General features: G+C 35.3%; 5 protein-coding genes across 5 annotated transcripts in view; 1 reads left to right on the top strand and 4 right to left on the bottom strand.

The window, feature by feature from the left end:
- LOC140165586 (thymidine phosphorylase-like) overlaps positions 1–3,368 on the bottom strand; it is an 11,624-nt gene extending 8,256 nt beyond the window's left edge. The window contains exons 1-4 of the mRNA XM_072188870.1: positions 3,238–3,368; positions 2,300–2,502; positions 890–1,118; positions 132–250 (exon numbers count right to left, since the gene is read on the bottom strand). Of these exons, the coding sequence (XP_072044971.1) occupies positions 132–250; positions 890–1,118; positions 2,300–2,502; positions 3,238–3,334 (648 nt within the window). The 5' untranslated portion in view covers positions 3,335–3,368. The remainder of the gene's footprint in view (positions 1–131; positions 251–889; positions 1,119–2,299; positions 2,503–3,237) is intronic.
- Positions 3,369–8,031: 4,663 nt separating this feature from the next.
- On the bottom strand, positions 8,032–25,742 carry LOC140165714 (thymidine phosphorylase-like). The gene is made up of 8 exons (XM_072189024.1): positions 24,740–25,742; positions 23,687–23,889; positions 21,630–21,858; positions 19,893–20,011; positions 13,664–13,826; positions 13,141–13,377; positions 12,418–12,558; positions 8,032–11,287 (listed from the first exon to the last, which is right to left on the bottom strand). Exons 1-8 carry the CDS (start codon positions 24,876–24,878, stop codon positions 11,139–11,141), a joined length of 1,380 nt encoding a protein of 459 aa, XP_072045125.1. The 5' UTR covers positions 24,879–25,742; the 3' UTR covers positions 8,032–11,138.
- Positions 25,743–31,821: 6,079 nt separating this feature from the next.
- Positions 31,822–46,183, bottom strand: LOC140165715 (thymidine phosphorylase-like). Its single transcript, XM_072189025.1, has 8 exons — positions 45,479–46,183; positions 42,955–43,157; positions 38,838–39,066; positions 37,962–38,080; positions 35,716–35,878; positions 34,642–34,881; positions 33,577–33,717; positions 31,822–32,419 (listed from the first exon to the last, which is right to left on the bottom strand). The coding sequence occupies exons 1-8, from the start codon at positions 45,639–45,641 to the stop codon at positions 32,271–32,273; spliced, it is 1,407 nt and encodes a 468-aa protein (XP_072045126.1). The 5' UTR covers positions 45,642–46,183; the 3' UTR covers positions 31,822–32,270.
- A 1,200-nt stretch (positions 46,184–47,383) lies between these two features.
- On the top strand, positions 47,384–54,117 carry LOC140165713 (ufm1-specific protease 1-like). The gene is made up of 6 exons (XM_072189023.1): positions 47,384–47,472; positions 49,343–49,498; positions 49,914–50,132; positions 51,093–51,195; positions 52,505–52,578; positions 53,570–54,117. Exons 2-6 carry the CDS (start codon positions 49,343–49,345, stop codon positions 53,699–53,701), a joined length of 684 nt encoding a protein of 227 aa, XP_072045124.1. The 5' UTR covers positions 47,384–47,472; the 3' UTR covers positions 53,702–54,117.
- Positions 54,118–54,499: 382 nt separating this feature from the next.
- The window catches only part of LOC140165712 (aldehyde dehydrogenase family 16 member A1-like), a 42,432-nt gene continuing 30,642 nt past the window's right edge, over positions 54,500–66,289 (bottom strand). The window contains exons 11-13 of the mRNA XM_072189022.1: positions 62,329–62,533; positions 60,647–60,832; positions 54,500–59,391 (exon numbers count right to left, since the gene is read on the bottom strand). Of these exons, the coding sequence (XP_072045123.1) occupies positions 59,092–59,391; positions 60,647–60,832; positions 62,329–62,533 (691 nt within the window). The 3' untranslated portion in view covers positions 54,500–59,091. The remainder of the gene's footprint in view (positions 59,392–60,646; positions 60,833–62,328; positions 62,534–66,289) is intronic.

Below are 66,289 nucleotides of genomic sequence, written 5' to 3'. Positions count from 1 at the left end.
AGCCTGGCCGTTTTATTTGTTGTCGTTCGAATAATTTCTTTTCAATTTGTTTTCCTGGTCTTTATGCAATGAAACCTTTAAAATCTATGGAAAACTCTAGCGATTAATATGATTAGATATTTATACAGTACCAGTGCTTTCGCTAATTCCCGTCCTTCGCATTTCGTCTTATTGAATGCAGCTTTTCCAACTTTAACATCCAGTACTAGCGCGTCCACACTTTCAGCAGCCTTTTTAGATATAATTGATGCTGTAAAATGTATATAATTGAAAAGTGTTTAGAAATAGGTATACTAAAATAAAAACACGAAATACAATTTATACAATTAACGAGACTTTCAGATTATGTAATATATATATGTACATGTAATTTATTATACACACTCTACAAGAAAAAATATATTCGTAAAAAAGTCAGACTTATTTTCATAAGAATACAATTTTATTCCCAGTTATGGTATTATCATTCCCTATATTTGTTATAAGAATTACGGTACGATATGGCAACTTTTCTGCTCTCGAAAGGCATCTGACAAATCATTATCATTATTTGTTATTTGAATGTCATATAGATGAGTTGACCTCAATGTTTATCAACAAAGGCAAGGGACTGGTGTATCGATATGCTTGAGTGAACCCCATGCAACCACTACACTGTTCAATAGCCTTATTGATGTGGCGGGAGTTTTAAAAACACGAGCCCTGAACAAAATATGATGCGCGCGCATACTGCCAGGCAAAACACAATGGAAATTGTGATGATGCGTGCGCATACTGCCAAGCATTGACGTCAGAAGTCAACTCATCTATACCTGCAGGCTGCATGTGACAACATCACATTGATGCCATGCATACAGCGCGCGTTAATAAGTTGAATTAATTCATATACCTGTTTGTAGCGGCAAGCATTCAACAGTCGACGTGACATCACGTGTAGCGTATAACTTCTTATCTGCTGGCACAAGGTTGGAAGATTGTCCCACAATGCAACAGCCAACTTTGTCCAAGATTTGAATTATTTCTTGGTGTTTGAATAGCACATTGTACCCCGGTATAGATTCAAGTTTGTCGAGAGTTCCTCCGGTGTGACAAAGTCCTCTTCCAGAAATCATTGGAACCTTTAAGAAAACAATTATATTCATTTGACACCATCCGGGGTTAATACCTTGTTAGTTTCTTAGATATTTAATTCAAAATATTAATATTGACCCGGTTTTTGTGTCACCCCGGATGGGCAAATATTATGATCATATTCTTTAGTTGTTCGCTTTCATTTGACAAGACCCGATGGTCATACCTTCTTGGCATTTTGAGATTATATCCATTTAAGGCCAAAAGGCGAGTGACAGAATCCCGGGGACAGAGTAGATGAATATTGATCCAGGTCTTATGAGGAGTATCACCCACGGGTGGTGGAAAATATTTCTATTATATTGTTTGCTCTTTTCTTTTTCATTTAACACCACTTGGGGTCATACCTTCCTGTCATTTTGATATAATCCATTTGAGACCAAAAAGTTAGTCAGTAGGCCTAAGTATTAAGTATAGTAAGATACACTTCTATACCATGTATGTAGCACTACATGGTGCAGCAAAAATAAGCACTTCCTGGTTTATTCTTATTATAGAGTTAGCCCAGCATTTTGGTTGAACTGGCTACCCTGGATAAATGAATAAACCAAATAACGAATGGAGGAAAACAATTATATATATCAAGGGTGAAATAAGTGAAAGAAAAATAAATCTACGAAATACCTTTAGTATGCTGTAAAATGATCATGACGATAAGATAAAAATATAGCAAATGTACAAATTAAAAGTAGAAAATAAAAAGGAAATAGGGAAACAAAGAAAGAAATCATGAAAGAACGTTAGAAAGAATGATAGAAAGAAAGATAGAAAGAAAAAAATCACGAAAGAACGTTAGAAAGAATGATATATAGAAAGAAAGAAAGAAAGAAAGAAAGAAAGAAAGAAAGAAAGAAAGAAAGAAAGAAAGAAAGAAAGAAAGAAAGAAAGAGAGAAAGAAAGAAGATAGATAGAAAGAAAGAAGATAGATAGAAAGAAAGAACGAAAGAAAAACAGAAAGAGAGAAAGAAAGAAGATAAGAAAATAGAAAGAAAGAAAGAAAGAAAGAAAGAGAGAAAGAGAGAAGAAAAAAAATAAGAAAAAAGAAAGAAAGAAAAGATAAGAAAAAAGAGAAAAATGGATTAAAACAAACTTGAAAAAGAAAAAGAAAAAAGAAACAAGTTTTAAGAATAAAGTAAAAGCTAAAAGAGAATCTGACAAATAAACTTACCTTCATACCACAGGCTGCGAGAGCAGGAGCCAAAACCAGACTGATTTTATCCCCTACTCCTCCTGTAGAATGTTTATCTACAAGTTTCCCTCTCCATGAATCAGGCCAATCAAGAATGTCGCCACTCTTTGTCATTGCTGATGTCAATATTTCCGTCTCTCGAGGAGTCATACCATTGTGGTATATTGCCATCAAAAGAGCGCCTGTAAGTATAAGAAACTATTAAAGTTAGATATGGCACGATTTAGCTTTAGGGGCAAAAATAAACAAAAAAACAAGCAAAAACCAACAGAAAAAGAAACTCTGGATCTATAGTTTTGTTCCGATCTGTTTAATAGTTTTGAGACGCATAATGGGTCGAGGAACATCCGACTAAGATTACTGACAATAGCCCGGTGACTGGCCTCTCTGTGTGTGAGTGAGCATGGTATGGGGCCATCTGCTTTTAGACTGCCTCCTCGAGTGGCCTATACGCTGCGCTGTAGTTCGGCACATATAAAAATCAGAATTGTTGTCAGTTTTTGAGCTCAATACGCACAGCTCTTTCGCAATACGCAAGCTAACGACTATCATGTCCAATATATTCAAGTGCAAGGAAAAAAATATGGCTTCTTTAGAATAAAAAAATTACTGGAGATATTCATCATTTTCCACCCCGGTATCCAAAGATTTATCGTCTGAATATCAAATCGTGCATAGCACATTCACATGTATCGATCCCGGGTATTGATTTTAGTGTCTCTGCTGTACCAAGTAATTATTAACCAGGCGATGTCGGTGTGCCCCGGTTTCCCGGTTGTGTATGGAAATAAGTTACATAAATGTGATACAGAATGCATAAAAAAGAAAAAATCCCCTCGCCAAATGCCGAATCCTCAGGGCAAGAACCAAAACTTAATTCTATGCGCGCCCTTACCTATTTGTGTATCCTCACAAGCGCCAGGCATGTTTGTTCACAACCCCATCAATAAACCAGTTTATTTCATCCGTTGTTAGTTCATGCCCATCTCGTTTCTTCCTTATGATGTCTGGCATATGTAATGATGTACAGCTTATATGATCCCTAGCATTTCCGTTCTCCATATTTGAATATGTAGTATCCGAAAATAGCCCAATCTTATGAAGTTGTGCACGCGAGAACATGTGCCAGTACGAGAATGTTGCCAGCGCAGCGTAGACAATTCCGATTTATATTCATGTCTCTGTCCTTGCCTCTCATAACAGTGCCCGGGTATCAGTTAGCTCGAGATACCCTATCTAAAATACAGGTTTATATTTACTATCTTATATAAGCTGGTATCAAAGCTTATCAGTGTCTCCTTTAATGACTTGACATCGGCAAACAACACAATACCTGGAAATTCTCTCACTTCTAACAAAGTCAATAGTTATCTCAGATCTCTGAAGGACGTACATTGCATAGTAGGCTTGTCAAATTAAGAAAAATAAGCGGTAAGCTCACCCCATACCAACTATTTCCTGACCAACTCCAGACTGACCCACGTCTTCGCCGCTCAGTTAGATCACACGACCTTGCAGTTCAAATTCCAAAGTCTAACATTGTTATAGTCATGAGCGGTCCTTCATTCCATTTGCAGCTCGCACATGGAATGTACTCCCGCCACACATTCCAGGTATTGTGAAACGGACCAGTTTCAAAAAGAAGGTTTTAAACAGCTATCTAGGCGCCAACCCGTCAGCTTTATCATAACAATAATACCCATTATTGCCTTGTTGTGTCTTGCCATAAAAATAACACCGGCAAAAAAAAAACCCAAAAAAACAAACAAAAACAACGACAACAAAAAAACCCAACAACTTTGAATTATGGGAAGGGCGACTGAAATTACGTCACAATTTAAGAATATGTATCCTAGGTCTAGACAATAGGAGCCATTAGCGGCCATTTTGGTCCTTTGGTTCCTACATAAATGCTATTTACGTGTGTAATACTTAGATAAACAAATACATTATAAAATAGTTCACATTTTAACAATTTTAGTTTATAAGTTGAGCATACAATATATTATGTAGTAAACATTGTAAATCGATGGAATGTGACGGTTATTGTCGAGGTATGGGGAAACCAACTGGCGTGCCGCGAAGACGGAGGAGATTTAGCTATAGTTGACGAATAAGCATGTATTTTAGGTCCAGCATTGTGGTAACCGAGCGACCCGACCGGGGACCCGACATGACATGACATTGCCCTTTAATGAACTCTCACCCTCCTATATTAGTCTGAATGATAAGCCAGTATTTCTTTATGGTTCTTTTTCTTAGACGTAAAGTGCTATTTGTTCCTGCCACCAGTTCAGCTGACCTTTGTTGTCACTGAAACAACCAGACATTGCCCTTATGCTTATGAACTGAATTGAATAATAAGCCATTATTTCTTAATGGTCCTTTTTCTTATAGGTAAAACATTCCATTAATAGTGCCACTTGTCCCTCTACCTTCACTTCAGATGACCTTCCTCTGTTGTCAATAAAACAACCAATCAGACAATAAGATGACGGCAGAATATATGACTCTTCCAGAATGAAAATGCGAATAATCATAGGTATAATTAAAGACAGAGATAAAAGCAATTTATCGCGTCTGATGTCACTGTCAATTACGATCCTTGATTGGTTTACACAGGTTAATCAGCGCGTAAAAGGAAGACCGATCTATCTGGTGCTGATCGGAGAAAAGGAATAGCAGCAAATGGCGAAAAAGTTCGTACTTTTACAAGGCAAAAAGCAGCTTTTCTAGGCATTGTGGACATGGTGCCTTCACCAAAGAAAGTTTCCCACTATAAAGACCTAACTTTTGAGATGGTTCATACTGCAGTTACTGTCCGTTTTCCTATACACAATACACAGTGCTCTTTCCCATTGACGCGTGACCTTTACAAATAGCCCTACGTTAACAGTATGGGGATATGACTAGTTAACGTCGCTGTGTGAAAAAATAACCGGCCAATATTAAAAGTACTCTTCTAAAGTTCTAGAAAATATAGTTTTTAACATGTCCTAAATTTTAGCTAATTTAGATGTTTGGAAATATTCGTACTTTGGTGTTTTAGTTAATGTTATAGGTAATAGTACATTGCCTAGTTAACGTCGCTGTGTGAAAAATAACCGGCCAATATTAAAAGTACTCTTCTAAAATTCTAGACAATATAGTTTTGTAACATGTCCTAAATTTTTAGCAAATTTAGATGTTTGGAAATACTCGTACTTTGGTGTTTTAGGAAGGATATGTAAACGACAGATAACACCAAAAATATGAAGAAATTATTTCTAAACCGTGTTAAGTCAAAAATCATTATGTTGCTCATTTTCAAGAATGCTGGTTTACAAAAAGCACGACATTGTCTGATTTCGTGAACAAAGCCACACATAACATTGTTTCCTTTCGTTTCCTTTATAATCGGTTACCCAACTGAAGCTATGAATACCAGCTTTATTGCGATATCGCACATGAAAACAGTCACTTGTGCACAACCAGAGAAGATCCGATTTAATCAGTTGAGCTGTTTCAATGAGTGTTATCTTGGTTTAATAGCTTTTAATGGGGTTAAGTCCTGCAAAGGTCGAGATGAATTCTACTGTAGACATGACTGCATCATGTTGCATGTCGAAAGGTGCAAAACTAACAATAAGGCGCCCGGTTATAAATCCGCGTTCAGCAAGTCATCATCACGACACTTGTAAACAAACCGTGCTCGAGTTTGATTGACAGGTGACGTCAGACGCGATAAATTGTCTTTATCTTTGTCTTTCATCATAACATGTTTTGTTCGTTTTCAATTGCTAGAACATGTAGCTACATGTAGGGATCGACTTATCCAACTTACCACTCTGTCTACGATAATTTCTACCTAGTAGATGCCTACTATGATCCTGCATATATATCTCGCCGGTCCGGCTATGGCAGAGTTAACAAGAGACTTGGCGGATTCGTTGATCTTGCCTCTGGATGCCACCGACAATGCCGCAGTCGTGAAGGGGTATTTTGAACAGTTGAGGGATGGAGACATTGGACAGAGGATGCTCCGAGGACTATAATTTCGTTTGTTAATTGATTCAAATGTATACTGAATGAATTGGCAGAGCTGTTACCAAGTCGGAACACTCAATATCCTTTTATTCGTTTTTGGAGAAAAATGTATTTTTGCAAGGTTTCATTATCAGGAGGCTAATAAATTCCACACTAAGTAGCGGATCTATTTTATAGGAGATCAGTATAGTCAATTATATTCACCATTTAATACGGGCAAACGATATCATGCCCTTTTAACATTTCTCAAACCTCCAACATGTCTTATATTATTTCGAATCTATTCAAGTGATTGCTTGTTTTCTATCATTTTTCGTACTAGATGGCATGGGGTCTGCTGTCGATAACTTTACCAGAGCAGCTGAAGATTTTCACCAAAGATTGGATGAAGAATTGGACCTCATTAAATATGAGTAAAATTGCTTTCCATTCGAGGGGCAAACCTTTCACTTTGGTGATATTTTAAGAAACATGTTCATGAGCAAACATAATTGCGAGCTGAACGTTTGCATGCAATTGTACCGTTTGACCAAAAATAAAGGTTTCTGTGAAGAACGGCCGCAAAGAAGTGTAGTATGACAAACCTTTAGACACCTATGTTTCAGATTTCAGATGGACATTTTATTTTTGAAAATACCATACATACAGTATATACAAATATTTCGTATAGCCCCCTCACGAAAACTAGTGCATTGCATACGTACTTGCTCAATTAGCATTTTGTGCAATTTTTATTACAAAATTTATTGCCGTTCTTTTTTATGGACATTTTCATTTTACATGTAAAGTCTATAGAGATTAATATTAGAGAAGGCTGGAAAGGGCGCCATAGCCTCATTTTAGGCCGTTTTAGGCACTTAAATACTCATAAAAAAAAGAAGGGCAACAAATTGTGTAATACAATTTGCACAAAATGCTCCTTGAGCAAGTACAAATATAATTAAATACTGGAGAGGGGGCTATAGCTAAAACAAAAAATGTCCTATACCTTAGTGGTTGTGAAACAAAGGTGTAGATTCTTAAAGAGCTGGGGCAAACTTAGAGAACTGTCAGAGTGATTGCTCGTTAGCCTTTTCAAAGTTGTAATGGTTATTGGTCCATGTCTCTAAATAAGCACTGGCGCCTTTACACTGGGGTTCGTGGTGGATGGTCACATATTTTGGACCTGATTTATTTTAGTGTACTTCAAGTGCGAACATACAATGATCAACTTCAGAAATTGGAGCGTGCCTTTATAGATCCATTGGGCTTATCAGGCAGGCCACTTATAAAGGCTAGCGTTGAAACCTTTTTACAAACGATAGCGAAAATAAATTTCATTTGGAATATCAGTCTTTTCTATCATAATTACGTCACAATCTGTTCTATTTTGCTGATTTAATTTCTATTTTTTGTTATTATAGGCACGTAGTATTTGTACCAAGCAGGAAAGAAGCATATGCCAGGAATTGTAGACGCAATGTTTGGTTTGATATTGATAATAACCCAGATCCTAATAAATGGGAGCTTGTAAAGCAACAATTGGCTGTGGCTACTTTTATCATCCAATCAGCGGCAAACACTCTCATGGAAGTCGCATAATTTTCTTTATCACCGATTAAAGTTGAAACGAATTCTGATCGGAATAGATTACTTTAAAGGACAAAAAATAAAGGAAAGGTGGACCGTATTGCCAACTCAACAACAGAAACTTCAGACGGTACTTTAAGAAAAAACAGCGAATTGATTTTTGCTTTAGCTCAAGATGTAACTGTCATATTTCACGGTGAAGTTCGTCCTAAATAACCATGGATTGTGGTCCTTTTATACATGCATAAGTATTTTATGATGAAGTTGCCATTCATCAGCTGAAATGACTTATTTTTTGATCTGCGCATGTTCATTACACTCTTTAACGTTACCAACTCAAGAAAATTCGATTTTTGTTTGTCAGTTTTTGTTTTCAATAGGCAGTCTGGGTTTTCAATACGCAGAGTGAAGGTTATCATATTCTTTCAACACATATATTCAACTACAAGTCTTACAAAAGTTTTTTTTTTACAAATACCAAAATAACGAAAAAATTTAAAAGGATTTAAAGGAATGTGACCTGATATATTTGGAAAATCAAATTCTTTAAAACTTACATCTAACATAAAATGTCATCCCTTTCAAGCACTTATGCAAAAAGAAAATGTAAATGTTTTTTGTAAATGTGACTAATTCCTGATGGAATTACCGACATTTATACAGTGTGATATTGGGAGTCTACACTATTTTTATTAATGATAATCATCATGATCATGTAATATATTGATTTCAAGTGAAAGGCCCTATTTTTGTCATAAACATATTGAAATTAGAAGTTCCAAATCAGTGTATTTCCCAAGATATCATCAGAAAACTGCCTAATTAGTCTCAACTATGGTATACCATAGTTGAGACTAATTCGGCAGTTTTTGGTGATTTCTTGGGAAATACACCGATTTGGAACGCCAAATTTCAATATGTTTATGAGAAAAATATGAGCTTTCATCTGATACCAAAATCAGCATTGTGATGAGGTAAAGTGGGGAATGAGATTTTCAATCAGGTTACCCACCTTTACGATATAATCAAAACAAAAGAATATATGCACCAGACCACCGTATGCAGTCTATTTTCATTATAACTAGGAATAAAATAAATTCATCTCAATATACAATCAATGTGTTTGAGGAATATGATCTTATTGTCACTGGGTTAAATATTCTATACAGACACTGAGAAACTCGGCCTTCAACAATAGGATTTAGCCTGAATATTTTAAAAGACAACTCATAGCTGAATTAATTACATCGCTGAGCTATTAGCGATTGATTTTTAGCCAAAGAGTGGCTTTTAACCAATCGCTCACCGAGCGCGGAGTATAAGTTAAGCTTATTTTGCAAAAAGCAGCTACTCTCAGCAGCCGGCGGACAGTTTATAAAGACACGTGCTTTGATACATATACACAAAATAGGTGGTGGACGATTTACCTGGTGTGGACGATGTGCGGGCACGGGCCACAGTCTATGAGTACGGGTCCAAAGGCAAAATAGGTGTCATTAAGGGTCCGGAAACAGGCACGGGTACACCGTGAGTATGGGTACAGACAAGGGTCCAGATCCATGTGTGGTGTTGTGAAGTTTATTTATAAATAAATAGTATAAAGTTCCGTTGCATTAATTGAGGGCTCAGATAGCAATGTTTTTTACGCATTTTTTGTGGAAGCTGAGAGCACATCAGATATATCGAATTGCATTTTGAATACGCTTCTGATATCAAATAATTTTGATTTTGTTGTTGATATTTTTGAAATTTAAGAATCCGCGAACTAAATTGTGTAAATCTAATGATTATGTGCTTAACTCTTAACTTAAAGTGCATGTAGCTTTGATAAAAAGCCGTCCATCATATAAAAATTTTGACCTTTCGTATCGAAGATATAGATTTTCCCCAAAAGCACAAAAAAAAAAAAAAAAAGAAAAAAAAAAAAGAGGTCTTTGGGGGAAAATGTATATCTTCACTCATATGAATGGTCAAATATTTTCAATTGATGGTCGGCTTTTCATCCTAGCTTCATACATTTTTTAAAGTACATATCCTTCGATTTATAAAGTTAACTTCGGGTACTGTTAAATATCCAAAAAAATTTAAAATATCAAATTTGAAATGCTTGTCATAATATATGTATTATCGCGAATTCAGTAAAAATCAAATCAAAATTATTTGATATCAGAAGGACATTCTTCGTATTCAGAATGCAATTCGATATGTCTGATGTGCTCTCAGGTCCCACAAACTGTGCAAACGCTGATATCCGATTCCTTAAGTTGTTTTTTAGAAGATTCGTGGTACAAATCAAAATCAAATTATATACTAACTAAGACAACAAAGCGACAAAATACAATAGCTACACTCATAGAAATGACTTGTTCGCCTTGTTGGCGCAATTCAAAAGGAGTAAGTTTGGACAACTCAAAAATAGTGTAAAAGTTGCCAAAACAAAATTCATTTTAGTTATCCGAACTTAAAAAATGCTGAAAAAGCTCAAAAAGTTCCGTCAACTAATCAACTTTGTTGGCATTACTTAAAAAGTTGATGTAAGTCGTTGCGTCAACTTTTTAAGTAATGCCAACTTCTGAATTCAAGTTCAGGGAACTTAGAAAAATAAACAAGGTTCAAAGAACCAATTAGTTGAGTTATTGTAACTCAACATGTAAGTTGATGTAACTCGTTCATATTAAGTTACTGGTACTTATTGTTTTGAGTTATTCCAATTTGGTACTTTGGTACTTAATTCACGTAATTGGATCATTTTCTGCACAATTAGCAGTATTCAAATATTTATTTTTGTAATCAGTGCAAAATTTTGTATACTATAGCACACCTCTAGAAAATGATGCTAACCTAGGCTAGTTTCATTTTCTGAGTTGTAACAACTCAATAAAGTAAGTGCAAATGAGTGCGACCAACATAATGATATCGAGTCAGCGTTACTCAAAATTGTACGTGTTGGCATTACTCGGAAAGTTGACGCAACGACTTACATCAACTTACTGAGTAATGCCAACGAACAATTTCTATGAGTGTACTAATGATGCGGAATATACGTTAAAAACAATAAATATTGAAAGTACATGTATAAATGAAATTTATAGAAGATTACAAGACATAATTAGATTAAAACATTTTTGAATGTCGACAATGGCTGGCAATATCAATAAGATAAACAACTTGCAAAGTGTTGAGAAGTTCTGACATAAAAATCGCATTGACTTCTTTTACGTCTTTAATTGTCAGCAAATACAGGTTCAATGACTCGCGTCGCCATTGGCTGAACCTCCGTGTCCCGGATGGTCAAGGAATTCTTGATGGCTTCAATCGTTGACGTTGGTAGATATTGTTCGCCGCTGTGGTAAACTCGAAGCCAAACGTCTCCTACAAGTTTGTAAGAATAAATTGTTTTTAATATTCTTGAACAAATTCATCAGGACTGTTCCATAAAACTGTATATTTTTTCATATACTAGTCCAAGTTAAGTGTGTTTAACTTGGACTAGTATATGAAAAAATATACTGTTTTTAATATTGTAATAATTTGATTATAAATACATACGGGGGAAAGAAGAATCACCCATCGCACACTAGCACAATTAAACATGAAATAACAAATTGAAACATAACATGCATATTGCATATGCAGATAAACCAGAGAAAAAAACTCCGGACATACCTGACTGTGCGGGGATTTGAACCCTAGACCTCTAGCATGCAAGGTGAGCGCTCTAGCCACTGAGCTACACAGACTGTCCCTGATAAGCATTTATTCTCATTTATTTTGTTCGTTTTGATAAGATATACCGTTCATTTTGATCAGGTATATTACTTTGAACTATTCAAATTGACGAGATCTCCAACTCATTACTTGACAAGATTACCCATTTTATTTTGACAAGATTCTGTTAAGTCCCCCTCTGACAAGACAAACTATTCAGATTTCATTTTTGGTCATTTTTGACAAGAACCTATTAATTTTTGACAAGCACCTATTCATATTTTTAAATGACAAGGCAATCTTATCAAATGTAATGGGTTTCTTGTCATTTTGATGAGAATAGCCGACTCATTTTGAAGAGAAAGCTGTTTACTTTGATGATAAATCTGGTATATCCCCATCAGAATAGTTTCCTTTGTCAAATTTGAAAAGTTTCTATTTCAAAAATGAGTAGATCGTTTTAAGAGTGTATTTATCCGTTTTATGTTTGAAACTATAATTATGCAGGTATAATGATATATTATCATCGAAATTGTTGATATATCGAAACAGTTCAACAGTTTCGATTTGAGACGCCACAATGGAAAATATACATGTATTATGTGATTCGTTTCCGTTTTTACTCGCCCTATACATGAACAGAATTCTAAGCGATGTATTATTTCCGCCTTGGATCTCTTCATAAAAACCAGAACATAAAATTAATTTGGTTACCAAATTGAACAATTATTATGAAAAAAATTATGAATATGACAAGCATGTACAACATAAGCTCCTTGAAAGCTTGTTCTTACCTTTGTTGACCTTTGACCCATGTTTCACGAACAACCGAATGCCAACAGCATGATCGATCTTGTCAGATTCGTTGGCACGTCCTGCTCCGAGGCTATGAGAGATAATGGCTAACTGATATCCATCGATTGCTGCTACATAGCCTGAAACATTCAAACATAGATAATACATTTTAGACCTTACGTTATTCATTAATCATGGGTGTTGCATAACCTAACAAAAAGTGGATATAAATTGGTCGTATTATAATAGAATTAACTACCATAGCAATGGAGGAATTTTGAAAATTTGAAATTTTGAATATATCGCCCTGCACTACAACATTCACACGGTTATTGCCACACAAAAGGTTATTGCTAGCACATGTCCATGCTGAATTCTATGCATGACCGCTAAAAGTTTAACACTGTCGGTTCTTTAAAATGTGGTTCCCTGTATGTGTATGCTATTGTCAACTAATTATTTTTATTGATTTAAATGTTGAGGAAGATTGCACTTGAAATGTCTCAAGTGCTATCAGCGACTACAGAGAAAATTTATTGACCCAAGTAGATCGTTTACTCTTATTAAGCCATGCATTTTCGTGACCGCTGTCTGTTAAGTTTGAGACCGCTACAATACAGCGGCCAAGCCTAGCTGCCAACAGAGTCAGCGGCGGAATTATGCAGTACTACCTTGCCTGTTGTTAAAGACATTCAACAAGAATAAAAAATAACTGTGATTACCATTCTTCTCGATTTTCACATCGGTCTCATTCGCAGCTTTTACTAGACACGCCCAAACGTCATCAATATCTTCCATATCAATATCGCATAAGCTTGTGGCAACTGCCTCTTCGACTCCTTGTTCAATGAGCATGCGGCGAAACGTATTTAACGCAGTTCCATCGTTAATGGCGGTTCGAATGACTTCACGTCCAGTTTCCAGTCGCATAGTTTCAGTTAGTTCCAAAAGATAGCCGCCTAAACAAAGTATTAAAATACACTATTATAGTTCAGCTATACCAGAAACTTTGCTGAAATATAGGTGTAAGTAAACTAGATTTATAACATATGCTAACCAAGTAACTCAACTTATCAGTAAACCAACTACCGGTAATATAATAATATAGTAATGGGTGATTTTGTCCATTGCTATAAATATTTGGGCGATTGTCTTCTTTATATTATGCAATCTAGAAATTGAGTTACCTAATACCCCTTTGTTTTGTTCTAAAACATACATTAAATACAATAATATATGGTATACCTAAGTTGCAGACAATGTCCACAAGATCAGCAGGACCATGCCCATGAAGACATTGCAACGTTTCAGCAACCTCTAGAGCATTCCCAATTGTATTGCCAATGGGGCAGTCCATATTCGTCAGTAAAGCCATGGTTTTGATGCCTTGTCCAGCACTGGCATTTACCTGGGATTTAATGACAAAACAGAATCACTAAACATGAAAATCTCTGTGCCGAATAAGCTAGGGTGATCAATTTAAGGGATGGGGTATGAACGTTTGGACAGTATTTATTGTGGGACATGAGAGCACATCAGACATATCGAATTGCATTCTGAATACGAAGAATGTCCTTCTGATATCAAATAATTTTGATTTTATTTTAAATTCGCAATGTAATACACATTTTATGGCAAATGATTAAAAATTGATATTTTTGATATACTCGAAGTAAACTTTATAAATCTGATGATTTATACCTAAAGTGTATGTAGGTGGGATGAAAAGCCGACGATCAATTGAAAATTTTGACCTTTCGTATTGAAGATATGGATTTTTTTCCCAAAACACACACACAAAAAAGGTCTTTTGGAAAAAAATCCATATCTTCAATATAAAAGGTCAAAATTTTCAATTGATCGCCGGCTTTTCCTTCCAGCTACATACATTTTAAGAATATATCATTAGATTAATAAAATTTACTTCGAGGACTGTTACATATCAAAAATGTGACAAATATCAAATTTTAATAATCGTGATGTTTTATTTCATCACGCTCTAAAACAAATGATTTCTTATGTATTACTTTGTTTCGCGATGAAAATCGTGATGTTTTATTTCATCACGCTCTAAAACAAATGATTTCTTGTGTATTACTTTGTTTCGCGATGAAAATCGTGATGTTTTATTTCATCACGCTCTAAAACAAATGATTTGTTATGTATTACTTTGTTCCGTGATGAAAATCGTGATGTTTTATTTCATCACGCTCTAAAACAAAATGATTTCTTATGTATTACTCTGTTTTGTGATGAATATTGTGATGTTTTATTTCATCACGCTTTAAAGAAATGATTTCTTATGTATTACTTTGTTTCATGATGAAAATCGTGATGTTTTATTTCATCACGCTCTAAAGCAAATGATTTCTTATGTATTACTTTGTTTCATGATGAAAATCGTGATGTTTTATTTCATCACGCTCTAAAACAAAATGATTTCTTGTGTATTACTTTGTTTCGTGATGAAAATCATGATGTTTTATTTCATCACGCTCTAAAACAAATGATTTCTTGTGTATTACTTTGTTTCATGATGAAAATCGTGATGTTTTATTTCATCATGCTCTAAAACAAAATGATTTCTTATGTATTACTTTGTTTTGTGATGAAAATTGTGATGTTTTATTTCATCACGCTTTAAAGAAATGATTTCTTATGTATTACTTTGTTTCATGATGAAAATCGTGATGTTTTATTTCATCACGCTCTAAAGCAAATGATTTCTTATGTATTACTTTGTTTCATGATGAAAATCATGATGTTTTATTTCATCACGCTCTGAAACAAATGATTTTTTATGTATTACTTTGTTTTGTGATGAAAATCGTGATGTTTTATTTCATCACGCTCTAAAACAAATGATTTCTTATGTATTACTTTGTTTCATGATGAAAATCATGATGTTTTATTTCATCACGCTCTGAAACAAATGATTTTTTATGTATTAATTTGTTTCGTGATGAAAATCGTGATGTTTTATTTCATCACGCTCTAAAACAAATGATTTCTTATGTATTACTTTGTTTCGTGATGAAAATGGTGATGTTTTATTTCATCACGCTTTAAAAGAAATGATTTCTTATGTATTACTTTGTTTTGTGATGAAAATCGTGATGTTTTATTTCATCACGCTCTAAAACAAACGATTTCTTATGTATTACTTTGTTTCGTGAGGGCGTACACGGTGATGTTTTTTGTGATGTTCAATTTCCTCACTTTTTCAACCTTACCCTAAATCGTGCCATAGCTGTACAAAATCATGCATTTTGCCAGATGTTTATAGTACCGGTACAGTATATAAAATAATTTATTGTTGCGATGTATTAAAATAACAACACTAATGTTGTGTTTTAGTTTCCATTTTACATAATACAAGGTGTCCCAGAATGATTTATACCGTGTTTGAACAAAATATCAAAAATATATAGTCAACAGTGTATCTAATTTTAATAAGTGCAATACAATACCACACATGTCTCCTACTTATTCCGTGACTTTCAGGGAAATAGCTTGATTCGTTTTGGCGTGACATTGCTATTACTGAAAATGGACGAAAACTGCATGTGTGTAATTTACAGTGTAAAGGCATCATAACACATGGATCCTTTATCACCATCGTCCAGCCGCACTGTGCAATATGTTGGAGAAATCCTACATCTCTTTAATAGGAAATACACCAAATTTGGCACAGATGTAGAGCTTACCGTATGCTAAATAATTCTTGATATGGGATTAAGTGAAACATTTCAATATGACATCAGATATTTAGGTTGAAAAACATACTTTTTATGTGATTTTTACCACAATGTTTACCCAAAATGTCATTATTACAGAGGATATAACTTCCTCAAGGATCCACCGCAGTATATTTTAATCTTCTTCGTTACGTAGCTGTGGGTTTGCCCATACTGTGGACATAAATGCATGCTGTGACACTAAGGACGAACCTTCTCTATACTTTTATGAAAAATCCATCTCTGTCGGCATTTCAAATGATGAATCTCACACACCTCAATAATTGTCTTCAAAACTGCCGCCAAAGAAAGAATAGTTTAAGGTCACTCAAGTGTAGCAAATCCTTTATTCCATACAATAATAGCTTTGTACCATCATAAATAAACGATAGATATCGACTACCAGCAAACACAAAACGTTTTCGACATCATTCGCAAAAGGTTATAAAAGGTTGTCAGAAAACGTTTAAATGTCGGGTTATATAAAGGGTATATTAAGAGTATAAAACGTTTTCATAACCTTAAAAAACATTTTTGATAATCTACTGCTCAGCAAACAAAAATGTTTTACAGAAAACGTTTAAATGTCGGGTTATATAAAGGGTATAAAAACGTTTTAATAACATTCCAAAAACATTCTTGAAAACTTGATTCAAAACATTCTAAACAGAATGTTATTTTGGGGTTGAAAAAATATTTTGCGAAAAATGTTTGCCCAAAACATTTTCAATAACGTTTTAAAAACGTTTTCATGACCTTTATATAACCCGACATTTAAATGTTATTAAAAGGTTTTGAAAAAACATTTTAAGAACGTTTCTGTGTTTGCTGGGTTCAAATATTTTAACATAATGTTATTTAAGTATTGACACAATATTTGGCAAAAATGTTTGCAAAAATAGTTTACAATAACATTTTTCGAAAACATTAAAAAATATTGTTGATGTGTGTTTTCATACAAAACGTTTTAAAACGTTATCATGACTTTTATATAACCCGACATTTTAATGTTATTAGAACGTTTTACCTAAACCAAAAGCCAAAATATAACTTATTTAAAACGTTTTTAAAACGTTGTTGTGTTTGCTGGGTATTTAGTAGAAGTAAGAACAGGACACAGCAATATACTGCATAACATTACTTTGTGCTGAACGGTTAGTAATTTTACAGATTTTCAAAATAGGTTGCTTTGTCAAAACTTGGAATTCACCATTTTTACGCAATCCTCTCTAACTTCTACTAGAAACGTCCAATTTTAAAATCTAAAAATCTGAAAAAGCTAAATATATGTAAAACTTAAAATGCAAACCAATATGACCAATAGAAATGTCGTTCATACCTAAAAAATTCCATCTTTCTCGGTATAAATCATTCTGGGACACCCTGTACGTACATTTATATGCACATAATTTTGATCAAGGTTTTTCGTTTTATTTATAATAGTATTATTATTATTCATTTATCACTCAACATATTGAGCAAAATAATTATAGTAATCTATTAAATTAGGCTTGTGCTTTGGGGTTTCAGCACTTTCATGATGTTCATTCAAAATAGGAGTTTATAAAGGTAAAGGAGACGATCCTGTATAAACAGTGATCGGAGTGCCCATCTCTCTTTCATTGGCGATTGGGCCAGACTCCTCCATGTAATGTTGCTATAGGGGATCGCTACACCTCCTCTACAGCGAGTCTGTTACCTTCCCAGCATTTAAGAATGCCGGTACCCTTTTAAACACCTGGGTGGAGAGGAGTACATGTAATCGAGATAAAGTGCCTTACTCAAGGGCACAACACGATGGCGTCGGCCGGGCTCGAATTTGCAGATGCCCACCTACTCAGTTTTTAGCCTACATGTAATGTATACATTATTCTTGATTGACAGCAAGTACAAAAATGTCCGTCAAGTGGTTTAGTTTTAATGCCCTTCGGAACAGAGCGGTCCACAAAATGAGTGATAGTCACTAAAATTTGCATTCGATTTACACAGGGAATTTTGCAGGCCATGCCGTGCCCTTCCTTACCAAAACACAAAAAGTACGAATATTTCCAAACATCTAAATTAGTTAAAAATTTAGGATATGTTACAAAACTATATTTTCTAGAATTTCAGAGAGTACAAAATATTGGCCGGTTAGTTTTCACACAGTGACGTTAACTAGGCAATGCCCTATTACCTCTAACATACACTGTTTGTAGAGGTGACACGTCAACGTGAGAGCACTGTGTATTGTGTATAGTAAAATGAACAGTAACTACAGTATGATCTTATCACTCATTGCAGCACAAACTCAGTGTCATAAGAACATTTTAAAATAGACCGGAAAGACAAAGTAATCATAGAAGACGAAGACAAAAAACAGGAAGAAATCAAAATCCAAGAGACCTCAAAATTTTGAGGCTACCCTGAGTGGGTATTTAAACAAACTGAACGCAAAAGCAGGTCACAAAGCAAAGAACAATCGGAGACCAAATCCAGGGGGATGGTACTCCTTCCGTACAAAGAAGGTCTCTCACAACGCGTGAGGCGAGTCTTTAAGAAACATGGTATTAATACCGCGTTTAAGGGTATACGAGGTATTGTTGGTATTGCCAAAAAATCGATTTTCATTATCTGAATCAATATATTATTGAAAAATAACACTTTGGTATTTTGGAAAAGTTCATTCTACAAATCATATACTTTTGAAAACTTGCTTAATTTATTGTTGCAAAGACAGGTCTCCGTTACGGGGAGGAGAATAAATCTGCTATCATAGACCACGTGGCTGAGCAAAACCATGAAATCGGATGGGAGGAAGACAGAGACCAGAACAGAAAGAGGAGACACATAAAAGAAGCCATCTGGATAAGAAAGAGGGGCCAAAACACTCAACATTGGTGGAGAACTACTTTCTTCTGCATATTTACGACCAAGTCCTAACAGCGCCATCTAAGCCTGCTCCATCATCGGAAGCAGCCGACGATGTGCAGGAATGGGTAAGAAAAAAACAAAAAGTGCTAAGTCTTAGCACGAAACTGTCATTGAGGTATGTAACATCAACCCAATTGTTTTGGTTTGTATAAAAGAACTTTGAAATATCGGTTCCTAAACTGTTTCTATATGCATCGGGCCATATGAAATGTGGTTTTCAAGAAAAGGAAAGTGTCGATGAAGTGTTGAGTACCCTCAAAGTGCGAGAAAAAATTGATATTTTACCTGAAAGTTGGCGTAAGAAAGGCTCTACAAGCATCTCAACTGTATATGTTAAGCACGGATTTTCAATTGTCACTGCACGGATTTTTATTCTCACTGCACGAACGTGCCAGGAAGCACGTTAAAATAGCCCCTGACTGTTAGTGGTTCAGCCAAAAGCCGTGTATTTAAGACAAAATAATTAGGCATTTACATGAATCTGTAATTTATACATGCATTTGAATGGGGGCTTCAACTTCGTCAATACTGCTGTTTTCTTCGTTTTTTGCCAAATTTTCATTTCAAAAATACCAAATGACAATTTGAATGACTTATCCTTCACTTTTAAGCAATTTATAAACAATTTTATTTTTTCTACACCTTCGCTGGGATCACTGAATGTGACTTTAAATCAACACCAATACCATTGTAAGTCTCTCAATCAAACTATTTAGAAACTACTCTTTCTACTTGAATATAATATGGAACCTAAATCTTCATGGAACTTTTAAAATCTGATCATATGATAATCAGATGAAGTACCATAATATCTTTATGTTTACCAGAGCTTTCGCCAGATCTCGCCCTTCTTCAGTAGTCTTCATAAACGCAGCTTTCCCGCATTTGACATCCAAAATAAGTGCATCAATGTTTTCAGCAGCTTTCTTGGATATGATGGAGCCTGTGAATTAGTATAGTGTGTTAGAGATCATGATATAGTTGCTTGCGTATTTCTGTGCGAGAATAAAGCCTCGAATGAAGCTGATCATCTGAGATGAACAATCGGTCTCAGGAACCGAATATTGTTGTCGGATAAAGTAAAATCGCAGCGGAGAAGCGAAAACGCAGTGAGCGTTTGTCGCAAGAAGAAACGCACGCAACAACGTGGCTATACAGGCTATATCAAAGTGATTGTTCTCCGTCCGTTTATGGTGTTTCTGAAAAGCCTGCCTCTATCAGTGTACCATTGGGTCCAGTTGAAATGACCCGACTTTTAAATATAAAGTACAATACAAGTTTTACATATCGAGGGCTTAGAGCCAGAACTAGCTATGTCCATTTGTTTTCTCAATTACATGTTACTTATTTCGGCAACAAATGTACGGTTAATTATGCCCTCCATAATAAATGCAACAGTTAGTTAGACGCAAGTGACTATGCGTATGCCACAAAGTCACTTACATTTTCTTATGGAGGGCAGAATTAAACGTCCATTTGTTACCGAAAGTAACATTTAATTGACAAAGCAAATGGACATTCTGGCTCTAAGCCCTCGATATAAAACACCGAAAAAAAACCCAGATGGAGAACAATCATTGATACGGCTTGTACCGGGCTTAGCTTTAATGTTCTTTATATGACTATAATTGCTTTATTTGCTGTTTTTGTATTGTATGTAAGTGCAGCTTTCAAATCTGGACCGCACTATATTAAATTGACCGGTGTTTTACAGTTTTCTGGGCTATCGTATCAAATGAAGTGTCAAATTGCGCAGAAATAAATTCTGCTTCCAACGCATTTTACAGATTTGTAATACAATAGCCCGTTTTTGAATAATGGCCATTATTTAAGGGCTGGGGTATGAACGTTTGGACAGTATTTATTTTGGGACATTAGAGCACATCAGACATATCGAATTGCATTCTGAATACGAAGAATGTCATTCTGATATAAAATAATTTTGATTTTTTGAAATTCGCAATTTGATACACATTTTATGGCAAATCATTAAAATTGATATTTTTGATATTTAACAGTACTTGAAGTAAACTTTATAAATCTGATGATTTATACTTAAAGTGTATGTAGGTGGGATGAAAAGCCGACGATCAATTGAAAATTTTGATCTTTCGTATTGAAGATATGGATTTTTTTCCCAAAACACCAAAAAAAATTAGGTCTTTTGGGAAAAAATCCATATCTTCAATATGAAAGGTCAAAATTTTCAATTGACCGTCGGCTTTTCCTCCCTGCTACATACACTTTAAGAATATATCATTAGATTTATATAATTTACTTCGAGGACTGTTATATATCAAAATTTGAAAAATATCAAATTTTTATAATTTGTCATAAAATTTGTATTATATTGTGATTTTCAAAAATGTAAATTATTTGATATCAGAAAGACATGCTTCGTATTCAGAATGCAATTCGATAGGTCTGAGGTGCTCTCATGTCCCAAAAAAATACTGTCGAAACGCAATAAACGCTCATTTTGGATCCCTTAAAGGGGTTAGTTACTTTTTTGAGATGTTTACTACGCGAATAAAAATATTTATATAAAGATGATTGTTTACCAACAATTAGCGGGAAACTCTCAATTGTTGCTGTAATATCACGTGTTTTATACAATTTCCTGTCAGCTGGCACGAGATTCTGTGTTTGTCCTACGATACAACATCCAACAGTCTCCAAGGCTTTGGTCATCTGCTCATGGTCTAGATAGATATTATATCCGGGAATGGATTCCATCTTGTCCAGTGTTCCTCCAGTGTGTGCCAATCCTCTTCCTGATATCATTGGTACCTGTATGGTATCAAAATAAATGTACACAACTTTCAAATTGATCGGCGTTGGTGACCAGAACGCTGAGAAAATTAGGCACAAGAAACAAATGTGTTCGTCGACGCTGCTTCGATGCTTGTTATTAATGAACTTACAACTAATTAATCAGTATTAATGCTAGATTTATAATTTTCGATATCAATACAGGCAAAGAGTTATATGTTATCGCAATTAATAACGGTCAATTGATTTATTTCATAAATAAGCATCGATGGTCGATCCAAAGATCGAACAAATTTGTTTCTATTACCTTACCTTTACACAAACCTCATATGCGAGCCGCCGAAGTCAAACAGTAAGCCAAAAAAAAAAAATCAACCAAAAGACGTGTATCTGACTTATAAAGCCGTCCATCCACATTATATATTATACATGGTATGCAGGTGTTTGTTAGGGTGGGTGGGAATTGATCATGATGGAAGGAAAATCAACAATGACTAGATAAAGAATTTCATTTTAATATCCATAATCATAATGACAATGTGTTGGAGAAAGGACCTCACATTCTGAGAATCTCATAAAACAAGAGTGGAAGATAATGAGTAGGTATGAGTAGGACAATATAAGTGAAATTCGAAAACATGATTAAAGAAGCGCCAAAGTTTTGTGGCTGACCGGAGGGCCGGAGTGCAGGGAACCTTGATAAAAAAACATAAAACACCAACAACAACAAAAAACCAAACAAAAAACCCCAAACAAACATGAAGCAGGACTCTATTATCCATATTTCTCCCAAGTAAAAAAATTTAAAAAAAACTTGTTCTCTTTACAAACGTGGCATACAATTGGCTGTGCCGGGTGGTGTGTTTCTAGAGCCTTTTCATTCTGTTCAAACCAGGATATATCACACCATGTGGTTTCCAAAACGAACGGGGTCAGTTTGATTACCCACAACAGCTCCCCATTGTACACCTGGGTGGAGTGAAGCAAGCGGGATTAAGTGCCTTGCCCAAGGACACAAATACGTTGGCCACAATGTGAATTGAACCCACAATTACTTAGCAAACACAAAAATGTTCTAAAAACATTTATTCAAAACGTTTAAATAACCTTTAAATGTCGGGTTATATAATGGTCGTGACGTTTTTAAATACTTTGGGCAAACGGTGTTGCAAAATATCAACAGTTAACCTTAGAATTACGAAGGGGGTATCCCTCCAAGATTTTTTATCCGTCATAAAAAAACGTGCGTGTTTACGCCCAAACAACCTAAGCTAATCGTGGATCCATCCTTTGCGCTCAGTTTAATGATACCCCAGCAGTTACCCTGAGGAAGGACCGGCCATCAAAACTGACCATAGGGTTGGTGAGGCCCACCATTGGTTTCTACAGTAAAATCCATGATTTTTATATAACTCTTGCAAAATTATTCCAAGAGCTACTGACTTTGTACTTGTTAGCTAGGTTGAAATAGTCATTTCTTTTCATATTTTAGGAGAAAATTCGGTGAAAATTGCATATATTCGTAGAATTTTACAAATATGGCTCGGTAGTTTTCCCCCGTTTTCCAGGGTTAATGTGATGTTAAAATGTTTTACATCATGTTTTCAAAAATGCTTTCTGAATGTTGTTAAAACGTGGGTAAAATTCTGGTTTACCCTGTTTTAGGGTTGGGGTTAGGGTTATAACTTATATAAATGTGTGCAGGGTATACCAGAATTATTCCAAAACGTGTTTATACCATTTATGTAACATTGGTGTTTGCTGGGATATCAACCTTAAATCACGAGTTTGCTCATTTGACCGTTAAGAGCTGTTAAGACAAAAAATATTATGATGCGGTGCTTACCTTCATACCACAGGCTGCGAGAGCAGGAGCCAAAACCAGACTGATTTTATCCCCTACTCCTCCTGTAGAATGTTTATCTACAAGTTTCCCTCTCCATGAATCAGGCCAATCAAGAATGTCGCCACTCTTTGTCATTGCTGATGTCATGGAGACGGTCTCTGAAGGCGACATTCCTTTGCAAACAATGGCCATCAACAGAGCACCTAGTAAAACAAAAATCATTGTTTTAAGGTGATACTACACCCCCCTGATAAATTTTGCATTTTTCTCAAAAAATAACTACACACAGGTAACAAAGGTTATGTATATTATAGGGGGAAGGAATCCAATTACTTCAATGAAATTTCCGTGATTCAAAGCTATTCAAGACAAGTTAAGATCATAGAACATGTAGAACATAATAGAATTGAGGTACATTCTAGCGGTACATTTTTTCTTATCATAAATAACGTACCGCTTGTCTTGAATCACTGAAATTCCAATGTAGTAATTTTTTTTAAATTATACACGAATCTTACAGAAGACTTTCTGCAATAATTAGAAGCCGAACGGCCCGCCAAAAATCGCTTGCCCCCCTCTCGGCCTGCCAAAATCGCTTGCCCCCCCTCTCGGCCCGCCAAAAAATCTTTGCCCCCCCCCCTTACACATGCCAAATTTTTGGGATCCCAATTTGTAAACCTTAAATGGTCTAGATATATGTTGCGAGCACAGCGAGCAGGCGTTTTGTTTAAAAGGCGCCCCATGAATGTGCCAAAAGCCCAAAAATGGCTTGCCCCCCCCCTTGGCTCGCCAAAAATTTCTCCCCCCAATTTTACATTTTGCACAGCCCCTTTTTAAGGTTTAAGATATAATGCGGCTTTTTGTTTTAGTGTAAGGGTAAAGGTAAAATACAGCTGTTTACTTAGTGTTAAGGATAGGGTGTAATGCGGCTTTTAGTGTTAATGGTATAATATAATGCAGAGTTTTATGTTATCGTTAAAGGTAAGGTATAATTGGCTTTTTTAGTGTTAAGGATAATGTGGCTTTTCATTTTAGTCGCAACCGCTAACTTACCAAGTTGAGAATCATCACAGCGTTCCCCATTTTTACCAACTGCTCTATCAATAAACCATTTGATTTCATCAGATGAAAGTTCATATCCATCTCGTTTCTTTCTGATAATATCAGGCATACGAAAACTAGACGAGGACATTTTCTGATCGGAATGTTAACCTAAAATGATCAAACGATGCTGTTTTAAAAGCGCTATCTTTATTATTCTACATAATATCCAGACTCTTGTCGCTTTTAATATTGCAATTCTCGAGGAGGGTGTGTTGATGCAACATCCGTAATGTTACGTGACATCCGTCAGCAGGCGTCATTATGTAGGCTAACACAGGCTGCATCAAAATGTTTGGTACCCATCATTTTTGGTTTTTATTGCAAGCCTGCTTCTTCAATCAACCTTGGATCCTCTTGAAATGCTCAGGATTTATAGTTTTATGGCCTTTCATAACATTTATCTATAAATAAGGTAGCTCATATGATGCATTTTGTTGTGGTGGTCATGTTCAGAATACTAGTTGGAAACTGATGGGTAGGGGCCTACCAATCATTTTGATACCCCCTGTATGCTGCATGGTGCGTTACTCAGCATCCTCTGCGGGTTGCATTAAGGTTATTAATTATTTTAAACTGTTGTGATTTGGTAGTTCACAGCATCTTACGAATGGTAGTGAGCTTTGGCAAAAACTGCATTGCTCAATTCATAGCGAGCGTGTAGAAGAATTAAAATATCACAGATATACTTTTATAGGTGCTGCGGTTCTTGGGTTACGTTGTAAAGAGGGCTGAAACAACAACACTCTTGTAAAACGTACATAACTCATTAACAACAATAAATTAAGCAAGTTTGCAAAGTATACGATTTGTAGAATGAACTTTTGCAAAACATCAAGGTGTTATTTTTCAATAATATATTGATCTAGATAATGAAAATCGATTTTTAGGTTGCTTCGACCAACAATACCTCGTCTACCCTTAAAAGTTTGCTTCATGATCATGATGAATCACTTCCAGTATTTCGTCAAGTCGTGTTGATGCAACATCTGCAATGTTACGTCAATGTTACGTGACATCCCACATGTCCACATACGCAGCGCAGGCTATGGCTATTAAATGCTGCATGATGTTACTCAGCATCGGTTGCATTGAAAGTTCAATGTTATTTTTCAGTATTTCGTCAATTCCAGTTACATGTGTTGATGCAATATTATCTGCAATGTTACGTGATATCTTTCATGTCCAATACGCAGGCTGTGGCTATGCTGCATGTTTACTCAGCATTCTCGGCGGGTTGGTGATGTATTTATTTATTCTTGATAGACTGATACGCATATCAAGTTATGTTTGCTGACATCTTAGTCTCTAAAAACTGCACAGGCGGCGGAAGCGGGGGGGTGGGGGGGTGCACAAAGGGTAAAATTTCAATATCTTGCAACGTCTGGCTAAACTGAGCTGAAATTGACTTTTTTGGCAAGAAACGTCCGAGCAGCAAACCCGGAACTTAATATACTCGTTACCCGACCTCCACCTAAATTGTATTGCTTCCGCCGCCACTGGCTGACTGATATCCTCATCCCCCGCACTGAACTCCATCAAAATTAAGATTTTGGCATATAAGAAAAGCTCATGTATTCCCAGTAAAATGTATATAGACATAGGCCTACGTTTTTGCTTCTGATAGGCCTATCCAATACCGCAATACTTGGAATCAGATTGTTTTAATGATAGGCCTCAATGTCGGGTTTAAAAAATACCATAAACAAGATTGGATCACAGTGGCGGCACCAGGATTTTTTTTTTCGGGGGGCATTGGCATAATTTTTGGGGTTTTTTGCCTCAAAAGTAGGGGAGGGGGCAAACTGGGGGGAAGAAAAAATATTTGTGGGGAATAATGCCCCTTGCCCCCCCCCCCCGTAGTGCCGCCACTGTGGATCACCCACCTTTAAATGACACAAAATGGATTTGTACTACATGTATTCCAATAAGGGACCGTTCAATATTTAACCCTACCCCAGGAGGAGTGGGAGTTTTGACAAAAATATCGACAAAAGTAAAAAAAAAGTAAAAAAAATCAGATTCCCCAAAGATCCCCCCCCCAAAAAAAAAATCCCCCTTAAAGATCCTACTCACCCTGGCGTAAATATTGAACGGTCCCTCAAATCGCATATCTCACCATCAATTGCATCAATTCAAATTAAAACCTCTGGGAGTAAACTTTATAACCATTATAGTTACATACCTATATAATATAAACTCAACCCAGAAAGTATCGAAACGATTATAGATGGTCAGATATATCAGGAATTATAATACATAGCAAAAACCTTTTTAATGTATATAAAGCGCAGCTTTCTCCTGCGCATTTTGATACCTCTTTTTTAGACTCAGTAGCCTCCACTTACTGTTAATTTTTCAATCACTATACCCTCTATCGACCTAGATTAGATTAGATCAGATTTACAGTCTTTATTCCGGCCGACTTGTTCTCCTTCATGACGAATGAGCACAATCCAGTTTGGAACCGAGACTAGCAATATTTAACACCGTATTAACGTACGTAAAAACGTACGTGAAAATGTACGGTCCACGTGCTGCGTTTGGAACATCGCAATGCCGCAAACATTTTACAAATTCCGCGTAAAATAAATTTCCTCTTCTGCGCTCAAAATGCCCGATTCCGCGCTCAAATGAATCCGTATAATGTATCCCGTACACTAACTACGGTATACTGGCAATGAAAGTAACATTTTAATTCCATTTGCTTACTTTGCTTAAGATGAGTGGTGTCCTCGAACTATAATTCCATAATTAATATAAATAAATAAATAGTTAACTTACTTTCAGTAACTAATAAGTTAGTTATTGACACTGTGTAAACGCAAAACATTAGTTTTGGAATTCCATATTAAATTTGATCGCATACGACTGATAACATTCATGCATGGCAAAATATAGGATACTGTTTTCACTCTAATATCCAAATATGAAACCTATGAAAACACAACATTGTAATTTATTGTTTTCCTTTTTTTATCACATCACAGACCGATCACATGCCATCTTAATCATGTTGAAGATAAAAGAGTGATGATTTCTCTTCTCAAACATGAGTTGTGTTGATCTTAATTCATACTGGGATCAATCCATGTACGAGCTATCATCATGCTAACCAAAAGTTATAGTCTTGTCGTGGTATGAATTCATGATAACATAACATAACATAACATAACATAACATAACATAACATAACATAACATAACATAACATAACATAACATATAAACATAACATAACATAACATGTTTGCAAAAAAATACCATGAAAGTATTATATACAAAGATATTTGCTCCTCAAAACAAAATAATTTATTCTTAACAAAATATATCACATGACAGCTACCTTTATCCATGTTACACGTAGGCCCGTAATAAAGCCCGCATAACATCGGTCTCAATCTTTTATTGCTTTGATCTTATACTTATAATTGTTTACTATGATCATAAGAAAATATCATATTTTTGTAATACTGAATAGATTTGTAAAGCGTTAAAGCCTGAGTGCTGCGCTAAAAAATACAAAAGCAAAAAGGTCACTTATCGTCGAAATGTCAATAGTCTATATTGCTTTACAGAGTCCTGTTAATGCAGAAGGCAGAAAACATTTCAAAAGAAATTATAAAGTTTAAATCCTTTAAATTCAAAATATTTTTAATCTCATACACTTTCTTAATACAATAAAATGATATCTTACATGTTGTATAAGATGTCCACGCATAAATATCTGAATGGTAAAGGCAGTACTTGCCCGGAGTGCTTGCCAGAAGAAATACTACTACATGTATATGCTACTATATGCTATACATGTTAGTCTACAGAAAATTAAAAATTCGTTTCACGTCCCCATATTTTTGGAAAAGTGAAAAAAAATATTAATATTAATAGCGAAATTTCCTTAATACCATGAACGAGATCTTAGTTTATTTCATAAGATTATGAGGGTTAGACCTCTGTGTCACAAAAAAACTTGAAAGTGATTCAGTTTATCAGCATTAACATTTGAATAAAGTATTAAAAACTTTAAGAAAAAAAGTGATCCCAGAAAGTGAGGAGGGAGGAGGACGTGAAACGAATTATTATTTTTATGCGGCCTACTGGCGTTGAAGACTTGAAGAGGACCACGAGTACTGTCACGTCATAGTTATATCATAGTTTATCATTGCATCGAGCTATAGGCCTACCCTGTCGCCAGTCTTTTAAACAACCATAGATTTGCACCACAATAAGAAATACAAGCCCCTTATATCTATTCATCAGTGCATTAATTGGTATTGAAAACAGCACCCAAAATTCCAATCCCAAAACAAATTTATATAATACTATACTGCAAGGCAGCTACCAAAGCAGAGACTGACATTGGTTAATGCTAGTGTAGACATTCCATATTTCGGTATGCCTTTGTATTTAACTGTGTAATACAGGCTACATTGGTTAACACTGGTGTAGACTTTTCATGTCCTAGTACGTCATTTGCTAATGCTAGTGTAGATTTTCCATGTTTTGGTCCGGGGGGGCACTCAACTTTGGAGGTGACGCGTATGTAGGGCTGTTAAGACCCCTTTTCAGCATCGCTGTCACCCAAAGACCCCATATGTTTTTACGAATACATGCTCTGTCACCCGAAGAGCCCATATTTTTCCATTTGATCTGTCACCCAAAGACCCTTACAAGTTCAATTTGAACAGCAACTTTCATTTATCACTGATTTTGTAGCTTATTTAGAAAAAAACAAAGAAATTTGAAGCCATTTAGAACTAGAAATTCGATTTTCGAGGTTTCTGTGGCGCTTTTTCGGCTCTCACCCAAATATTCCATTTAAAAAAAGGTCATGTTCTCACCCAATGACCCCATATTTTTTACATTTTGCTCTCACCGAATGCCCCTTAGTGCGAAAGTGCCAGCCCTACACCTATATCCATTTCATATTGAAGTGCCCCCTTGAGGGGGTTTTGGTACGCCTTGGTATTTACCTGTGTAATACTGACTACATTGGATAATGCTAGGCCTACTGTAGACTTTCCATGTTTTGGTACGCCTTTGTATTTAACTGTGTCATTGACTATATTGGTTATTACACTTGAATACTTTCCATGTTCGGGTATACATGTACATGCACTTAAATAATACTGTCTACATTAGTTAACACTAGTGTAGACTGGTAGGCCAGTCTCAGGACTTCTGAGATCAGAGGGTTTGTGTATGATTGGTGCCCATGAGTTTGAGCCCTACCCAGCAAACACAAAACGTTTTCGACATCATTCGCAAAAGGTTATAAAATGTTGTCAGAAAATGTTTAAATGTCGGGTTATATAAAGGGTATATTAAGGGTATAAAACGTTTTCATAACATTTTTTGATAATCTACTGCCCAGCAAACACAAAATGTTTTACAGAAAACTTTTAAATGTCAGGTTATATAAAGGGTATAAAAACGTTTTAATAACATTCCAAAAACATTTTTGAAAACCTGATACAAAACATTCTAAACAGAATGTTATTTTAAAAAAAAAAAAATATTTTGCGAAAAATGTTTGCCCAAAATATTTGCAATAACGTTTTAAATACGTTTTTATGACCTTTTATAACCCGACATTTAAATGTTATTAAAACGTTTTGAAGAAAACATTTTAAGAACATTTCAGTGTTTGCTGGGGCAAATATTTTAACATAATGTTATTTAAGTGTTGACAAAATATTTGGCAAAAATGTTTGCAAAAATAGTTTACAATAACATTTTTGAAAACATTTTAGAAATATTGTTGTAGTGTGTTTTTCATACAAAACGTTTTAAAACGTTTTCATGACCTTTATATAACCCGACATTTTAATGTTATTAAAACGTTTTACATAAACCAAAAGCCAAAATATAACTTATTTAAAACGTTTTAAAAACAAGTGGGTAATGGTGAATCCAACGGACGAGGACACAAAACACATCAAGGATCAATAAATGATACAAGAGGATACCTTGAATATAAACTACAAAATGGAAAACGAGCAAGGTACACCAACTTGATGTGGGGAAACAAGTAAAATACAGACTAGACAATATGCAGGGGGGGGCAAAACCAGCAAATGTAGGCATAGGAAGTAAGCAAAGTTCGATAGCCAAAAATTACCAATTCCAAGGCTCACAAAAGTGCTAAACCTGCAAAAACAACAAGGATCAATGGTAATACAAAACTGCACTAGAACAAGTGATGAAAATCACTGTGCATATAAACAGACACGCTAAACCAAACATCCAGAGTAGGCACAAAACAAGCAAAGTTCGATGGCCAAAATTGCCAATTCCAGAGCCCACAAAAGTGTCAGGAAAACAGTACACTGGAAGTGATGAAAATCACTGTGTACATAGCAGTCAAACACTAAACAGACAAAAAACAACCGACGTTTCGAGCAGATAAACTGCTCTTCTTCAGGGACAGACAACAAAATATAAAAGCAAACAACGAAAACTACATGCTGTAATTTAAAAACAAATTCAAGTCAAAAACTGAAGGCAAGTTCAAATAGAACTCAGTAGCAAACAAGATAAGCTCAGAGCAAAATGAGCATGTCTTACTTTAATGAAGCACAGTTTACTGTAGTAGTTCCGAATAATTATATAGCATGCCTTAGAATTAAACCGCATAACAATAGCAGTATATAGCACCATTAAAAACAAACAAACAACATGAACAAAAACAAAACAATCAAAGACACTGCAAGTAGTGGAAGTACGGTATTGGAAACATGGACGGGGATCTGCTCTTCAAATTACTGTCACTAAAGGTATTTTTTCAGTGCCCTCAACCACCGACTAGATATCTGACTTATTGTAAATACATGCATAACACTCAAACAAAATATATGCCAATGCACACATAAACAACAAGTACATAAATATATTTAGCAAATAAATGAAAAATATAAACACTGATAAGTACATAACTAAATAAAAAAAGAAATAAAAAGTAAGAAATAACAATAAATAAATAAATAAATAAATAAATAAATAAATAAATAAATAAATAAATAAATAAATAAATAAATAAATACAGGGCAAATATAAAACGTAGTACGGTCTATAGCTACAATAGATCATATTCATCATTCGTGGCGAACAAACTGAACAAGAACATAATTAGTACACTATACAAAAATAGTTCTCTGAGTAAGTTTGCAAAAGCACACACATTAAAAAGTTCTGAAACTACTGAATAACATTTCTTTCATAAGCGGGTAAGTTCTGTAGGTAAAGACATGCATATTCAGTTAAATCAGTTCTTTTGTACAAAATATATTTGGTGGGTTTAACGTACCTATGGTACAGAAATCGAATTATATTCGAAACATGCAAACTAAAACATCATGGTCAACATTTTCATGTTTAACAGAAATATCGAGGCTAACCATATATCAGAGTTATCAACAGCAATAGCTTTAATATTGTTGAAATGAAATAGCCGTAGAATCAGATAGATCATAAGTGTGTATGTGTTCAATCAGCATGATCAGGTTTGATAACATCAATTATACGTGAAGATTTCAGCACCTCTGTATCTACTACTGTTACAGCTTTCTGGATTGTTTCGACTGTTTCAATCGGTAGAGCTGCTTCGTTGTGATACACACGAATCCAAGTCTCTCCTGAAATTGAAAATACGGTGAAAAACTATACTTAATACCATATATGTCACGCATAATGCCAGTAATTGATTGGTTGCGCGTACTACCAATTATGGCAACTGGGACAAGACTAACACATTTTCATCAGTCAATATTTACTGCAGCAGTAGCTTTTTGTTTCACTTCTTCTTACTGAAGGAAACGAAAGTAGGCCTACTAAAAGAAAACTAAAACCAATGAAAACATAAACGCTGTGAAAAGGACAAGAAAACTTGACACACAAACCTACTGAATCAATAAAGATTGACTGACGAAAATGTGTCATATCCATATGTTCATGCTGATGGCATCGTTTCGCTTTTGTATAGGTCAGTTTGTCAGTTTTAAAATCCAACCTTCTTCTACTCGTGTGTGTGTAACTTTGCTTGGTTAGATCACAAGATATTCAAAGAGATGTCAAAATTTACAGGATATATTGAAAACATTATTGTTTCGTTAAAAATTATTGGTTCTTTTCAAGTGTTAGAATTCTTATTGTGCACAGTTTTTTTTTTGTTTTTAAATTCTAGTTAAAAGAGTAGATGCTTTTGAGATGTGGTGTTACAGGAGGCTTCTACAAGTGACATGGAAAGACAGGAGAACAAATCCCTGGATCCTCGGCAAGATTGGTACAAGTTTAACCATCAGAAGCGGCATAATGGAGAGAAAGTACTTTGGCCATATTGTCATGAAACATGGAGGTGTAGAAAAACAGATTTTGCAAGGGGCTATGGAAGGCAGACGAGGAAGAGGACGTCCACCAACATCTTGGACTAATGACGTGAAGTTGATTTCTAACCAAGGAGGAATGCAAGGTGCAACACACTTGGCATCAGATCGAGTGAGATGGCGTACTCTTGTGAAAACCACAGCAGTGCTACACAGCGCCACCTGACACAGAGAGAGAATTCTAGTTTTCTTCCCCATGAACATCACATGGACATTATCATTAATATAAGACTAGACATTGTGCTCTTTTCCAAATAATATTTTGCACCAGAAAATGTCGAAATGATGCGTTGTGTTGCTAAGACAATTGGGGAGTTTAAAGACATTGCAAAATATGCCCGATACATGTCCCCGGGGTTATATCTTTAAACTTTAAGTTTCCGTACTGGTGTTTTGAGGTCAATCCTTACCTTCCTTGACCTTTGATCCCTGACCAACGAATAGTCTAATACCAACAGCATGATCGATATTGTCAGTGGCTTTGGCTCTACCAGCCCCTAGCTTCTGTGAGACAACGGCTAATTCGTAGGCATCTATTGATTCTATGAAACCTGTCCAAAGTACAACGAGAATTATGTATCAGTATAGTAATTTAAATAATTTGGAATATAATTTCACGTCATTGTCATCACAATCAGTAAAAAAATGAACTTTTTTTGCGACTACCGCTAATAACCAAGTTATAAATAACCACATTGTCAAAAACAAAAAGGAGGTATAAGATCTAACCCGATGACAAAGTTTTGAATTAATTCAAATATTGGAACTTACATTTATTTCAACTTGCTAAGTTGCGTCTGACCATCAGACCTCATCATACCCGCCGGGCTGGGAAATCTAACCCAATGCTAATTAAAGTACAGATCTCATATTTTCAAACTAAGCCCTAGATCCTTCTTCCACCCTTTATGTATAGACCATGTAGACAGTCAATGCAAACACTTTCAACTGCAATCGGAGGTCCCTGGTACAACCATCTATAAATTCCACCCACTGATTGCTCTTTCAAACTCTTATCACGTCCTTACTTAATAACCTATGAAGAAACATTAGTCCATTTCTCTCATGTCTATTGACTTAACATTGACTAAATGTGTACGAATGATCGTTAGCGAAAAAAACAGTTAATTTTCAAGTCTCACGAACATTTATAGTTGACTTTGATTTTATAAATAAGGAATTATTTTCAAAAATCTAAAACATAATATCTCTTAATTGTACTTGTGTTTGTAATTTCTTATATTAAATTGTTTTCATTCAATTCAATTGGATGTTCTTATACTAAACTCACTTGCTTTTTTTGTATCCTTCTTAAAGCCAATTTATAACCCGTTATTGTGTAAAATATGGGTAAAACTTGTTTAAATACTGTAGAAATAGGACCGACATAAGGGATAATTTTGAATATTTAAAACGACCACGCATTACGTTTTTAATACAAAAAGAGAAAAATGGCGGGAAATCTTCACACTTACCGTCCCTCGGTATTTTAATATCTGTCGAGTGTTTTGCTCTCTTCAATTGTTTCCACACATCGTCAATATCCTGCATCTCTTTAGCACATAGTTTTTCAGCAAGATCAGCAGCTACACCTTGAGTCACCAGCATCTTCTCAAAACATTTGAGCGCAGTTCCATCACACAGAGAATTGTGGATGTCATTGACGCCGTCGTCTTCAGAGAGGGCATTATGCGTCAGGGTTAAGAGATGTCCACCTGTAAAGAGGCAAGTAATATTATTAAGGGTACATTGTTGCATACAACCAACCTCCTGAAACAGATTATCAAATTGCGCACAGAATTCATCAGAATTCTATGGTCATCTTTAATGGCGGGTCCTACCCCCGGGTAAGGTGCTGGGGTAAAATTTTGATCACCAAAATGAGCGCAAAGGATGGATCTACGCTTAGCTTAGGTCGTTTGGGCGTAAAGCATGCGTTTTTAATGACGGATAAAAAACCCTTCGTAGTTTAATTGTGTTATAATTATTGTGTTATAATTATTATATTAATGGTGTGATAGCTAAATAAGGTGAAGTTGACATATATTCCGCGTAAAATATAATATTAAGGGTAGACGAGGTATTGTTGGTCGAAGCAACTTAAAAATCGATTTTCATTATCTAGGTCAATATATTATTGAAAATTAACACCTTGACGTTTTGCAAAAGTTCATTCTACAAATCCTGTACTTTGCAAACTTGCTTAATTTATTGCTGTTAATTAGTTATGTACGTTTTACAAAAGTGTTGTTGTTTCAGCCCTCTTTACAACGTAACTCAAGAACCACAGCACCTACAAAAGTATATCTGTGATATTTTAATTCTTCTACACGCTCGCTATGAATTGAGCAATGCAGTTTTTGCCAAAGCTCACTACCATTCGTAAGATGCTGTGAACTACCAAATCACAACAGTTTAAAATAATTAATAACCTTAAGCTATATTTTCATTTGCCACAAAAATGTATGAAACCTGTAATGATATTATCGTTACACATGTCTTGGTTTATGTATCCACAATGTGGATACATAATCCACATGTACACTTACCTAATTGACATACAAGTTCCATAAGATCATCAGGACCACTTCCTTGCAGACATTGCAAAGCCTCGGCTACTTCCAAAGCATTACCAATTGTGTTACCAACTGGACTTTCCATATCTGTGAGTAATGCAATAGTCTTGACCCCTTGGCCCTCACTAGCATTTACCTGTGGTGAAATCAAGTGACAATGTTATAAATACAAAATGAACTGCGTTGTTTCTTATTTTGGTCAGATTATGGAATCGAATGAAACCCCTCCCTCTACAATACCCCGACAATACTCTATACACCCCAGCAAACACAAAACGTTTTACAGAAAATGGTTAAATGTCAAATTGTACAAAAAAGGGTATAAAAAACGTTTTAATGACATTCATAAAACATTTTTGAAAAGGAAAACGTGATGTAAAACATTCTAACAAAATGTTATTTAACTGTTGACGAAACATTTTGCAAAAATCAATTAGTAATTTTGCTTGACAAAACCAGTAAGTTTTTACTTACCAGTGGCGTAGATTTCAGTCTTTTTGCCATGGGGGGATAAGTTTATGGTACAAATGCGGCATTTGTTTGCCATTTTGAAGCTAAACTGATGGAATATTGTGCAAGTGGAATAAATTCGCGCGTTGCGCGAAAAAGGGGCGTTGGGGGCTAAAATGGCGAAATATGAGGTTAATTTGGTCAGAAACCCACATACAGGCGTCAACATTGGAAAGGGGGGTGATTCCCTGGCAAAATATTGGGGATTTATCCTCCCATCCAACGCCTATGTTATTTATATTTCGTCCATCTCGTCGGAGGACTTCATCAGATCTGACGAGATGGACGAAATATTAGTAAGTAAAAACTTACTGGTTTTGTCAAGCAAAATTACTATTAAATTGACTTGATGTTACAAACCTGATGGATCTATATTCACTCAATTTTGCAAAAATGTTTATCCAAAATATCTTATTTTACAATGACGTTTTAAAAACGAATATTCATGATCATTATATAACCCCAACATTTAAATGTTATTAAGGGATCTAGAATGAGCGTTTATGGCGTTTCGACAGTATTTTTTGTGGGACATGAGAGCACCTCAGACGTATCGAATTGCATTCTGAATACGAAGCATGTCTTTCTGATATCAAATAATTTTCATTTTTGAAATTCACGATATAATACAAATTTTATGACAAATTATTAAAATTTGATATTTTTCAAATTTTTGATATATAACAGTCCTCGAAATAAATTTTATAAATCTAATGATATATTCTTAAAGTGTATGTAGCTGGGAGGAAAAGCCGACGATCAATTGAAAATTTTGACCTTTTATAGTGAAGATATAGATTTTTTTCCCAAAAAGACCTATTTGTTTTTGGTGTTTTGGGAAAAAATCCATATCTTCAATACGAAAGGTCAAAATTTTCAATTGATCGTCGGCTTTTCATCCCACCTACATACACTTTAAGTATAAATCATCAGATTTATAAAGTTTACTTCAAGTACTGTTAAATATCAAAATATCAATTTTAATGATTTGCCATAAAATGTGTATTACATTGCGAATTTCAAAAATCAAAATTATTTGATATCAGAAGGACTTTCTTCGTATTCAGAATGCAATTCGATATGTCTGATGTGCTCTAATGTCCCACAATAAATACTGTCCAAACGTTCATACCCCTTCCCTTAAAACGTTTTGAATAAAGGTTTTAATAACATTTTGTGTTTGCTGGGTAAATTGTCTGTCTAGCCCAATACTATCTTCTCTGAATTTGGTACCGTCGTTCGTCTTCAAATCTTGCCCCATCCTCCTGAATATCATTCCCCTCCTTCTCTCGGAAAACCCCTATAGCTATGCCATATGTTGGTTTAGTCACTTTAGTGATCGTTGAATAAATATTCACAAAAAATGCGTCATATTAGTAATGCTATAATAATACTAGATTTCTTCAGACTAACTGTTCTAATTGTTGTAGTTGTTTCTTTTCAATTTGTTTCCCCTGTTCTTTCGTGCAATGGAAACCTCTAGCCAGGGGTGTAGCAAGCGGGGTGACAGGCCGGGGTGACAGGGTGGATGAAGTCCAGGGGCCCGATGGTTTAGCGACCCCGAGCAAACTGAGCGTTAAAGGATAAAGGCTGATGATTGAGGTGTTGAAAGGGCCCGCACTGCTCCATGTCCATGGGCCCCTGATGCTCTTGCTACGCCTGTGCCTCTATAGCGATTAATATGATTTGTAAATAGATATTAACATTACCAGTGCTTTCGCTAATTTCCGCCCTTCGCATTCAGTCTTCATGAAAGCAGCTTTTCCAAATTTCACATCCAGTACTAGCGCGTCTACACTTTCAGCAGCCTTTTTAGATATAATTGATGCTGTAAAATAAAATTGAAAGGTACAGTAGTTTTGAAATAAGCAAAAACAAGCACATAATGCACTCATACACAAAACACAATTAACAAAACTTACAGACATGATCTACACATGTAGTTATAGGGCATACAAGCTATTCCACAAGAAATTTAATATTCAGAAGAATACAAATTTATTCTCAGTGCATCACGCCTTATATTTGTTAAAAGAAGTACAATATGCCAACTTTTTTGTTCTCAAAAGTGGGCATATATCATTATCATTAAACGTTATTTGATATCATATAGCTGCATGTGACTACATCAATTTGACGTCATACTTACAGCGCGCGTCAATGGCGAAATTCTAAAATTCGAAATTGTCAAGTTTAAGGTGGTACTACACCCCTTGATAAATTTGTGACTATATTATTGCATTTTTCTAAAAAATTACAACACACTGGTAACAAAAGTTACCATGATCTAGTTACTATACACTGGAATTTCAGTGACTCAAGACAAGCGGTACGTTGTTTATGATAAGAAAAGAGGTGCCACTAGAATGTACCTCATTTCTTAACATATAATATGAACCACTTGTTTTAAATCACTGAAATTTCAGTTAAGTAATTGCCCCTATAATATACATAACTTTTGTTACCAGTGTGTTATAGTTATGTTTTGAGAAAAATGCAACATTAGTCACAAATTTTATCAGGGGGTGCAGTACCACCTTAAATTAATTTTAAATTTTAAGTTGAATGAATTTATATAGGCCTACCTGCAATCAGTGGCAAACTTTCAACAGTCGATGTGACATCACGTGTCGCGTATAATTTCTTATCTGCTGGGACAAGGTTGGAAGATTGTCCCACAATGCAACAGCCCACTTTTTCCAAGATTTGAATTATTTCTTGGTGTTTGAATAGCACATTGTACCCCAGTATAGATTCAAGTTTGTCGAGAGTTCCTCCGGTGTGACCAAGTCCTCTTCCTGAAATCATTGGAACCTTTAAGAAAACAATTAGATCATACCTCGTCATTAAAATAGAAGCAAATACAAAAAATATGTTGAAGTCATTCGATATAGATTGCTGATCTCATTAAAAATTGTATAGCAGCCGATTGATCGATTGTGTCAAAGGCCTTCAAGATATCACTAAACCTTAAATTACAATGTATTAAGGGATCTGGAATGAGCGCACTACAAATATTACTGTATCCAAATGCTTGTTAAATTACTCGCGCATGCTCCAGTTGCTGGACCAATCACCGTCGACTCAGCGAGATCCTGCCGATGTTTGCCGAATGACCAGCCGAACTTTTAATCTTCGTGTGTTCGGTACGGGGATTTTAGAAAGGTCTTTGTGGGTTGAATGATGTTTTGAATATGACAACTTTCTACTCGCATTTAGACAAAATGACAATGTACACATAGTGTTTTAAACCTTGAAAATCGATGAAGAAATAAGGAAAATAATGACATTTTTCAGCGCACATCTTTTTGATCATCGGAAGTTTTAGGCAAGTTGACAATTCTGGAACATTTTGTGGTATAAATTTCATCGCAAAATTCACAATTTCCTGGATTTTTCCGATGAATACTTTGATTTTTCCATCATCGGAAAACTACACAGTATAACACTGTGCAAATTTTAACGTGTTACATTTTTTAGTTTTGTGTTACATTTACGCCAAAGTTGGACCAAATTTGAGTAATATTTCGGATTTTCCCGTTTCTACGTGTATATGGTGCACGGAAGATCATAAGGCCCAAATAAAAATAAACATGTTTCTCGTCCCCTCCCGCTTCCTTTTTTTTCAGGCCGCTTCAAATTTATTTTTATTTTTTAAATTCAGACAAATCTTTTGAAGAAAGGTGTCTTGGAAGTTGAGATGTTTTCTATAGCCTTGCTAATATGCAAGAAACACTTCTGGATGGTTCTGTGATCACTAGCGGGGCGTGCCTACCAGAACAATAAAATAAAAAGGGCCTCAAAGCCCCTCTTCCTCCTTTTTTTAAAACCGGGACGAGAAACATGTTTTTATTTTTTTTTCTCCTCCAGACACGCTACAGAAGACATGCAAATGCATGGAGTACAATACCAATCACCTGTTTAACTGGTATTGATCAAAGTAATTCTTTGTACTCCATGTATTAGCATATCTTATAGAGCGTGTCTGGAGGATGATTTGATTCACGGCGGGAAGTGCAGTGCAGCGTGAGTGAACACGGGTCACTGAATTAGCATAAAGGTCACACAAAACAGCTTCCGCGCAAGTGTGGTAACCTCACAGTGAAAAGTTTGACCTTACAAAGCTGTCGAGTATTTAGATACAGCGGTATAGTGTGTAAGTTCGTAGTGGAGCGTTTTGAGCGTTTCGACAGTATTTTTTATGGAACATGAGAGCACCTCAGACGTATCGAATTGCATTTTGAATACGAAGCATGTCTTTCTAATATCAAATAATTTTCATTTTTGAAAATCATATAATACAAATTTTATGACAAATTATAAAAATTTGATATTTTTCAAATTCTTGATATATAACAATCCTCGAAGTACGTAAATTGTATAAATCTAATGATATATTCTTAAAGTGTATGTAGCTGGGAGGAAAAGCCGACGATCAATTGAAAATTTTGACCTTTCATATTGAAGATATGGATTTTTTCCCAAAAGACCTAATTTTTTTGGTGTTTTGGGAAAAATCCATATCTTCAATACGAAAGGTCAAAATTTTCAATTGATCGTCGCCTTTTCCTCCCACCTACATACACTCTAGGTAGAAATCTTCTGTCTTCAGCTTTATAAAGTTTACTTCGAGTACTGTTAAATATCAAAAATATCAATTTTTAATGATTTGCCATAAAATGTGTATTACATTGCGAATTTCAAAAATTATTTGATATCAGAATGACATTCTTCGTATTCAGAATGCAATTCGATATGTCTGATGTGCTCTAATGTCCCACAATAAATACTGTCCAAACGTTCATACCCCTTCCCTTACACTCCTCGGGTTTTAATTCCATCTGAACACGAGGGGCCGAATGAAAAAATTGAACGTGAAAGAAACTGGATAAAACAAACAAACTCGAAAAAAGAACAAAGTAAAAGAATGAAAAAAACAAAAACAAAACAAAAACAAAAAAACACGAACTGTCTTTAAATAAAAATCCCTTTAAAAAGGGATGCGTCTGGTCCAGAGAAAAGATTGGATGCGTTGTGGTCATGGAAACAGACTTGACGAATCAGGATCCAAGTACTAGTATATTCTCATGACTTTTTATTAATCGACATAAATATAAAAATGAATATAGTTGGTGGTATTTAAATATTTTTTTTGAGAATTATTACTTTTTATTGTTGATGGTATTGGACATATGTGTACATCCATATCAAAACGATGCACTTGTCGGCTGCTACATGTGTCTCATTTCAAATAATAGCTAGGAATAAATACCAGACTCATCTCAAGTGAAGGTCACTTCAAATAATCCCAAAGTCACATGGTTAAGGAATGTTCTCTGTATTCGTAAACCTTGTAACGTGGGATGATTTGAAGTGACCTCCACTTGAGTTGAGTCTGGTATTTATTCCTACCTATTATTTGAAATGAGACACATGTAGCAGCCGACAAGTGCATCGTTTTGATATGGATGTACACATATGTACTCAAGTAGCAGCACAATGATAGCGACACTGTTTCATCTCGTTGACCCCATATAACCTGACCCTGAATGACCTCTGTTGATGACATTGATTAATTAATTATTTATTTAACTGACTACTCTTTCTTCTTTAAAAAGGTTAATATTATAATGCAACCCTGGCACAAAATGGTATAATCCTAGTTGCGGCATGAGAGTGGTACTGTTTCACCCCGTTTACCTCCATATAACCTTTGACCCAGGATGACTTCTGATTGATGACCTTTGACCTCGGATGGAATTAATTAATTTATTAATTATTAATTAATTAATTAATTAAATCTATTTATTTATTTATAAAACTCTTTCTGTCTCCATTTATTAAGGGTTAATATATTTAACCAATCCCTGTCACAAAATTAATTAATTAATTAATTAATTAATTAATTAATTAATTATTCATTAATTAAATCTTAATTAATTAATTATTAATTAATTAAATCTAGGCTGGTCAAAACCCATCTCTGCTTTCTCTGTCTCAGTATGTCAATGATCACTTTGTGAAATGAAGTGCATTACTTTACCAGCGTGCTTCACAATTTGTGTAATATAATTAGCGTTGGATTTTAGAGAACAAAAAATAGTTTCAAATTATACTATTTCATATCATTCCCGGGATATCATTAAGTTTGGAGGAACATTATTACAAAAATTACAGCAATATAATGTAATACATTAATATTATGGCAACACACGACTATGTTCATGTAATTTTGAAGCTGTATGTATAAATATTCTGATTTATTATATTGTACTTTCTAGCGTTGACCTATGAACCTATTATGGCCACAATTCTTCCTACTAAATTTATGACACCATAAGCCGCCTTACCCTAAAGAGTCATAAAAGGCTGGTTGGTCAAATCCCATCTCTGTCTCCGTCAGTATCAATGATCACATCTTCAGCTGAGTTATAACAGATAACTTCTAGAATGTGTCACTGGAACTCCCTGGGGATTTAATCCCGACACTAAATGCATCTGGCCCCTTGGGGCCAGACGCGAAAAGACAACGCCATGCATGGATGAAGATCATGTTTCATAATTTTGAATTGACGTACTTGGAATGCTAGTAATTATTTGTGTGTGGAATAATCATAGATCGTCAATGGACAAAATTAATCGGTATTTAAAATTATCAAGCCAAAAAAACCAAAAAAACCAAAAAAAAACACACACACACACCTTCATTCCACAAGCTGCGAGAGCAGGAGCCAAAACCAGACTGATTTTATCCCCAACTCCTCCTGTAGAATGTTTATCTACAAGTTTCCCTCTCCATGAATCAGGCCAATCAAGAATGTCACCACTCTTTGTCATTGCTGATGTCAATATCTCCGTCTCGTGGGGAGTCATCCCATTCTGGTATATTGCCATCAAAAGAGCGCCTATAAGTATAAGAAACTAAATTAGATATGGCACGATTTAGGGGCAAAAACAAAACAAACAAACACGAACACCTTTTCAAAAGAAACTCTCATACATCATACTAAAACTATGAATTATAATAAATATTTTGGACCAATAGAAGACGTAAACTACACTAAGTTTAACACATAATACAATAAAAGAACTCGCTTTCGACACCCTTATAAAACAAAGTGAAACATAAAAAGAAGTTTATTGAAACATTCCAAATCCTAATAATTTTTATCATAATAAACAAAATAGTAGATTTTAAAACCCTCACAAAACAAAGTTAACATAAAACCCACTTTTTCGAGATGACTATTTCAAACAAACCCTCACAATATAGAAGAAAGGAAATATATTTTGAAATCTTCATAAAACAAAGCTCAGAAACTGTGTGAAACACAAGAATAGGTTTTTTAGTACGTTTATTTTAATTCCTCATAATTTCCCTCATACAATTATATCATATTTTTATGTTGGATTTTTTAATATGAGGCTTATATCGTGTTTTTAATTAGGAAGGAAATCATATAAATCCACTTTTTCGAGATGCTTCTTTCAATTCAATTTTCCTCACAATATAATATAAAACAAAAGAAATAGATCATGAAAAACATACAAAATACGCTTTGTTTAGAGGTTTAAATATCAAATCCTCATAATTTCCCTCATATACAATACGAAACAAATGTAATGGTGTTTTAAAGCCTCATAAAACAAAGTCAAACAAAGGAATCAGTTTTTACTAGATGTTTATTACAGATCATAATTTCCCTCATAAATACAATATAAAACAAAATATAGATTTTGAAACACTATAAAACATAGTCAAAAGAAAGAATAAGTGTTTACGATGTTTATTTCAATTGACTAATAATTTCTCTCATATTATATATTGTAAACAAAAAAAACCCACATTTTTATGTTAGACTTTGCTTAAATTTCTTACGAGGGTAATTATGCGGATTTGAAATAGGTATTTCGAAAACAAACTTTATTCTTTTGTTTCGTATTGTAGGCCCATTCTCCGTTAAAGCGTCCAAGTTTGGTCTCAGGAATGACAAAATGCCAACCACAAAGAATTCATAAAATTCATTCAGAATCGTAAACTTTAATAGTTTAAGAACACAAAACAATGCATGAGTGATTTTTCAACAATATTTCATTTTTGAGCAATATTACTTGTACGTATTGGGGGTAACGTATCAGTGGTAACGTATCTGTGAAACCCTTTTCTATCTTTGTCTTAATCGTGCAAGTGTAAAAACTGACCGACTTAATACCCATACTTGATCAGTCATCACCCAATGTACTAAAGTCTGGTATGGTATTTGGCTTCATTTATCACAGCGTTTTTCCGAGGAGAGTAGAATTTAGGTAACGTATCTGTGAAGGCATGAACGTAACGTCAGGACTTTTGCCATTAATAGACCTGATTTTTTAACTTTGAAACCATTGTGTTTTGTTCCATATATATAATATAACTATGGAGCCTGCTTGATCCATTACATATGAGAACATTCATCTAGCCAATTATTTTCACAGATTGTTATCCATTAGAAATATGGTAACGTATCTGTGAACAATATTGGCGACATAATCTGAAAGACCTGTAGGAAAAAAATAATAATCTGTGTTGTGATGATTTATACTTTATAATTAGGGCATGATACCAGCTAATGAAAAGTACCTATAATCCATTATGTGCGCGCATGTTTAGAGAGCAAGGACACGTTATACTGAACACACCTTGGCTGGCGACATGGAGGAAAACAATGGACATGCATAATCAGCTTTATTGTTTTATACTTTCTAGGCATGTTATAACCTCTAGCCTCACACATATTAAAAAGCAACTCCTATTTAGTATAAGTTATATTAATAAAAGTTATTTCTTTCTAAAGAAACAAGCCTGAATACGACTTGACACTATGGGCGACACATATTTGGCATTTTGAATACTTTATCGGAGAATGTGCCTGTAGGACTATAATATATGTGGGAACACGTACAGTTCCAGGATCTGTGATGGGAAATACAAAACAACAGAAATAGATTTCGAAACCCTTCTATACATTAAAGTCAAACATTAGAATAATTCATTGGAGACGTTTTTTCTTCAATTCATCAAATCCCCCATACTGAAATCATGAGACTTTCAAAATCCACTTCTTTGTGCTTTTTTAATTTTATTACATTATTATTAGGGAAATGATAAGAATCATCTTTGTCAAGATACTTTAATTGCCGAAAATCCTCCAGACAATAACCAAACCTTAATTTTACGTTGCCTTACCTAATTGTGCATCCTCACAAGCGCCATGTTTGTTCACTACCCCATCAATAAACCAGTGTATTTCATCCGTTGTTAGTTCGTGTCCATCTCGTTTCTTCCTTATGATGTCTGGCATACGAAATGATGTACAGCTTTTGTGATCCCTAGCATTCCCGTTCTCCATTTTATTTTAATGTTATATCCAAAAATATAGAACACGAGAGAACGTGAGTACGAGAATCTTGCCAGCGCAGCGTAAACAGTTCCGATTTTATTATATTGATGTCTCTGTCCTTGTCTCGCGATATTAAAGGTGCTTCATTGATGACTTGACATCGGCAAACAACGCAATACCTGGAAATTCCCTCGCTTGTACATAAATCAATAGTTATATCAGATCCCTGAAGGACGGACATGCATAGGTCACGAAACCAAAAGTACAACAGCATGTATTATTTTATATCCGAACTTCTTGTTTTTGTGTAGGCCTATGTACAGAACCATGTAAACTGGTGAACGACATGTATGCCAATTAAATTGTTAGTGTGGATTTGTACAGCAGCTGTTTTGGTATTTTATCCTCCGGCACCATGAATGACCGCATCATGAGGTCGAGGCCATGTCAACAAAATGTGGAACTTTAAAAGCACAGCACCATCACCATGGATTCATATGGATGACAGCACGTAGACAGACAGTAGAAGCACATGTGGTAGAAGCATAGACAGTAAAGAACTCAGAACTGTCTATGTTTTAAAGCCAAGTACGATCTAATAATATGAAATTGGTTAATTTTTTTCAAACCTGATTTTTTTTTGCATATTTGTAGGTATGTTTACACATGTCCCAACTTGCACCTAAATGGAATCAGCCAAATTTGTTGTATTTGTAGGTCAACACAGCAAAGTTCGACTTATCATAATTTAAAAATTATGATATCCTCCCATAGAACTGCATGGCCAAAATAACTAGTGGGGTTTCTTTCACTTTGTTATTTCAACTTAAAATGGACAGCAACCATTCCCGGTAGTTATTATAATGTTATTTCAACATTTTGAATAAAGAATAACAAAATTAAAATTTGACGGAAATCGTACATTAAGGGTTAACAGGGAATCTACTGTAAAACCACTTAATTTCGCTAGGGATTTAATTTCGCTAGAAGCCTTAATTTGCGAAATTAAATACCCGCAAATTGAACAGTTTTACATTGAATTGTACACATAAATTGCTGGATTAGCGAAATTAAATACCCACAAAAATGGTGGTCATTGGCAATTAGCGAAATGAAGTACTAGCGAAATTAAATAGCTTTACAGTATCTCATTTCCCTGGTTAACATGGTTTTTAACATGGTTCATGGCCATGGCTACTACTTGTTAATTAATGGAGGTCAGTGCATGGCCTTCCACAATTTTGGATCTTCCATTTACATGCATATAGGCTGATAGCTACTTTTCCCCTCTGTGTCTGCAGTGATTAAAAAATAATTAATTAAAAAAAATAATTGAAAATGTCACCAAAAGGTAATTGGCTGTGTGTTTGGAGAGACAGATTAACTGTCTATAATTAAAGTTCATGTGAGTGAGAAAAGTAACCATTTTGTTTAATATTTTATTATTTTTCATTTGTTTAATAGTAAACGAGCATTATTTTTAATTTGCTAAAAAGTGCATTGATTCTGGCTTGGTGCCCATTTCTTTGTTATAATTAGGCCTATATTTCTTTAAAGCTGAGACCACATTAGCTTTAAAGAATGTGGTTTTGGTTTATTTCCACGGTTTGTTTACGTTGTAACTAGACACCTAGACACACCCCCGACATGCCCCCTTTGTCACATCCGTTGAGAACAAGGTGTAAACAGTATGTTGAATTGAGCGTAGCGACTGAACTGTGCAATTGAGAGCTGTGTTATACCAGAGCGGGTCATACATGGGAAGTCAACCGGAAGATAAACAAGCTATGCATGGCTTTTGACGAACGTATGACGGAGTATGTGAGCATAATGATGATGGGTAAGCACATGCAGTGACCCGTCACACATTCATTTTGTCCCAAAAAAATTTTATACTGTACAAATTGATTAGATGGAGGGGTTATTTATTTTGCTGGTCGGCTCGGCGACTGCGATGTCGGACGTCTGATGAGCACATTATGGGGCACGCATGCATAATCAATAACTGAATAAGCTTACCATGCTACTATCATTCATTATGACTGTAGGAACCAATGCATGGATTCGATTCATGTATTCATTTAGATAATAATGGGGAAAATTTCATCACTTGCACTTTTGTATTCCCATTTTTCCTACTTCGTTTTTGCAGGTATAGCACTTCTATATGGGCCTTGGAAGTTGAAGCTGTTAATTTTTGACTATCAAACTTAGTACTATATAAAATGCCTACATTTGCTGGGTTTTTTTTTACCCCCTGCATACTGTCTAGTCTGTATTTTACTTGTTGGTGTACCGTCTACCGTGCTCTTTTTGTGGCGCCCTCTACGGAGGTGCCACAATATAGGCATGACTTTGTGAACGGGTTCTAATTTCACTCTTGCTAGATTGCCTTCGCAATTGTTTTGCTAAAATTATGCCCATATGCCCAGCTCAGAAATAAAACCACAATTTGCTTGGATTTTATTTTATTATTGTTTTCTGATATGCACGGGATAAAATGGTGAGCGTATATTCTTTGTTTAAAATACAAAATTAGGATTTATAAAAACACCAAATAAATCCTGACCTTTGTATGCGTTCAACCAGTTTACCGTGTGCCTTAGAACCCGATAGACGGTGACATTTGACCATACACTAGGATCCACAACATGCTCATCTATCATGGGAACCCTAATACATTTGTACATTCATCCTTTGTACACAAACTCATACTCTGCAACTTGAGGTCAAATTTTGCACTATGATTATGTAATTAAGGTTATTGGACTATGCCATTGGGATGAGACTCTTGTGGTCCATAGTGATAAGATCAATTAACGAGGCCTCATGGCTTTTGTTTGCTAATTACCATAGAATCTATATAGCGGTTACTCCATGATTGGATTAAGTAAATAACTAAATCCTGTTATCTACCCAGCAATGTTTGCTTATCTTAATAATTGTAACAAACTGTAGTGTACTAAATGGCACAAGACCACAGAATTAAAACCAGAGAACCAGGACTCGACCGCCATCTTGATACAGGCATGGAGCAAAAATTGGGGGTATTCGGTTTCCCTCGGAATGCGCTCGAGGCATTCGTTGTCGTGCAAGCGCGACATGGATGATGGGCGCATTTGAGAGACGCACTTGATGCGACCTGCACGCGAGTACCAAGACGCTTCAGATGAGCGCAGAATTGTTTTCGTTCGTCTCCGCGCACCGTCGGCAAGGACCGAATACCCCAATTTTCTCCCCATAGCTGACGACGCGATTGTACGTGGCGGTATAGGGAGTCCCGGTTCTCCTTCTCTAATTCTGTGCACAAGACAGAAAAGGCAAACAGACAGAAATTTAAAGTTTTAAATTAGAGAGTTAACAGGAAGTTGTAAGAGTTAAATTGTTATGGATATGATTGGTGTATTCGCGAAAATGTTGAATGTCAGATCAAAATCATCCGAGGTGAATTAAGTAATGTCAATCACACATTGTTACAGGTCATTTGAGGTGGACTAAGTTTATATTTGGATTGTCAGAACACCTTCCCCAATCAAACACATTTCTCTTGCATTTGATCATCTTCTACTCTTCCCTAGAAAAATCATTATAATACCAAATCTACACACCATGGAATTCACCATATCACGTCCATATCACATTGGGCGCCACATTCCTTTTTTAAAGGAATTTTTATTATTTCTAATTCCTATGCTTATTCTCCATTTCAGATGAAAGCAAATGCAATGGATGATGTACAAGAACTCTTAACAGATGTCCATCATGGACTAGCACTGCCAGAGGATCATGCATCCCTTTCTACATCATGCATAGTAACTGGTTCATACAAATATTATCATTATGGATGTGACAAGTTTGATGATAGAGTAAGTAACCATTTTAAGGGTAGATTGTATTGTTGGTTGAAGCAATATAAATCAATATATTATTGAAAAGAAACAGAAAAAAACTAGCAAGGATAGTACGGTAATTAAAATTGATATTGTGCAACACAGGGCGTCAAATCCGGCAAACAAATGATTCTTCCCAAATCATATCCATTCAGTATGCGGTTAAGTTATATGGTGATTAGTCAATCCTCACTTAATACTCGACAGAGGAGTTTGTGGGAATCAATTTTTTGCAACAATTAATGACTAACTTAATTACGGCTGATTATAATTGATAGCATATTTTGCTCACATCTATTTATTGTACAATTGAATAATTTTCAGTCACTATAGTTTTAGATGCCCGTAATGAGAACATATTTTAACAGGGACACATCTTTTTTTTTTTTAGGGCTGGGGATGTGGCTACAGAACTTTGCAGACATTGTGCTCTTGGATTCGATTACAGAAATTGAAAGACAAAAATGAGAAGAATGTTAACAAAGTGCCATCATTACCCGTGATTCAACAGGGGTTGGTAGCTATGGGAGATAAACCAGACACATTTATTGGGTCCAGAAATTGGATTGGGTCGTTTGAGGTGTGCATAACTATAGATCATCTATACGATGTAAGTTCACACTTGTTAAATTAACATAATTTTTCACCAGGTTTGCCGTCGCAAATAATAAAGGAGACAAGCAGAAAAAGTGATCCCGACCGGGAATCGAACCTAGGACCTCTGGTTTATTATTTGCAACGGCGAACCTGGTGAAAAGTTATGCTTATTGTAAATACAATTCCTGTAGATCATGTCACTGTTTTTCCCATGTTCACACTTGTTTGTGTAAACATGAACTCTATGTTGAGACAAGGCTTGGGTCCAGGCTCGAACCAAATTGAGCTATTCTAGTTAAAATCCATACACTCCCTAAGACATCACCTTAATCTTCCACAATCCACACTCTTGTATGGTTTAAGGTCATGTCTTTCAGGGGTGTATGGATTTCAAATGGTAGAGTCCCAATGCTCACGCCAGGCTAAAAAGCAAGATCAAGGACAACACAAGAAAGCCAATCAAGTGAACAATTTTAGTACTGTCCAGCCTTGAAGCCAATAGAAAAGAAATTCTTAATCCAATCTCAACTTAATCAATCTTGTTTAGTCAAGGTTAGTTGACTGTTTTACTAGACAGTTAAAGAGCATTGTTCAAACATGTTAGTTTTCTCTTTAGCATTACCAAATTATTATTACCAGATACAGACCTGAAACAGGGTCTTTATAAAAAAAAAAAGAGGGAAAAGCTGAAAATGCTCAAAAAATGCTGAAAAAATTGGGGGAAATTGGCTCAAATTGGACTGAAAAGAAAAGAAAACATGTAAATTTCAGGAATAAAAAAAGAGGAAATCAGCTGAAAAGAGGAAAAGTTTCAGGTCTGCAGATATTAAAGAAGCAATAACAAGTCTTATTCACAGATCGTCTATGGCACCTTAGTCATTATACAAATCCTTTGTGGATATGTAAATAAATTAATCTCTACTTACAAATGCAAAAAGAAATTACGATGTTTATTCATATTTTTCCCCAACAGGTACCATGTAAAATAATGCATATCAACAGTGGCAGGGAATTACAATCAAAAATACCTGCTCTGATGGAGCACTTCCAGCAGTTTGGTAGTCCTGTTATGATGGGTAAGATGAAATAATTAAAGCCATATTATAACATTTGCTGAGGAGAACGCCCTCAAAATATTTTTAAATTCTGTTTTTACACGATTGTAATGTACTCTGCAAAAATCAAGACTTTAGATGCTGTAGTTTTGTCAAAATCCGAGATTTTGAATAAAACGTTTAAGCGTTTTATTATTACGATGGAAATATAAGTCGAACACGTATGCACAGTACGTACACGGCGTTCGGGATACACATACACACACACCCCGAGGATCGAACCGTATTACAACCGCGGGAGTAACATGCATGGGCGCTAGTAGTAAATTCCAATTTTCTATGCTTTACCTCACTTGTCCGGCTCAAAATTAAAAGGGACATATCTGACAGTAAAAGCTAACATTTTATGGAAAATAAATACTAATCTATTTTTACAGAAATGTTATAATAATATAAGCTTTAATGTACTTTATAATTAAAGGGAAAATTCCACACTGAGACATGCCACAATGAGACATGTCTGAATGTATGCACATTATGGGTACATGAGTCAGCAGGGCTTGAGAAAATGTTAATTTCCCGGGAAGCAAGCTAAATTTCTAACTAATATATAGCATGTTTTTATATACAAATAAGACACAATTTCCCTCCAAATCAAATAAGACACAATTTCCCTCCAAATACCAGAATTTCCTTCCAAACACCAACATTTCCTTGAAAGGAGCTTCACAAATTCCCCACTTTTTCGAGCCATGCATGAGTGTCTGTATAGGGGTGAAGCAATTACTGTTTTTGATAAATAAAATTCAACTGGTAAATTCAAAAAATGATGACAGTAGAGGAGATCCGATATATATTATATATTGTTAACTAAAAATACTTGCAAGGTACAAAACCATATTGATTCCATAAACCCGAATTCTTATAGGTTTAGGCTTAAAAAAAGTTATTTCTCAGAGCCGCCACGCACGTTCGTTTCTCTTAGTGCGTCAATGTCAGCTAAAATGCCGAATTCATTTTTTTAAGTTTTTGGATGTAAAATCATGAAATTCTGAGACAAATTTAAAAGAAAAGTTTCTTGATTGTAGTTATAAAGCAATTGATGTTTGTACTTCAGTTGTGTTTAATCAACCACAATTTTATGCTGTGTGCTTTTGAACACTCAAAAATGACATCTTAATTCAAATTTAGTTTTTAAAAAAATCTTAAAATAAAACCCCTCATTCCGCATTCGTTTTAGAAACTGCCATGGGCTTTGAGACAACAATATTTTTCAGCCTATCAAATTGGAATTCAAGAGATAATTGAATTACGTTTTTATCACATACAGGTGGCGATACAGATTCATCATCTAAAGGAATACTAGGAGTTTGCACCGGAACTAAATCTTATCTTTTAGTTTTAGTAAGTCACTTACAGTATTTTTTAGTTCCAGTGCTTGAAAATTTTGTAATGCTTACTGTATAAATTAATATTTTATTATTATATGTATGCCCTTATTTAAACTATTATATTATGCTTGTCTGCAGTTGTTGAATGAAACTTGTGTAAAATATCATGATTTATTAAAATGAAATAGCAGCTGTAAAAAATTAATTATATATGTGACCGTACAGCACGAATGAGCCGTAAATGTCCTCAATTGTATTCTGAGTTACAGTGTAAAATGGGCATGAAGGTCATATCCATAGGTATTTCAATTTGGTGCTACGTGTATCTCATTTAATGAGGTACACGTAGCACCCAATTGAGGTACCTATGAATACGACCTTCATGCCCATTTTACACTGTAACTCAGAATACAATTGCGGACATTTACGGCTCATTCGTGCTGTACGGTCACATATGTTCATAAAATGCATATCGCTTATTGGGAGTGTAATTGTTCAAAATAATGCATGTGTTCTGAGACGTTGAAGTGTTTAATATGCACAAGCCCTGCATGGGGGGGGGGGTGCATTAGACACATCAACATCTCAGTACAATGTTGCATTATTTTGTAAAATTTCTCATGCAACAAGTGATATGCATTTATTAACCTATTTCATTTGGGAAAATAATTCTGTGATTTTTGCTATTTTTATAACCCAAATGTCACTGTAAATGTGAGCAAATATAAATGCATCAACCTGCAAGAAAAATGAACGTGTCCAACAGTACCTGCCTATGCATTATACACATTCAATACACTCCTTGCATTTTTCTAATGTTTGCTCTGATTGGTTAATGCTAATCAAGAATGCATGCATGCGGAATGTTTCACCAATGGGCACATCAGCTTTCAGACAAACAATTTTTAGTATTAATATAAATATGAACTTCTTCTTTCTCCAAAATTTATCACTATTTTTTCAGTAAAATAATATTTCAAAATATTCCCACTATTTTACTACAGGACCCACATTTCTGGGGTACGCCTACCAATTCCATTCTTCATGAAGATAAATGGTTGTCGTGGAAACCAGTGGATGACTTCTTGGAGGACTCATTTTATAACTTTTGTCTGCCTCAGTTGAAAGCAAGGTGATATCCATACATTATCAAGGCTAACCTATAAGTTAAGATACATTGCAGAATTGTTTTAATGGATAAAATCATCCAATATTTTGCAATCTCTACTCAACATACACTGTTTTGGTGAATGCTGCACACCTTCACTCTACAGAGTAAATCTTGGCCATGTCTTGGCCAGAATTAGTGTTTCGCAGAATTCTTTTGAATGTTCCTTGCATTATGCCATCATCATTTAATACCATAATCAAGAGGAAAATAATGGTATCTGACAGGTTTGCTTGATGTGTATATACACTATATTTTCCTTTCACATTTCTGCATCTATATATCTGTATCAATATGAGAGAAAGGTGCAATGGATTCGGTTACCATGGCAAGATGGAAAGCTCTTGCGTACCTTAATCCAAATATGATGATTCAGGATAAAGTTTCGGCAGCAGAAATGTTTTAAAAACATTGTAAACGTGTTATTAACGCATCCTGGTTTTAGTGTCAAAACATTTTAATAACATTTATATGTCAGGTTATATGAAGGTCATGTAAACATTTTTAAAGCATTTTATATGAGATTTTATTTCAAAAATATTTTTTGGCATTTTGATAAGACTGAATACTCTTGAGAGCCTACCGACCAGTAATTTAACAGACAAAATTTATACTAGAGACAAGTTTTCAAATGTTTTCTGCATGTTCTTTAACACTTTATACCCTTCATATAAATCAACATTTAAACGTTTTCTATGTTTGCTGGGTTACTTCAAACTTGAAAAAAAAGTAAAATGAAAAGAACAACAAACAGTGAATCAAGTCATTTTCTAGTACATTTTGATTTTATTGTGCGTTTTTGACTCACAACATTAAGCATGCAGGGGAATTTTGTAATTAAAGATACATGATGGGTTACTTCAAACTTGAAAAAAAAGAAAGTAAAATGAAAAGAACACCAAACAGTGAATAATCAAGTCATTTTCTAGTACATATTGTGCGTTTTTGACCCAACTCACGACATGAAGCACCCGGGTGAATTTTGTAATTAAAGATACATGAAGTCTTCATAAGTACCATTGTGACAATGACTTGCATAAGTGATATTACAAATTAATGATTGCACCAAAGAGTTCAGTATGAATTCATGCATATGTCAGGACTTTAGAAATTAATGTGATGTTATATTTAACCTTTAGGTGACACAAAAGAAAAACCCTATTAAGGGCCCGACCGACCCAGATTTTGGGAGAATTTTTTATTTTTCTTAGTTTTGCTAAAATCATGTAAAATCTGTCGTTTTGGTTCAAAATTTGTTATGAAATTTTTGAAAAAATTCGAAATATTTTTCAAAATATGTTTGCAAATTTTTTTTTTAATCAAAATCCTGACCGACCAACCCTACCATCCGCCCATAAAACAGGGTTTTTTTGTTGCCGTATCCGATTTTGTCACTTCCATGACATCTAAAAGGAATATGAATTTATTATATTTCTTTGGTACAATGATGAACCTCCTATCTAAATTTAAAAAAAGAGTGTGCTATGGACAGGCACAATGCGTAGACGTTTGATCCACAAGCTTCAGCACACTTTACATAACATATGATAAGACATCATTTTACCTTTAAATTTGTGTTTCCTACTAATAATTACTCTTTCTAATTTACTATCAGCACACACACAATGGGAAAATATTAACTACAGGTAAAATACAAATTAACAATATATGTTGTTTTCAAATCTTGCTTTGCAACAAAAATTAATCTTGATGAATAAATTCAAAAAGTTCATAATGTTAAGTTAATCCATCAATAATGTTTGATCAAGTCCCCATAATTTATCCATATAATACACCGTCCCTCAGGATGAAATGTTCATGATATCGAAGCCGTCAGCCTTTCGCCATCTTGTCGATGGGAAGCTGGCAAATCAATACAGTTGCATTTCCCTTTATTGTCATCCTTAAATAGTTCATGTTAACTTTAAAATTCAATAAGGTGGTATTGGAGGCATTATGAAAGTGCTCTAAGCATGTTTTAAACAGATTAATGGAGTAGGGCAAATCACACTTATCAATATGCCTTTTGTTTGAAGTTAATAGGACATACGGTTTTCAAAATATATCATGTTATATTTTCTTTGTATCTTATTGTTTTTACCAATAATCAATAAAGTTAATGAGCTTAAATGACTGGAGAGGCTCATTAATATGCAATTTTTGCCAATATTTTGCTAAAAATCCATGCATAAATGTTCAGGGTACATTTATTTTGCCTACTTTTGCCTTGAAACTTGGTTTTCTAATATGTTCTAATGTATTATACTATTATGTAGTGAAGCCACCCTCTAATTTGCATAATTAGTGAGCTAATTTGGATAAATGCTAATTAATTATGTGTGTGAATTCCCCATCCCTGTCACTTACTGATTTGAAAAATCAAGTACCCCAGACTGGTAATCTGTGGCATAGATCTGGCATAATGACATTGACATTTCAAAAGATCTAAAGAGAACAGAAAAAACATGCTAAAATATATACTTAAAAATAAAGAGTATAATTAATGTAGAAATTTCAACGGCACAACGAATACAGATAAATATATACATTTCTATATATGTGGCAATGATTTGTTATGTTTTTGAAATGATTTTGATTATGTTTTTATTTAAATCTAATAGTTCTTATCAAATAAGATCGTGATGTTCAAAATGTTGACTCATCAGCCTCTTGCTTAACACATTTCCTACACTACATGTACTCCGAACAAACAGAAGCTTTGTTTTGGTTAACATGGACAAAGCACCACAAATCCTTTCTTAAAAAATAATTGTTTTCAAATATTGCAGTCAGTACTTGCAAAAAAATAGAATCAATATAAGGCACTCTTATGTTTCAAACAAAATTCTGGGGCACAAAATACATTTTAAACGGTCCTTTATCTACAATTCAATATTGTCATTGGGCAGGAAAAACCTCCTTCCGTATTTCGTCAAATAGTCGCCGCCCCCCTCAAATAAACGCCCCCACCACTTTTTTCAACCAAGATGTTTCAAAAATGACGATATTTCCATACTATCTTGTGTAGTAAGCTTACCAAGTTGCCCACATGGTCGATAATAGCATCAATAATTGCTGAAAATCTGATCAGAAACCCAGAAGTGAACCAGAAGTCAGTGTTTCTAGTTCATATTTGTCATTTTAGCGTGAGTTTTAAGTTAAACCTAATGATTTTAACGGGAATTATCGTTCTAAAATTGACCTTGAATAAATGCCCCCCCGTAACGCCGGGGGCGTTTATTTGACGAAATACGGTATTTGTCATTGGCCCCTGAACATGTATAAAGCAAAACCTCCTATGTAACCTATTGACAGTTTTGTTTTAAACATGTTCAGGGGCCAAAAGCACATAGGCGGCTTTTCCTACCGAACATAGATATTTGCTTACAGCTATGGTGAGATATTTATATTCTTATTTGTTACACAACAATTTTTTTGGTTTGCGAAACAAAAGCACAAGTCATACTTAAATGCTTTCAAGTTTATACACGATGCTTGAATAAGAGTCTCTATACTGAACATTATGTCCAATCAGTAAAGGTGAAATAATAAAATCTAGTACTTTTGGAATGAGGTTGGGAAGACATGCTGCTAAGTAAAATTTGGATAGTATATTACAATATAAGTACTGGAAGTTAATTCATACTACTATTAAATCATCTCAGAAGATTGCCAGAAGTAAAATGGAAGACAAGACTTTAATCTCCCACACAGGTTGTATGAACTTTAAATGGGTATAGCAACCTTTGTCTATTTACTAAAACCACAATATGGCATATCTGGTTGATACTACATGTACGTCCTCATAAGAATCCCTACATGGGTACACAACAAATTCAAATTTTCTAGTGGAAAAATACATTTTCAAATTAATCATCACACATAGGCATTTTGTCTTTTGCTTATTTTCTGGGCTGTGCTAGTTAACGGACTGGACAAAACATATTTCGTGTAAATGGAAAACAAACTTATCATGAAGTTTTCCACTTTCCAAAAACTTTTCCAAGAGTATTAGAACACCACTTATTACACACTGTCATTTTGTTTCACCATGGCTCAAATGTACATGTGGATGTGTTAATACTTTACCCTTGGCCATTTCTTTAACATTATGATTAAAGGGGCATTTCGTGATTCACAGCCTCATCCCCCACTTTTCAAAAAAAAGTTGAGATTTTTATACCACTGGAAACCTCTGGCTATGTAATGTTTATGTACAAAAAATTCTTGCAGATCAATTTATTTGGCAAAAATATTGTCAAATTTGAATTACGTTCTGGTATACCAGGACAAAATTACAACAGTGGTCTATGAAACAGTGTAATACACACAATCATGCATAACGCGCACACGCAAAATCAGAATCAACTGAAATTTGGGGAATAAGCTTTTTTTGTGGATACTACTGAAAAATGTCATAAAAAGAGGATGCTAGGATCACGAAATACTCCTTTAAGAGAAACTATCATCTTATTAATTACACATAATATAACCCTGGAAGTAATACTGTTTTCCAAACACTGAACACTCTCCTCTAGCATATCATTATATGAGTACTGTATCCTGTCATTTCTCACTCTGGGTTGTTTAACTTCTTTTTAACATAGCCCATACATGGAGAAAATCCTTTTGCTGCACATCCAAAATGCATTTTAAAAGAATAATATGAAACTGCTCACAATGCATGTTATGAAGAATAATCATTGCACGTAAGATGGGTTTGACACGGACATCACCGCATATACAAATGCTGCACTGCTGAATTTATTATATGTTGATCATAGGCAACTATAGCTTACATATGTGCAGAGGCTAAACAATGGTACAGACACCTAAATAAAAGGGTATCAAAACCATGACCTTTTAATTTCCAAATTGATAATCTTAAAATCAAAATTCCTGCAGGATGTTTGAACTGAAAATACACAAGATTATGTCAGATCATATGTTTGTATCTTCCCCAGTTGAATTAGAAGCTAGATATTTTACTAGAGTATTATACACAGTGATTGAATATCCCAGATCAAATTCTGGATGGTTAGGTGATGGATTAAAAAAACAGTTTTTTTTTCTGAAAGAGGCTAAATGGCTCTAAATATCACATTAAGCTTGGAAAATCTGAAAAAAAGCTTGGAAAATCTGAAGGAAAAAATCCACTTTCATCAAAAACAGGTAAAAAATCCCCAAAATCTGGGTTATGCAATTGGGCCTGTAGCACAAAGTATTTTGCCCTCACTTTAAAAAGAGATTTTTCTTTTTGACAGTACAGGATTTTGATATCTTGATGTATGGTAAGAAGATCCAACCTTTGTTTTACTGACATCATGACCATGACATTATACAGACTCAAAATGTTATTTAATTAGCATAGATGTCACCCATGGGGATCCATATATTCTTCACCTGAGTAGCATGGTAGAGGAATTCCTCACCCTGACCTTGTTGCCTATCTGACCAATCCCTATCCGATCCATAGTTCACCCATGTACGCTTCAGGTTAGCCGCCGAGGTCCACTCCACGAACGTTGACCCTTCAGCTGAGCCAAAGTACCACATGGCCTGGATGTCTTGATGCTCGGCAAGATACTTTGTGAGGTGTTCGCGGTTGCCTGTGAGGATGTTCACCACACCACCTGGTAGGTCGGATGTGTCAAACACCTGGAAACAATATGAAAAAGACAACATTAAAGCAATAATGTGCTATTCTTATTTGTTTTTCACAAAATGTTAGTTTTCACTGATCACATTAATTAGTAAATGAGGTAATTTCTTTCCATCAAATATAATTTATCGTTAATGCGTGTATGCAGCTGGGATGTCTAGATTTTAAATTAGATGTAAAACGAATAGCAATAAACACAGATTATACGTCACTGATTCTTAAGTGTTTTAATGAAACACATGCAAGAGACATGTCAGCCATCACTCGATTGGTGAACTCGGACTAAAACCGGAGATCTCAGGATTTTATAAAACCTTAAATTTTACTGTAATTAAAGCACTTCAGGCTAAGGCTTATTATTTTATTACAATCATGCGAAAAGTAGAAATTCATGCAAAATTGAGGGTATCATTGTGGAGTAAATCACACATTATGGCTTAATTACAAGTCCCTGCAAGTGGATGCTGAAATGGGTGTTAGGGGAAAATGTTGTGGTATATTTTGATTTCAAATTTGCATTATGGGTGAATTTTTGATTGCACAGAACCCGCTTACCCCCTTCAGCTACAGAAACATAATAAACATCTCAAAAAAAGTAACTAACCCCCCTTAAATAATGGTCATTATTCAAAAAGGGGCTAATGTATTGCAAATCTATAAAATGCGTTGGAAGCAGAATTTATTTCAGCGCATTTTGACACCTCATTTGATACGATAGCCCGGAAAACAATAAAACACCTGTCAATTTAATGTAGTGAGGTCCAGATTTGAAAGTTGCACTTACATACAAACTTTTACAATACAAAATCTCTCAGATACCATTACTCAGATTTCCTTCCATTACACTGAATGCAACACCAATAGAATTTACTGCAACTTTCAAATCTTGGGCTACATTGATTTAAATGTATGCTGTGACGTCAATATTTAGTCAAATGCTACAAATGAGGTGTCAAAATGTGCAGAAATAAATTCTGCTTCCAATGCATTTTACAGATTTGTAATAAAATCACCTGTGTTTCAATAATGGTCATTATTTAAGGGGGTCAGTTACTTTTTTTGAGATGTTTATTATTAGTATGACAATACCAGACACTTTGGGAACACCGCTCTTCTTGGATGGCTGGAGACATCGCCATCCCCCCAGTCTCCAAAAAATCAATCAGTTCAAGAAATAATTTGGGTTCTTTGGTTTCACTAGCCATTTGTTTCACTAACTTTCAGTCTCTCAAACTATGCTGATACACTTACCTGGTAAAATCCCATAGCAGACAGTGGGTACTTCTCACTGGGTAGAATAAGCACTGTATTACCCCTGATAACGGCTGGTGCAAACAGAGAGACAAATGCCAGGAGTGGGTACTGGTCTGGGCAAGCTATAGCCACAACACCTACTGGCTCATGGATTTTCACTGTAGCTCCATAGAGTAAGGTTTCCTACAAAAAATTAATACAGAATGGTTTTAATATACAGTGACCTGAACATTGTCAACATCCATATGCAACTTAATGATCTGAGGTTCAAGGATTTTATTGTTTGTTGTTTTTAGCTGAGAATTTGGGGTCAAATAAGTTAAAAAGTGGCCCACAGCAAACAGGTAATCGATTACATTGCAGTCAAAATAAATAACACGATAAAATCAAATGGACAAGGATTGCATAAAAATGGAATCATATAAAAACAAGACAATACAAATATAACAAACATGATTTGTTGGTTTTCATGACTAGTTATTACTAGGAGACCTAATAGGCACTAAGTTCCACTGGAAAACAGCACCTGATGGGCACACCGCCAACACACAGTTTAAGGTAAAGCCAAGAATTCAGAGGTAAAGCGGAAAACGTATTTCTGAAAACAAATATAAAAATAAGCAAAAATGACCTAGAAAAAGAAAAAAAATACAATTTTCACAGCTCGAGTATCCCAGAATCCTTTGCGTGCCCGACTAAAATAGCTCTTGGGGCTTTCCAGACCTTTTGAACGTGTTTGAACATGACTCATGTGCATTGCGCTGCTACTCGCTGGATTCTTGTGAAATTTTATTATGTCAGAAATGTGCTAAAATTACAAAGCGGAGAAAAGCGGAATTTAGCATTTCTTGGCTTTATAGTTTAAGGACCTGGGCCCTACACACTTAGGTTCACAGATCACCAAATCCCAGCCAGGCATTAACTACATGTACATTGTGCTTCTACCCAGATTTCAAAATAAAAAGTCTGTAACAATATACACTTGAGTAAGTACATTGATTTTACAAGTCATTAAAGGGGCATTTCGTGATCCACAGCCTCATCCCCCCACTTTTCCCAAAAAAAGTTGAGATTTTTACACCACTGGATACCTCTGGCTACATAATGTTTATGTACCAAATATTTCTTGCAGATTAATTCGTTTAGCAAAAATATCGCCAAATTTGAATTTCGTTCTGGTGCACCAGAACGAAATTACAACACATTGTCTATGGAGCAGTGTAATACACATAATCATGCATAACTCGCAAACGCAAAATCGGAATCAACTGAAATTTTGGAAATAAGCTTTTTTCGTGGATATCTACTGAAAAATGTCATAAAAAGAGGATGCTAGGATCACGAAATCCTCCTTTAATTCATTAATTAAATGTAACTCATCACATCAAAACATGACAGTCATCTCTTTAAATACCTCACAATTTCAGATGTAATTAGTGATTTTGGTGACAAATGTTGCACACATTCCATAATATACTTTATGTATGTTCGATACACATCATTATTATCTTTAAATTAGGCATCCAACAGCTGCTGTGTTTTGATGTGATGCGTCAAATATACTATTGATCAAACAAGATATTCTGGTAAAAACCCTGAAAATTCAACTGCCTATATTTGCAACATATTCGAATTTTCATTTTCCATTTGATATTTAAACAATGTCATCTTTTACATACTTGTACAGTTCCTCCATATTTATCAGCATATGCTCCCCAATAGAACAGTCTCTGTATGGACAGATCCACCTCAAGCTGTGCATACTCTAGTGTATGTCCTGTCATCTGGGCTATCTCCTTGGCAACCTCCTCACGTCGTAGCTCAAGGTTCTCTGCCATGTAATACACTATCTGTGCTCGGTTGTGTGCTGCCCTCTTGCCCCATCTGGTCAATGTGGATTCAAAATATATACAAACTCACATAATTATGATTAACTTCCCATGTATCTTTGGGAGACATTGCTAATAGCTACAACCCATAACCTCCTAGCTACTTCCTGATACCATACCAAATACACTCTTGCTAAAGGGCTATTATGTGAAAGATTCACTAACATTGTTAGAGCTTTTAAACAATATACTAGTAGTATACAAAGAAAGAAATCAAATCAAAGTCCCAGTTTGATTAGTACCAATCCAGTCAGTGTATGACACACACACAGTTTACTCTAGACAAGGAAAAATGCTTGGCCAATGATATGAATGTGCCAATGCTCTGAATTCAAATGTGTTTCACTTTCATAATCTCTTGTGCAAAAGATTCCAACCTTCTTGGAACCTTAACGTTGAAGGTTGAAAACCCTTGCTCTAGAGGAGTACTGTGCTGCATACAGTGTTTCATAGGCCAATAGCCATTTTCCCCCTATTTCATCCATGTACAATGTTGTTATGTAACCTTATCCCTGAACCTATCCTAATAAAGCTAGCATATGTAATCATTGTCCTAGCCCAAATATAGTTTTATGATAATTAAAGTTAAAATCCCTATAAAATCATGTAACAGCTGTGGACTAATTGGGAGGACAATGCACAAGTGGCAATACATCATATCATAGCCTCATGCCTGCTACACGCCTGATTTACTCACCCTGGTGGTGCCTATTTAACAGCTAACATCATCTTAACCCAAGTCCCTAAATCATGTAATAACTGTGGACCAATTAGGAGACTATAAAGTGGCAATACATCATATCATAGCCTCATGCCTGCTACAAGCCTGATTTACTCACCCTGGTGGTGCCTATTTAACAGCTAACATCATCTTAACCCAAGTCCCTAAATCATGTAATAACTGTGGACCAATTAGGAGACTATAAAGTGGCAATACATCATATCATAGCCTCATGCCTGCTACAACCCTGATTTACTCACCCCGGTGGTGCCTATTTAACAGCTAACATCATCTTAACCCAAGTCCCTAAATCATGTAATAACTGTGGACCAATTAGGAGACTATAAAGTGGCAATACATCATATCATAGCCTCATGCCTGCTACAAGCCTGATTTACTCACCCTGGTGGTGCCTATTTAACAGCTAACATCATCTTAACCCAAGTCCCTAAATCATGTAATAACTGTGAACCAATTAGGAGACTAAAGAGGCAATACATCATATCATAGCCTCATGCCTGCTACAAGCCTGATTTACTCACCCTGGTGAGTGCCTATTTAACAGCTAACCTCATCTTAACCCAAGTCCATAAATCATGTAATAACTGTGGACCAATTAGGAGACTAAAGAGGCAATACATCATAGCATAGCCTCATGCCTGCTACAAGCCTGATTTACTCACCCTGGTGGTGCCTATTTAACAGCTAACATCATCTTAACCCAAGTCCCTAAATCATGTAATAACTGTGGACCAATTAGGAGACTAAAGAGGCAATACATCATAGCATAGCCTCATGCCTGCTACAAGCCTGATTTACTCACCCTGGTGGTGCCTATTTAACAGCTAACATCATCTTAACCCAAGTCCCTAAATCATGTAATAAATGTGGACCAATTAGGAGACTATAAAGTGGCAATACATCATATCATAGCCTCATGCCTGCTACAAGCCTGATTTACTCACCCTGGTGGTGCCTATTTAACAGCTAACATCATCTTAACCCAAGTCCCTAAATCATGTAATAACTGTGGACCAATTAGGAGACTATAAAGTGGCAATACATCATATCATAGCCTCATGCCTGCTACACGAGCCTGATTTACTCACCCTGGTGAGTGCCTATTTAACAGCTAACATCATCTTAACCCAAGTCCCTAAATCATGTAATAACTGTGGACCAATTAGGAGACTATAAAGTGGCAATACATCATATCATAGCCTCATGCCTGCTACAAGCTTGATTTAAACACCCTGGTGGTGCCTATTTAACAGCTAACATCATCTTAACCCAAGTCCATAAATCATGTAATAACTGTGGACCAATTAGGAGACTATAAAGTGGCAATACATCATAGCATAGCCTCATGCCTGCTACAAGCCTGATTTACTCACCCCGGTGGTGCCTATTTAACAGCTAACATCATCTTAACCCAAGTCCATAAATCATGTAATAACTGGGGACCAATTAGGAGACTAAAGTGGCAATACATCATATCATAGCCTCATGCCTGCTACACGCCTGATTTACTCACCCTGGTGCTGCCTATTTAACAGCTAACATCATCTTAACCCAAGTCCATAAATCATGTAATAACTGTGGACCAATTAGGAGACTAAAGAGGCAATACATCATAGCATAGCCTCATGCCTGCTACACGCCTGATTTACTCACCCTGGTGGTGCCTATTTAACAGCTAACATCATCTTAACCCAAGTCCCTAAATCATGTAATAACTGTGGACCAATTAGGAGACTATAAAGTGGCAATACATCATATCATAGCCTCATGCCTGCTACAAGCCTGATTTACTCACCCTGGTGGTGCCTATTTAACAGCTAACATCATCTTAACCCAAGTCCCTAAATCATGTAATAACTGTGGACCAATTAGGAGACTATAAAGTGGCAATACATCATATCATAGCCTCATGCCTGCTACAAGCCTGATTTACTCACCCTGGTGGTGCCTATTTAACAGCTAACATCATCTTAACCCAAGTCCCTAAATCATGTAATAACTGTGGACCAATTAGGAGACTATAAAGTGGCAATACATCATATCATAGCCTCATGCCTGCTACAAGCTTGATTTACTCACCCTGGTGGTGCCTATTTAACAGCTAACATCATCTTAACCCAAGTCCCTAAATCATGTAATAACTGTGGACCAATTAGGAGACTATAAAGTGGCAATACATCATATCATAGCCTCATGCCTGCTACAAGCCTGATTTACTCACCCTGGTGGTGCCTATTTAACAGCTAACATCATCTTAACCCAAGTCCCTAAATCATGTAATAACTGTGGACCAATTAGGAGACTATAAAGTGGCAATACATCATATCATAGCCTCATGCCTGCTACAAGCTTGATTTACTCACCCTGGTGGTGCCTATTTAACAGCTAACATCATCTTAACCCAAGTCCATAAATCATGTAATAACTGTGGACCAATTAGGAGACTATAAAGTGGCAATACATCATATCATAGCCTCATGCCTGCTACAAGCTTGATTTACTCACCCTGGTGGTGCCTATTTAACAGCTAACATCATCTTAACCCAAGTCCATAAATCATGTAATAACTGTGGACCAATTAGGAGACTATAAAGTGGCAATACATCATATCATAGCCTCATGCCTGCTACAAGCCTGATTTACTCACCCCGGTGGTGCCTATTTAACAGCTAACATCATCTTAACCCAAGTCCCTAAATCATGTAATAACTGTGGACCAATTAGGAGACTAAAGAGGCAATACATCATAGCATAGCCTCATGCCTGCTACAGGCCTGATTTACTCACCCTGGTGCTGCCTATTTAACAGCTAACATCATCTTAACCCAAGTCCCTAAATCATGTAATAACTGTGGACCAATTAGGAGACTAAAGAGGCAATACATCATAGCATAGCCTCATGCCTGCTACAAGCTACTAACATCATCTTAACCCAAGTCCCTAAATCATGTAATAACTGTGAACCAATTAGGAGACTAAAGAGGCAATACATCATATCATAGCCTCATG

Source organism: Amphiura filiformis, chromosome 12 (assembly GCF_039555335.1).
Source record: "Amphiura filiformis chromosome 12, Afil_fr2py, whole genome shotgun sequence".
Taxonomy (NCBI): domain Eukaryota; kingdom Metazoa; phylum Echinodermata; class Ophiuroidea; order Amphilepidida; family Amphiuridae; genus Amphiura; species Amphiura filiformis.
This window is presented reverse-complemented; position numbering and strand designations above follow the sequence as displayed.

Bases quoted from the DNA above. Each gene is read 5' to 3' on its own strand.
- LOC140165714 (XM_072189024.1), bottom strand. From the start codon at position 24,878: ATGTCCTCGTCTAGTTTTCGTATGCCTGATATTATCAGAAAGAAACGA. The intron at 20,012-21,629 runs GTAAACAATCAT...ACTAATTCACAG, and splicing joins GAGTTTCCCGCTAATTGTTG to GCTCCATCATATCCAAGAAA. The intron at 13,827-19,892 runs GTAAACATAAAG...ATTAAATCCCAG, and splicing joins GAGATCTGGCGAAAGCTCTG to GTAAATGCCAGTGCTGGACA.
- LOC140165715 (XM_072189025.1), bottom strand. From the start codon at position 45,641: ATGGAGAACGGGAATGCTAGGGATCACAAAAGCTGTACATCATTTCGT. The intron at 35,879-37,961 runs GTAATGTTAATA...ATTTCACCACAG, and splicing joins GGAAATTAGCGAAAGCACTG to GTAAATGCTAGTGAGGGCCA. The intron at 33,718-34,641 runs GTAAGTGTGAAG...TACTTTGGACAG, and splicing joins TATTAAAATACCGAGGGACG to GTTTCATAGAATCAATAGAT.
- LOC140165713 (XM_072189023.1), top strand. From the start codon at position 49,343: ATGAAAGCAAATGCAATGGATGATGTACAAGAACTCTTAACAGATGTC. The intron at 50,133-51,092 runs GTAAGTTCACAC...TTTCCCCAACAG, and splicing joins CTATAGATCATCTATACGAT to GTACCATGTAAAATAATGCA. The intron at 52,579-53,569 runs GTAAGTCACTTA...ATTTTACTACAG, and splicing joins AATCTTATCTTTTAGTTTTA to GACCCACATTTCTGGGGTAC.